Consider the following 72,089-nt stretch of genomic DNA (forward strand, 5'->3'; position numbering starts at 1 on the left):
AAGTCAGTGCCTCTCCCTTCCACGGGTTATGAAAGAACTGAAAAATAGATTTTTCAATATCTGCTTATTTGGCTAGGAACCTGGACATCTTGATTCTCAGGTGAGCGGCCGACCTCCGGGGCTGCTGCCCCATGCAGACTGCTAGGACATGCCTCCGAACTTGTTAAACCAAGTTCGCTATATTGACTGACAGCTTCAGCATCAGCGGGGAGCTGGGCGTGGTCCCTGTCCCAGACCCACAGCGGGATCTCAGACACTGGGTCCCAGGACCTGTGCTGCGCCAGTTCTTCAGGGGAGTCTCCAGCACACTCAGGGTTGAGAAGCGCTGTCCCAGGGGCACTGTGGATGGAGCCAGGCTGTACGAGGTGGAATTGCTGCTCCGTCATTTACTAACGGTACGGTTTTGGGAAATCGGCTTACCTCCTCTGGGCGTCTGTTTCTTCTGCTGCTTTGCTTCTCAAGACCAAACTTTTGAGGTATTGAAAGTGAATAGAAATGAATAAAAACTCAATAAACATCATGCTATTATTTTTGTCACTGTTTTTGTAATTGCTGTTTAAGTAATCTTACCATTGTCAGCGTGTTGCCACCTGATGTAATTACTTCTTTCTTGAAAATGTTATGAAAGGTAGTAATTTCTTTTTGGACAGTTGGTTATTTGGTGAAGAACTATTATGTGGGCCTCTGGCTAATTTTGCCTGTGAGCAGAAAATTGTTAATTAATCTTTCCTTAAATAAACTGCCTCAAATTAGAAATAGTATTTGGATCTATAGGTGATATTAATTTGGTTTACAATGAGCACAGTAATATACAGCATTTTTGAATTTAGGAGTTCTCAGTAGATTGATTCCGTTCTCTTGTTCTGGTGCTGAGGATTTCTGAACATCCGTCTGACAGCACACAGGTCCATCCACACAGTAGTGCAATGGATAGTCTGTAATTAAGAGTTTCAAATTTATACTTTGTATGTGTAAAACTTTATACTTTGAAGCATTTTATTGAGAAATATAAACTACAGCGGGTGGTGGCTTAACATTGTACTTTTACTGACCAACTTCCCTTCCTTGGGTCATTTCCTGCCCCCTACCAGCGCTTGCTTCATTTTGCAAATAAACTTGCACTTCAGCCCTTACCTAAAGGAGTGTGTGTGCCATTGTAAGGGATTAATTATGAATACAAAGTCTCACATGTCTACAAGTCACAGTCTGTATCTTTGCTTCATTCATATGAAACAAATACTCATGTAAAATGAAGAGAATTCATATTTCAATGTAGAATGTGTCCTGTTCACCCTGCCAATTCCTAGGAAGAAATATAAATACCTACATATTTTAAGCTAGCATAGTAGTTACAAAGAGCTGTATGCATGTGTTCTAATTTTAGCGGTATCTATTTCTTCCTCCAACTACAGCAGGATTTCTAGCAGTTTTTGAATGAAAAAGATTCAGCATCATAGTTGCTCAAATATGGAAATAGGGATTATCGTTTATTTTACGTGAACAATATCAGGGGTGGGAAGAAGGCAAACATTTGGAACCCAGAAGACTCCACTGGAGACTGTCCCTGTAGATATTTCTTCAAAAGCACACTCAGGTGGTGCTGTTTCTCTGTCATATTGTAAGTAGCTCTGGTCTAGACTTGACAAAAAGCTGAAAATCCACAATAATCCCCTTATCTTTTCCAGATTAAACTCTTTGCTCCTCTCAAAAATCTTGCCCCAGTGAAACTCATGACGTGTAGCTGTGCCAGCAATCAACCCATTTACTCTCCTACAATGACTTTTCATGTCACTTTCTGCCTTTCACAAATGTGGGTAGCCTGAACCGAATTCTGCTTGACCATCCTGACTCCTGGAGTCAACCTGAGGGCCTTTAACATCCACTTGAAAGACTGCACCTTCTGATGTCTCAGGCCCTTGAATTCGTGGTTCGGATCTTCTCATTCCATCCTTTTTAGCTCCCACTCACATGGTCTCATGTTGCACATTATGATTACACCACTATTTTATGTGGACAAGTCCTGCTGGGGGTGAGGACAATGGAGACGGAAAGACCCGACTCCGGAGACCAGGTTCAGTGACGCAGATCCATTTTATTAAGCTAGCTTTGATACATGGGTTCAGCCTATAGGGTGTTATGGTAGGGCAAATGGCCAAAAAAGGTCAGAGGGCTGCTCAGCCGGTGCTGAATCATTTCCACGCAGCGGGCAAGCTCCCTTCCTGGGTGTGCCCAGGAGGATTCCGGGAGCTGGAGTATTCTCACAGCATTGCATCAGCCACAGCCACTAGGTAAATGCTCTGTGCTCTACCTACAATTTTATATCTCTAAATGATGAGGTCAAATATTTCCCTGTATCACCAAGAGTTTTGTGTTTTCAGATTGTCAATGTCACCCTCTCGGACACTGTTCTTCAACATAATAAAACCCTCTAGCTCACTCTGCATTCTCTCTACTTTTTACTGTTATAATTACTTTTTTTTTTTTTTTGTATTTTTCTGAAGCTGGAAACGGGGAGAGACAGTCAGACAGACTCCCGCATGCGCCCGACTGGGATCCACCTGGCATGCCCACCAGGGGGTGACGCTCTGCCCACCAGGGGGCGATGCTCTGCCCCTCTGGGGCATCACTCTGTCGCGACCAGAGCCACTCTAGCGCCTGGGGCAGAGGTCAAGGAGCCATCCCCAGCGACCGGGCCATCTTTGATCCAATGGAGCCTCGCTGCGGGAGGGAAAGAGAGAGACAGAGAGGAAGGAGAGGGGAAGGGGTGGAGAAGCAGATGGGCGCTTCTCCTGTGTGCCCTGGCCGGGAATCAAACCCAGGACTTCTGCACGCCAGGCCGACGCTCTACCACTGAGCCAACCGGCCAGGGCCTATATTTACTTATTTTTAAATTGAATTTATTAGGCTGACATTGCTTAATAAGATTGCATAGGTTTCAGAGGTACAATTCTACGGAACATCATCTCTATATTGTGTTGTGTGTTCACCACTCTGAGTCGAGTCTCCTTCTGTCGCCACTGGTCCCCCCAACCCTCTCCTGCCGGCCCCATCCCCCTGTCCCCCTGGTAGTCACCACTGCTGTCTGCCTGTGAGGTTTTTCTCAGCTCTCTCTTGCTTGTGCTTTTTTCCCCTCTTAATCATGTTCTGTCACTTTAAAAGCTTTTTTTTTTTGCCAGTACTCTGACAAATTTGCCTTCCCATCTCTTCCATCCAGCAAGGGCTCATCATGCTTTTTTGTAAACTGGGAAGATCCCAGTTTCACATTGAAACCATGAGACATGCAGAGATTTTGAGGGATTAGAATCAAGGGCTCTTATACCAATTTATTGTAAGAGTTTTGGTTACATAAAATCAAAGCATGGATGCAAGTTTCTTTACAGGTCAGAGGAACAGGCACTGTACAGAGTACTGACTTGACTGTTGAGACAAATTGACTAGGTTCACATCACACCTCTGTCGCTTTTTTTCATAGGATTTTACTTAGTTTGATTATGTCTTAAAATTTCATTTTCTCCTCTGTAAAATGTGACATCATAATACTATCCTGTACATCATAGTTGTTTGGTCTGAATTAAATAATGAAATATGTAAGAGGTTGGAAAGAGAATGATTTCAATATATATGATTTCTCTAACTCCACCTGACCCTTCCCCCCAATAAACCTCGATAGGTTTTCTCTTACACAACTAGTGCAAGAAACTTTGTCCAAATTCCTTTTTCTGGTTTTTCTGCGGGTGTTTTTTTGTTTGTTTTGGTATTATTATTATTTATTTTTTAGAGAGGGAAGGGTAGAGAGAGGGACAGGAACAACAATGTGCCCTGTTCCTATATGTGCCCTGATCATGGAATCAAACCAGCAACTTCCGTGCTCCTGGACAATGCTCCAACCAACCAAGCCATCCGGCCAAGGTTTAATTTTATCATTTCTTTGTGTGTGTGTGTGTGTGTGTGTGTGTGTGAGAGAGAGAGAGAGAGAGAGAGAGAGAGAGAGAGAGAGAGAAAGAAAGGGACAGATAGGGACAGACAGACAGGAAGAGAGAGAGATGAGCAGCATCAATTCTTCGTTGCAGCACTTTAGTTGTTTATTGATTGCTTTCTCACATGTGTCCTGACCAGGGGGCAAAGCAGAGCAAGTGACCCCTTGTTCAAGCCAGCAGCCTTGGGCTCAAGCTGGCGACCTCAGAGTTTCAAACCTGAGTCCACTGTGTCCCAGTCGGACACTCTATCTACTGCACCACCACCTAGTCAGACTTTATTATTTTTTTTTAGAGAGATAGAAGGAGAAAAGTAGAAGGGGGAGGGGAAAGGGAAGCATTCATTTGCTGTTCCACTCAGTCTTGTGTACACTTTTCGGTGGCTTACCATGTGTGCCCTGACTGGGGATCAAACTTTCAACTTTGTCATTTCCAGAGGATGCTCTTAACCAGCTAAGCTAACCTAACCTGCAAGGGCCTGGTTTTCCTGTTTTTAATCAGAGTGGTTTACTGTAACTCCTATTATGGAATTGTCTTGACTGTTCCTCATACAGGAAGGCTTTTCTTGTTGCCCATCTCTCCTAACACTATATGGCTTTTAATTATCTGCTATTAATAAATGCAGGCCTTCATCAAAACTATTGCTCTACACAGACCTGCAAATGTTTTACCCGGCAAGTTTCTCCTCTCATTCTTTCTAACAAATGCACATTTGCCACAAGCGATGCCATTGAACTCAGTACCTAGAACATAATTAGAAGAAAACATAGAGGGATGGCTTTATCACATTGAATCTAGCAACTAGTTGTTGGATATGACACTAAGACACAGGCAATACAAGGAAAAAATATATAAGCCAGTCTACATCAAAAATTTCAAAATTGTCTATCAAAGGACACAATTTAAAAAGAAAGCTAAGGAATAAGAGAAAATATTTGCCAATTTTAATAATGACATGGTATTAATATCCTATATATTAACATCCTATACAGCAGGGGTCTCAAACTCAACTCAGCATGTGGGCCGCAGAGCAAGATCACAGCCGTTCGGCGGGCCGCACTAGGTCTACAAAAGGCAACTGTTACGCAACCCTTTTCTCACTGCAGTTGAAAACAAAAAAAATCAGTACAACAAGCACAATCGTACATGCAGTTTACTCAGTGTCACAAAACGACCAGAAACTGTAGTTCGCATCACAACTGCTGTTAATTAAGCTAATATCTAGCTAGGATGCTAGAGAAATGAAAAATACAAGTAGGCCCCTAGGCTTACTTAATTTTATCCAAAATATTTTTAACTTCGTGGATTAGTCTGTGGGCCGCACAAAATTGTTCGGCGGGCCGCGAGTTTGAGACCCCTGCTATATAGTATATTAATAACACTGTATATTTATAAAATTCAATAATATAAAAACACACCATCCAATTAAAAATGAGAAAAGAGATGAAAGACATTTCTCACAGAAGATACATAAATGGCTATTAAGCACATGAAAGAATCCTCAACATCACTAATCATTAGGGAAATGCAAATTAAAACCACAACAAGCTACACTTAGGATAACTATTATCAAAACAAAACTGCAAAAAATATTGGTGAGATGTGGAGAAATTGAATTCCTTGTGCACTGTTTGTGGAATGTAAAATGACGCATCCTATAGGGGAAAAAACAGTATAGTGGTATCTCAAAAACACAAAATAAAATTACCTTAGGATCTGGAAGTTATAGTTTGGGGTATATACCAAAAAAAGAATGGAAGCCAAGACTCAAAGAGAATGAATTAGAGAGCAAAATCTCCCAAGAAAGAATGTTCCAGAACCAGATCTTCACTGGGAAAATCTACCAAATATTTGCAAAAGATTTAGTGACACTCTTTCTCAAACTCATCCAAAAAGTTGAAGAAAATGGGTTACTTTCTAATTCATTCCATGAAACCAGTGTTATTTTAATACCAGAGTCATACAAAGACTTTAGAAGAAAAGAAAACTGGAGATCAATGTCAGAAATATTGATGTAAACATTTTTAAAAATATTAACTAATTGAATTCAGCAGCATATTAAAAGGATTATATATCATGACCAAGTGGGATTTATTCTTGGAATCAAGGATGGATTAATTTATAAAAATTAATCAGCTTAATATGCCACATTAGCTGAATAAGGAGGAAAATGTAAGCTGATCTCAATTGTTGAGCAACCTTTAGCTAGACTTACCAAGGATAAAAAAGAAAGAAGACTCAAAGAATTAATTTTAAGTGGAAAAAGAGACATTACAAATTATACCACACAAATAAAAAGGAACATAAGGGACTACTATGAATAATTAAAGGCCACCAAATTGGACAACCAAATACAAATTTTTAAAATTCTAGAAATACACAACCAACCTAGACCACATCATGAAGAAATAGAAAATGTTAACAAACTAATAATGAGTAAGGAGACTGACGTGGTCATCAAGCACCTCCCAGCAACGAAAAGTGCAGGACTAGATGGCTCTTCAGTTGTGATTTCTACCAAAACTTTAAAGGAGGAATTAATATCAATCTTTCTGAACTCTTTAAAAAGTCAGAAGGGGAGGGAACTAATTTTGTGAGACCAGCATTACCATGATAGCACAGACAGACGAGGACACTACAAAAAGGGAAAATACAGGCCAATATCCTTGATGGACACAGATGTAACAATCCTCAATCTTCAGATATAGCAAAACAAATTCAATAGTACATTAAAAGGTTCATACATTATGATCAGCTGTGATTCATTCAAAGGTGTAAGCCTGGTTGAACATCTGAAAATGAATACAGATGGTACTCAGAGAAACAGAGAGCAGAGAGGAGTTCACAGGAGCTTGGGGCTGGGGGAAATCGTGAGAGATTGGTAGAGGATACACACTTTCTTTTTATGATGAGGTAGATCTGAGGATCTAACAAATAGTATGTGGCTATAGTTGATAACAATTTATGACACAATTAAAATAAAATATAAAAATAAATAATAAGCTTGGCAGGTGACCTATGTTCAGGTATATAACGGGAGGAAGTTCATTTGTGGTAAAAGTTTTGGTGAATAGCTAACACTTTTTATTTTTTATTTTTTTCAGTTAGACTCTTAAAAATCAATTTTCACCAGTAGAGCATTAATATGCCCTGTAGTCAGTAGATATGAAAGTCACATTACTTCTGTTATATTATGTAGTAGTTAAAAAAAGAATCTTGAAAATGCTATTACTGTGTAAGTTGTGCAGGAAAAACTTAAACAGCTTTTCTGGGTCCTAGCAGTGAGCTCCGATTTTATCCAGTCTTCACAATGCCATGGGACAGGCTCACTCTACAGTATTGAAAGTTCCTTATGGGCAGCTCTGTATGGCTGCATATCACACATTTCCCAAAGCAAAAGAATGCTCATCGCAATATTACGCGTAGCTGAGAAAACCACATAGAGTGGCAACCTTTTATTTAACTGTCACTTACCTTCTTCTTATACCATTATTAAAGTATGTTTAATTTTTAGATCTTGATTTTTTTCTTCACAAGCAAGATCTGAAATCTAAAAATTTGAATATCCAAGTTAAAAAAATATAATAGAAGAGTGTACTAGTCCACATTTACTGTCATGAAGGGACACAAACTTATATATAAATGGGATAACTTAATTCATCATTGCCAAGAAACTTAGTGATCCCTGGTGGTTTTTGAGCACAAAGTTGCCTCATATAGATATACACCTACTTATAGTTTGCTACTTCTTTGCATTGTCCTCTGTGAGTTCACCTTGTTTCCATGACTTTCTCGTATTTTGTACAATGTCTTCACTCCAATTATTCAGTGGAAGAATAATAACCTAGCACATGGTCTTATTAACATTGTCAGGATAAAATTCCAGTTTATTTTTTCTAGAGCTCCAAAGCTAGCAATATCCCTATTTGTATAGAACAGAATTTCTTTTAAGTGAGAGGAGGGGAGGTAGAGAGACAGACACTTACATGCACCCCGACCTGGGATCCACCCGGAAACCTCTGTCTAGAGCCAATGCTTGAATTAACTGAATTAACCAAGTTAATTTTAGCACCTGAGGCTTACCGTCAGTCCAACAGAGCTTTCCTCAGCACCTGTCTACTCAAACCAATAGAGCCACTGGCTGTGAGAGGGGAAGAGAGAGAGAAACGGGTGAGAGGGGGAGAGAAACAGATAATTGTTTCTCTTGTGTACCTTGACCGGGAATTGAACCCTGGATGCCCATATGCTGGCCGAAGCTTTATCCACTGAGCCACTGGCCAGGGCCTAAAATAGAAATTTAAATAATGAGATTATTCTCATATTTTCTGGTTGGAAGAGGAAGAAAAACATTCAGTGTAAGGTATCAGAGATTGAATGCGCAAAATCGAAATTTAGTAATAATGTTTAGACATAGCTACTCTTTCAGATGTAGTAAAGAGTTGAAGGAAATGCTTCTAGTAAGTAAGACCAGGGTTACAATATCCCAGCCATATTAGTAGTTCTACTTGAAACATATTATTTTATCTCCTTGTCTCAGTTTCTGCATTTGTAAGTGTGACCCATTATTCACATCCAAAGTTTGTTCTGGAGTTTCAATGATACCCCATGCGATACAATTGTGAATGCTAAATCTTGTATAATTTTGCACAGTTAATAAACAACAGTTGCAATTAAAAGCAAATATATGTCCGGCATCTCTACTGAAAATGATGGATAATAGGCCCTGGCCAGTTGGCACAGTGGTAGAACATCCGCCCATTGTGTGGATGTCCTGGGTTCAATTCCTCCCCCTCTCGCTTCTCTCTCTCTCTCTCTCTCTCTCTCTCTCTCTCTCTCTCTTTTCTCCTCCTACAGCCATGGGTCAATTGGAACGAGTTGGCCTTGGGCACTGAGGGTGGCTCCAAGGCCTCTGCCTCAGGTGCTAAGAAAAGCTTGGTTGCTGAGGAATGAGCAACATTCCAGATGGGGAGAGCATCGCCCCCTGGTGGGCTTGCTGGTGGATCCCTGTTCAGGCACATGTGGGAGTCTGTCTCTGCCTCCACTCCTTTCACTGAAGAAAACAATTTTTTAAAAAAGAAAAGAAGATGGTGAATAATAAAAGTTAACAACAAACACAGCACACCAGGGTCTGTTACAAATTCTGTATGTTTTTATTTTTTTATCTTCCTGGCAACTTTTCAAGAGAGGTACTATTATTCTCTCCATTTGAACATTAGAAAATTGAGGTAGATATGTTATCAGGTAGGTGTCAGCTACCACTGTCCCTCTGTCAGTAGGTTTGGGATACATAATCTCCTAACACTGTCTTTTTCCCATTGTACGACCACCTAAGACTGCAACAATTTACCAGCAAAGTGTGGGGGTCTTTTTCTTTTTTATAAGCTTTTATGTAAATTACTTAGCTACCCTTTTGAATAATTTTAGGATATCAATCTAACAGTTTCTCTTTCTCGGCCTCAAAAGTTTAACTCTCATACATATGCTGCCATCTTGTGGTCATTTCCAAGAATTTTGCTTTCACGTGAATGAAATTTCTAAACCATGAGAAGGATTAAGTAACTCAGACTGGAACAAAGGAAATAAACAAACAAACAAACAAAAAAACATGGTTTTGAGCTTTTAATTACTTCATATCAAAAGAAATATTTCTATAAAAACTATCAGTAACTGAAGGAAAGAACTGACACAGCACACCTAATCAAAGTATAATATAAGATCTCCAGGCAAAGGGCAGACTGATGCACTCATTGGTAAGGAAATCTTGCCTGTTACGATCAGGTTACCAAATGCTTAGAACTGAAATGTAAATGGTTATCTCAAAGGTGGTAGCATCCAAGTATGCTGTGGCGCATTATATAACTCCCTTTGTGCACGGAAAGACGTATTCCCCCAGCAGCTGGAAGTCCTGCCCTCAGACAGCTCTGCTGTCTGATATCTCTAAAAATGGTCTTGTTCATGCCCATCAGCTCTTCCCTGGTACAGCTCACACCCAAGTTCTGGTGGATATGGGAGTCGTAAGAGCAAGGGCATATTTAGGTAATTTTTTTTTTCATTTTTATTGAGACACAATTGTCAGAGTTGAGCATACTTTTAAGTGTACTGTAGAATGACTTATACATATATTGAAAAATGATTGGCATAAGTGCAGTTTACATCAAATCCCTCATATAGTTATGAATTTTTTGGCCTTATAATGAAAACGTTTAAGATCCACATTCCTAGCAAGTGTCACTATACCATACGGCAGTGTTAATGACAGTGTTAATGACAGGCTGGCTGTTACATCCCCAGTACGTGTTTATCTTACAATTAAAGTTTGTACCTTCTGACCATTTTCATCCAATTCCTATCCCACAGATCTGATCTCTTTTTCTGTTAGTTTGGTTTTTATTTTTCTGTTGGTAAGAAGTTCACATAGAAGTAAAACCAAATAATATTTTTTATACTTTCTTTGCCTTATTTCACTTGGCCTAACGCCCTCCAGGTCCCTCCCTTGTCGCAAATGACAGGATAGCTTTCTGTTCTTTTTTTCTCTTTAAATAAGACTAAGGGAGACAGAGTCCCACACACGCCCTAACCAGGATCTATTCAGAAACCCCCATCTGGGGCCGATGCTCTGCACATCTGGTGCCATGCTCGTAACTGAGCTATTTTTAGTGCCTGAGTTGGAGGCTCCATGGAACCATCCTCTGTGTCTGGGGCCAACGTGCTCAAACCAATTGAGCCATGGCTGCAGAAGGGGAAGAGAGAGAGGAGAGAGAACGGAAAAGAGGAGAGTGGGACAAACAGATGGTTGTCTTCCCAGTCAAATCAAACCTGGGACTTCCACACGCTGGGCCAACAGATAACCTTCTTTTTTTTATGGCTAAATGGTAACTCATAGTAAAAATACTCCATATTTTCTTCACCATTCATCTGTAAATGGACACAGGTTTTTTTTTTCCATGTCTTGATTATTATAAATAATGCTGCCCTGAATACGAGGGTGCATGTATCTTTTCAATTAGTGTTTTTGTTTTCTTTGGATAAAAAACCAGAAGTGAAATTGCTTCCAAGCCATTCAGTTGGCCTTTCCTTCAAGTTTCCCTGTAATCTTGACCCAATCCTGGGCTCATTTACTCTCTGCTGTGATCCAAACAACATAATCAGGTTTTGTCCTCAATGATGCTCTTTACTGTCTTTGCTTCGCAGGAGTTCTAGACATTCTGAGTATATGTAGACTCATACACACCAACATACATCTGTTTTTAATGGTGCTTTTGCGCTCCTGAGTCTAGTTATGACCTTCCCCCAAAAGTGACCCTGAAACATAGCATAAGATTTCATTCGATAAATAGTATGTTGTGATTACAAACATTCCTGATCCATGGTGGTCATGGGGGTGATGTTGGAAGGCATTCAAAAAGTTGCACTGGAATTTATGTTACACTTTCTTGGACATATTTAGCATAGGAAGTTTATTTTTGAGTTCCACAGAGAATTCTCATCCTTGAAGTAAAACCTTGTTTCTACTTCCTCTTTTCTATATGTGTTATGACAAGTGAAAAAAATCAAGGAGATTTTATTTTATATAAACTTTCAGAAAGGAAGAGCACAGTTATCGGGGGAAAAAAATCCAGGTAACAGGCCCTCTGGGTGGCCATACACTTCAGCAATTTGATTAATGTTAAGATTCATGAACATCTACATTCTTATTATATGAATTCAGTGTTGAATTCATATTTCATTAAATTAAAAATTCAAGTTCTCTTTTACCACCTTTACAAATGTTTATCGATACTGCAATGAAACAGTAAGACACATAAACCACTTGCAATTAAGTGGTATTTACCTTGCAATAATGAGACTGGACTTTTGGCTTTGTAAATTATTTTAATGACTGATTTAAAATAGAAGTAAAGTTCATAGGTGAAGAATTATTAGTTCACGTAGGTTATACAGAGAAGACAAACTTCAGGCTGGTTGGAGACATGACAAAGGAGGGGAAGGAGTTAAAACAGAGAAAGAAGGACCCAGTTATACCATCAGTGGAGTTATATCAACCTGAGAACTATAAATCTAAAGATTTAAATAAGAGGCTGGTGTGGAACTGGACCTTTCATTCCAGCAGTAAGAAAGTGTAAAACAAAGTTACTTCAGGATTTATCAAGACAGGAGGGGTGGCAGGTGACTTTTGCTAATTAAGATCTCCAGTACAGTATAATTAAAACCAAATGAATTTCAGCAGAAGCAACTAAAGCAACATAAAGTCAATAGTATAACCCAGCAGATATTTTCCTAACAGCACATTAGAGTTGTAAATAACAATAGTTATGCTATCTCAGTGACACATGAACAAGTGGCTTTGCACCGTAGTTGAACTCCTGAGTGGCTGCATCCAAGAATTCTTTTTTGTGCCTTACAGTCAATGTATTCATCATAGTAGATGCAGGGGTTCGCTGAAGGGAGGAAGCATATGTATGCAATATTAACCTCAAAAAAATCACAGTCACTGAGGATAGAGATCATCTCCATAAAGACATGAATGTAAAATTTATTAGCAATAATGACTTAATTTTGATTATCATGAGCTAATAAAATTAGAATGGAAAACAGGTAATGAGTTAAATGGGTCAGTATGAAAGAAAAGTAGGTAAAAATCTGGTGTGATATTAAATAGCCTTCTTTAATCATTATTATTGGGTGTTTTTGTTGTTGTTAAAACATACCTAAATATATTAGAAATGAAACACCAGTATCAATTATAATGTCATTTTAAAATTATCAACATGATTAACTATATAACATTGTACTGAGTAAAATAAGTAAATCAGAAAAAACTAAGAACTATATGATTCCATACATAGATGGGACATAAAAATGAGACTCAGAGACATGGACAAGAGTTTGATGGTTACCAGGGGGAGGGGGAGGGAGAAAGGGGTGGGGGTAGGGGAGGGGCACAATGAAAACCAGATAGAAGGTGATGGAAGACAATTTGACTTGGATGAGGGATATGCAACGTAATCAAATGTCAAAATAACCTTGAGATGTTTTCTCTGGACATATGTACCCTGATTTATCAATGTCACCCCATCACCGGAGACCACAAGGTTTAGAACCTGGGTCCTCAGCCTTCCAGATTGATGCTCTATCCACTGTGCCACAGCCTGGTCAAGCAGTATTTTATTCTCTTTGTTGTAATTGAAACTGGGATTATTTCCTAATTGTTTTTTATTTGTGTACATAAACACAACTAATTTTTGCATATTGATTTTTTATTCTGCAATTTCACTGAATTCAATTATGAATTCTGGTAGTTTTCTCTATACAGTATTATGTCATCAGCAACTATGATGTTTTGTTTCTACGTGCCATAATAAGGCCCAGCTGATAGAGAATTAGGTAACAGCAAGCAATCTGAGAACACTGGTAACCTGAAAGCAGTATGTCTAAATTCAGAACTTCAGTAGGAGAGCACAGAATCATTTTGTAGAGCATAGAAAAATTTATACAAAAAATTTATACTTCCCTGGCCAGTTGGCTCTGTGGTAGAACATCGACCTGGCATATGGAACACCTGGGTTCGATTCCCTGTCGGGGCACACAGGAGAAGCGACCATTTGCCTCTCCACCTTTCCCCCTCTTCCTTCTCTCTATCTCTCTTCCCTTTTGCATTCATGATTCTAATGGTTCCAGCAAGTTGCCCACTGGGCACTGAGGATGGCTCCATGTCCTTGCTTCAAGCCCTGAGATGGCTCAGTGGCTGAGCAACGGAAAAGCAGCCCCAGATGAGCAGAGCATCACCCGATAAGGGGTTTGCTGGGTGGATACCAGTCAGGGCGCATGAGGGAGTCGGTCTCTCTGCCGACCTGACCTGCCTCTCAATTAATTACTTAAGTTTATGCTTATGCTAACAGTTTATGTAGGGTATCCTTACTAGGATCTTTACATTTTAAGGCAGAGACTTGAGTATAGACCTAGACATTCTAATTTCCATTCAAATAGATTTAATCAATGGTCATGGTGACTCTGGAGAGAAAGAAAAATCAAATAATGTTGATCTTTCTTGTAAAATGATTGAGATGAAAGTTATAGGGTAATGAAATGTTGTTAAATGCTTAATTTAAAGGACACATGGCTCCCAAATCAACAATCAACATCAAGCAAACTGAGGTGTAAAACTTACTACAAAGTTTATCTTCACAGTTATTTGGGCAGTCTTCACATGGTTTTCCCTGCTTATAAGGTTCATTCTTTTTGTCAGGTTCATTTCCCCTTAAAAAAAAAAAAAAAGGAAAGGAGTCTAATAAAATTAATGTTAGGAAAATACATATAAAATGTGCTTGCTATTTCAATCAACTTTAAAAGCAATTTTTGAAAACTACTTGTTATAACGACTATAATTGTTAAGGTGGATTTAATATTTTCAGGCTTACAATGATGATAACTTACTTACCCTTTTAAAAGTACAACTGACAACTTTGCTGTCCTAAGAATATTTTGGAATAGTTGGCACTTTTTTTTGGGCAGTCACGTCTCAAGTGACAGAATAGCTTTAGAGCCATTTATAATAAGAGACTTTTCTTTATACCCAAAAGGACTTGATAAAGTTACATAAAAGCACGTTTCTTTTTTTGACAGAGACAGAGAGAGAGGGACAGAAAAACTGGAAAGTAGAGAGATGAGAAGCACCAGTTCTTCATTGCAGCTCCTTAGTTGTTCAATGATTGCTTTCTCACATGTGCCTGGACCGTGGGGCTACAGCAGACAGAGTGACCCCTTGCTTAAGCCAGTGACCCTGGGCTCAAGCTGGTGAGCCTTAGTCAAACTAGATGAGCCCACACTCAAGCTGGCAACCTCAGGGTTTTAAACCTAGGTCCTCTGCATCCCAGCTTAATGCTTTATCCACTGCACTACTGCCTGGTCAGGCAAAAAAAGCGTGTTTCTTAACAATGTTAAAATTTTTTTAAGAGAGTGGAGATGTTCTAATTTCATCCTGCACTATGTCATAAAAAACTTGATATATATTAGTGTCCTTTATATAAATATATGCAGTATTATAAAAAAAATAAAAGTACACCACCACAGCTAAAACTCAAGAGTTGGAGAGAGTGAGTAGGTAAGAATTTCCAGTTCTGAGATAGTTTGAAATTCCAAATAAAACAGGCTTACCTTCAGATATCTAAGAAAACAATGTGGATCATAGCTTATTTGTACTTAATATCACTTAAAAATTAAAGTAAATGTTCTGCCTAAAAGAACATTCTATCTAATATTTTTTCACTGATATTTAAATTGTTAACATTTTACCTTATAAAATAAGTTTGTTACTTAATTCAGTGAGATATTTTGTCAAATACTCAGCCAAATCTTTTGCCAAGAAAGTTCTTCTGTCACAACTCTGTGCATTTTATTTTTTTTGTATTGTCAAAAGTTCACCACAGACCGCCAACCTTTTCAAAGATTTAGTACAACTGATGTGTCATAAATTCAAGCAGACCTCAATTTTCTCAGTACTACTTACATAGATAAAATTACAACAAATATTAACTAATAAAATAAAAACATAATTAAGAGCAAAAGTACCATATATATATATATATATATAAATGTGTTATATAAATTGAATCTATAGTGACTTTGGAGACTTCAACTGAAGTGTAAAATTGGTAGCATATACTCAGAACAATCATTTTCATTGGTTCATATTACACATCTTTTATTATGCTACACACAGGGGAGACAGCTGGTGCTAAAACATCAGGGGACAAAAGAGCACACTTGCTATTCACTGAAGCAAATTTCTTCTAAGAATTGGTACGCATATTATTGATAATAGGTAAACTAATTTCTGAAGAAAGAAAAGACATATATCAATAGTTAAACTAAAAAACTAAATACAAGAACTCTTGGCTTTTTCTGTGTATTCTTAACACTTCATTGCATTTTGGTCCTTGCATTGTAAAGGTACTCTGCATTGCTGAAGTAAATATCATTGTTTTTGGCTTAAGCTAGCTCTAATTTGTTTACCTTAACTAATATTACTTGAAGAATCAATAACACACAGCAAGACTATTGATAATAATTCTAAATGTGAACATTTTTTTTTAATGTTTATTTTGCCCTGGCCAGATAGTTCAGTTTGTTAGAGGATCATACCAAAGCGCAGAAGTTGCTGTTCGACCTTGGTCAGGGCACATACTGAAACAGATGTTCTTCTCTCTCCTGTTCTCTCCCTTCTTCTCTCTAAAAAAAACCTCTTTACTGTATTGATTTTAGAGAAGAGAAAGGGAGAAAAGGAGAGAGAGACCGAAACATCTATCTGCTCCTGTATGTCCCCTGACTGGGGATTGAACCGGCATCCTCTGAACATTGGGATGGTGTTCTACCCCACCGAGCTATCTAACAAAAATGAACATTCTTTTAGTGATATATAGGCTTATTTACAAAAATATGATGTAAGTGAAAAGGTGTGTTGGCCAGGCCTGTGGTGGTACAGCAGATAAAGCCTAGACCTGGAATCCTGAAGTCCCTGGTTTGAAACCCTGGGCTTGCCTGGTCAAGGAACATATTGGAATTGATGCTTCTTGCTCTTCCCCTGTTTTTTTTTTTCCTCTCTCTCTCTCCTCTCTAAAATGAATCAATTTAAAAAATCATTAAAAAAATGAAAGAAAAAGATGTGTTTGGGTGTAATATATTAGGTATTGGCTAAATGACATTTTATCTTTAAATTCCACTTAACTGAAATAACATATTTATTGGATTTTATTTATGTTTTAGAAACATGAATAAGGGAACAGGATATATTTCTAAAAATCTATGTGAACTCAAGCTGTATAATACCTACTCATGACAATAGTGACAAATATAGAGATACTCAGGTGACAATTTTCTTTTGCAACATGGTGACACAGAACAGCCAATGAGGTAAGAAGTAGCCCAAACAACCTGTAAATATAAAGAGGTGATTTTATTAGAAAACTGATATTTTTCTAAATGATTATGAAATAAACCCTCTTTTTGTTAAGATACTTTGAGCACAACTTCTTAAGAAATCATAAAAACAGAAAGATTCCCATGTTTCTGGTGATCACACATAGATATGTACAGTCACTGACTATCACTGACCCCGGTTCATACTCTTCTTTCCAAATCTATATGGAAAATCAGATAATATAATGAAGGCGGTTTGGTGATTATAGATATAAAAATCAAAACATGAAAGAAACTTTACTTAAGCATCAGAAAATAAGCATAGTGCAGAGTAGTATGTTGGCGAAATGCCTGAGTTTTAAATTCTTATTTTTACAATTTCTTGGTGGGATGGTATCTACCATGATATTGTAATTTTGTAGGACAGTGTCCTTATAAATAGATGATGCATGTTGACCTACTAAAAATTAAGTGTCATGACATCAGTAACTTACTTTCAAAGTGTTCAGAAAAATGTGTATATTTTTATAGAGATATAAATATATTGATAAAACATGAAGAATTTATGCATTTAAGTAGGAAGGATATTTATTATACCTATAATGAAATACTTTGGTGAGCTTAAAATGCTTTGAAAGACAAAGCTGGACAAAGAAGAGAGATGGCATTAGAAAGTTTCAGGCCATTATTTTCCCATAGATATAATAAAAACAACTACTAGTGTCTGCCTAAAATAATTTTATAGAAGCTGTGGAAAGTTGTCAAAGATTTATAGCAATTGAGTGAGCACCCAAAGCAAAATAAAGCCATAATAAAAATGGTAGAAATTTCTATGGAGTTCTTCCTCTTCTTTGACAGACTGCCTCCCTGCGTGCTCCAGCATAGTTGGGAGGAGATGGTTTAAACTTTATTTCCTTACATGGTCTGGAGCAAGTAGAGAGAACTTTATTTGCTATATTCTGACCTTTTATGTGCTGTCCTAGTCTCTATTTTCTGATTTAGAACTCAGATGGTAAACTGTAGCATAGTTTAGATCTTAAGGTAGGAAAAACCAGTGAAACAGTGGGCGTAGCTTATTACAGCTGAAAAGGGACTGCAGACCCACTGACACCTGGGACAAAGGATTATGCATAATGAAATACTATAGAACATCTGAAGTGCCAAGAAGAAGGTGAGAGAGAAATAGTGAGAAGTTAAGACACTTAAAAGCAGGTGTGCATTTGTGGAATTGAAAAATAAAATTCAGAGCCATAGTATCAGCCTAGATACATGCTCAGAAAAATGACATAAGAAAACTCTTAAGTTTTACCAGGTACTGATTCGTTGTCTCAAAATATGCCTTGCTAATTAATCAAGGTTTTTCCTACCAATCTGCAAAACTTGAAGAAATTCCTCTTTTTGTTCAAATGCCTTATTTTCAGCAACAAAAATCACAAGATATATAAAGAAACAAAAAAACATGGCCTATTAAAGAGAAAACAAAAAATTACAGAAATCATCCCTGAATATATAAAGGTATTAGACTTACTACACAAAGAATAAGACAATTGTCTTAAAGTTCTTTAAAGAGCTAAAGAAAAACACAGACAATAAACTAAAATAAATCAGGGAAACAACAGATAAACAAAATGAGAATGTCAAAAAAATGACTAAAAAAATTTTTTTAAAGACAAGCCAGAAATTCTGGAGTGGCAAATACAATAATCAAATTAAAAATATTTACTAGAGGCCCTGGCCAGTTGGCTCAGTAGTAGAGCGTCATCCCGGCGTGTGGATGTCCCGGGTTTGATTCTCAGCTGGGGAACACAGGAGAAGCACCCATCTGCTTCTCCACCCTTTCCCCTCTCCTTTCTTTCTATCTCTCTCTTTCCCTCCTGCAGCCAAGGCTGCATTAGAACAAAGTTGGCCTGGGCACTGAGGATGGCTCCATGACCTCTGCCTCAGGCTCTAGAATGGCTCCAGTTGCAATGGAGCAACACCCCAGATGGGCAGAGCATCGCCCTCTGGAGGGCATGCTGGGTGGATCCTGGTCAGGCACCTGAGGGAGTCTGTCTCTCTGCCTCCCTGCTTCTCACTTCAGAAAACTATTGTACAAAAAAAAATTACTAGAGGTGATTGACAATAGACTTAAACAGAAAGATGAAAGCAGCAACCAACTAGAAGGTCATTTGAAATTATTATATCTGACAAGCAAAAAGAAAAGAGAATGAGGAAAAGACAACAGAGCCTAAAGGAGTCTGTACAACATCATCAAATAAACCAATAGATGCATTTTGGGGGAGCAGCAAGAGAATATAAAATGAAAGAAGTAGAGAGGTTATTTGAAGAAATTATTGTTTTGGATTTCCCAAACTTGAGAAAAGATATAGATCTACAAATCCAAGAAGATCAATGATCTTCAAGTAGAATGCAACAAATACTAAAATATATTGTATTCAAACTGTCAAAAGATAAAGACTAAGAGAAAATCTTAAAATGCAGAAAGAATACAGTGACTCATTATGTACAGGAATCTCCAATAAAACCGCTAGAGGATTTCCAAGCAGAAAACTTGTATTACAGAAGATAGTGGGGTAATATATTTAAAGTTCTGAAAGAAAAAAAAAGTCAACCAAAAATTATACATCTTGCAAAACTGTCATTTTAAAATGAGGGAGAAATGAAGATATTCTTAGCAAAACAAAATCTGAAGGAATTCATTGCCATTAGACTGGTTGGTCCCACAAAAAATTCTGAGGTAAATTCTTCAAGTGAGATAAAAAAGGGCTAGACAGTAACATAGGAAAATAAAATTATCTTCAATAGATAAGATACATGGGCAAGTATAATTTTGTATTGTAGTGCTATTTAAAATTTTTACAGGTTTTAAAAAAGTAATAAATATGTTTTTTAATAAGTGTGTAACAGTTAAATAGTAGGATGTTGGAGCTGTAAATGAGTAGCATTGGTATGCAATTGGTTATCAGTTTAAAACAGATGATTATAATATTAAAATATTACATATAGTTCACATGGCAATCAAAAAGAAAATATCTATAGTATACACACACACACACAAAATGAGAAGGGAATCAATATGTGTCACTACAAAAAGTCCACTAAACAAACAACAAACAAAAGAGGATGTATTTGAGAAAATGAAGGACAAAAAAGCAGTAAGAAATATAGAAAATAAATATCCAAAATTACAAAAGTAAGAAATATGGAAAATACTCTAGCTAATAGCAGTGGAATATACTTTTACTCAAGTGCACATGAAAAAAAATCCAGGATAGGCTATCTGGTGGCTCAAAACAAGTTTTAGTACATTTAAAACTTAAGATATAACAAAATGTCTTTTCTTATCAAAAAGAAATAAAACTAAAAATCAAAAGCTGAAAACAAAGCTGGAAAATTTGCAAATGTATGGATATTAGAAACACATGCTTGAGGAGAGTGAAGTCATGGAAATGGCGCCGTGAGCAGCGCGTCCGACAGCTCTCCCCTAAATCACAACAAATTTATCAACTAGAAACAGAAAAATTTATCCTCGGAGCATTCCGGAGTTCCACACAAACTGAAAGCGAAAGGACTGTTATCACTTGAATCTGAGAGACGAGGGTGTGGAGGAAGCTACCACAGGGACGTTCTTTCAAACCGCAAGGAAGTGCGCCTGTGGTGAGTCAGCCCATATACTTGGGAACCGCGAGCTGCCGCCGCGAGCCTCCGCGAGCCCCCGCGAGCCGCTGCGAGCAACCGCGCGCGCGCCCGGTCCGGTTGAGCACCGCTGACGTTCCCAGCGGCCCGCACACTGCGAGTGGGGGTCGCCGGCCACCGGTGCCCGGAGCGCCCCATTCGCACGTGTGCCTTGGGCATTCCACGTGCCCAGGGCGCCCTGCTGGCCCGCACACCCAGGGGGCTCCATTATCCTGCGCCTGGTGCGGTCCAGCCGCCAGCGGCGGGGCGAGCGGGAGAGGCTTGGGAGATTCTCTCCGTGGGCGGGGCACCTCACCCAGCCATTCAAGCTAACAATCAAGCATTGGGGGAGGGGCGCGCGCAGGCAGCCTAAAATACCTTCGGAAACACAGCTGCGACCCAATCACTGAAATTAGCTTAACCCATGAAATCTGCGCACCCTCGGTTCTAATTGATAAGATCTCTCTCAGTTCAGCGATCCAAGACAAGAGGCGTGATATTTTTTAGTGCCTCTCGCTAAAGGGGCGGGGGCAACTTCTGATTGATAGAGCCTCCATATTCAGGGATAAACGCTAACAAGAAGGACTTGGCAGATAATAAGGTTTATACTACACTAGTCGTAAGCAGAGACTAGTACCTCTTCTTCCCTGCAAAAACAGGCTACAAAGTGTGGAAAGCCTGGGTTGAGAGGTCCAACTAAATGATAGGCGCTGATCAGTCACCTTGACAACAATTGACTCCCACCCCCACCTGATTACACTGGAGGCCCTGACTGTCAGAGCCTTTCCCAAAGCCTTGCACTGAGTGGGGATAGAGTGGGGATTTCCCAGCTCTTTGAGCCTCTTACTCCTCAGGCAGAAGCAGTTGCAGCCTTATAGCTGGATCACCAGGCTGCTAATTCAGAAAGGGGGGACTAGGAGAGAGAATCCAGGAAAGCAAACTCTCTCATCGTTGAACCTTGCAAACGCCAACAAGACTTTACTTCCAGCAAGACTAAAGCCAATTATATGACATTGCCATAGAATCCCATCAACTGCAAATCCCTACCTAAGATTGACACAGGGGCAGAGCCTAGGGTACAGAGTCACTGACCAGGAAGAGGGAGAGAAAAGAAAAAGGAAGAAGTTAACCTCTCAAAATCAAGAAAAACCCACAGACTTTACAACTTGATCCACTAATTTTTTTTTGTTGTTGTTGTTGTTTGTTTCTTCTAACTTTTTGCCTTTATTTCCTCCACCTCGGTCCTTCTATTCTCTGCCCATCTTATACTTCCCCTTTCTTGAACTACACTACTCATGAGTGTTGCATTTTATTTTTCTTCTTCATCCTCACCCTCCTTTAAGGTTATACTCCAAAACACTTAACTCTCACTCTCTCCTCTTTTGTTTTTTTGTTTTTTTGTCTTGCTTTATTTTGTTTTTTTCTCTTCCTATTTTATTTCTTCCTTCGTTTTTCTCTTTTTCTTATTTTTTCCTTTCTATTCGTTTTTTCTTTTCTCATTTTACTTTCCTCCCATATAATCCTCAATCATGAACAAATTAGTTAATTTGGGACTCAAGGCTTTTTTTTGGCTTTATTTCTCTTTTTTGCTTTTGTTTTTATTTTTTTTTCTTGTTTGTTTATTTTTGTGGCATTTTGGGTCTTCCCAACCCAAGGTCTCCATTGTATTTAGTCTTCGCTCCACTTAATACAACAGATTTTTAATTATTATTTTTATTTTTTCTTCTTTATTATTCTTTTTTGGTCCTTTTTTCTGGTTCCCTCTTATCCCTCTCATTATATCTCTTAGTTGACCATCACTTACAAGCAAATCATCTTGTCTAAGATTTTCTTCCCTTTTTTTTTTTTTTTTTGCATTTAGTAGGTCCCTACTCCCTTTTTTTTTGCCCCTTGAACTCTTCACCCCAAATCAGGCCCTCCATTATAGGCACGATATTTCCCTGAGGAGGGGAGAGGAGGGAAAGAGAAGAGAGAAAAAAAGGGGGAAATAATAAATTATTACTGTTTTTTTTTTGTGGGGTGTTTTACCCTTTTTTTTTTTTTTTACTTTTTACTCTTTATTAATTCTAATTAGTGCTATCAATAAGACCACCCTCAGATGCCGATAAGAAAGAGGAAATCGAATATTATGGATACAAAAGAAAGAGAGGTAACACAAATAGATGTGGAAAAATCTATGGAGAAAAGACTTACCATATTGGAAGCCTTGGAGCTAAATGACAAAGAATTTAAAATAGAAATCTTAAAAATACTCAGAGATATACAAGAAAACACAGAAAGGCAATATAGGGAGATCAGAAAACAACTCAATGAACACAAAGAATATATTACCAAGGAAATTGAAACTATAAAAACAAATCAAACAGAAATGAAAAACTCAATTCACGAGCTGAAAAACGAGGTAACAAGCTTAGCTAACAGAACAGCCCAGATTGAAGATAGGATTAGTGAAATAGAAGACAAACAACTTGAGGCACAACAGAGAGAAGAAGAAAGAGACTCAAAAATAATAAAAAACGAGAAAGCCCTACAGGAATTGTCTGACTCCATCAGAAAGAATAACATAAGAATAATAGGTATATCAGAGGGAGAAGAGAAAGAAAATGGAATGGAGAATATACTCAAACAAATAATAGACGAGAACTTCCCAAGCCTGTGGAAGGAACTAAAGCCTCAAATTCAAGAAGCAAACAGAACACAAAGTTTTCTTAACACCAACAAACCCACTCCAAGGCACATCATAATAAAGATGACACAAACCAATGACAAAGAAAAAATTCTCAAGGCAGCCAGGGAAAAGAAGAGTACAACATATAAAGGAAGGCCTATTAGATTATCATCAGATTTCTCAGCAGAAACTCTACAAGCTAGAAGAGAGTGGACCCCAATATTTAAAGCCCTGAAAGAGAGGAACTTTCAGCCAAGAATACTATACCCATCAAAGCTATCCTTCAAGTATGAAGGAGATATAAAAACATTCACAAATACAGAAAAGATGAGAGAATTTATCAACAGAAAGCCCCCACTCCAGGAAATACTAAAGGGGGTTTTCCAACCAGATTCAAAGAACAAAAGAAAACAACACCACAAGTAACAGCTCCACCAAGAACACAATAAAACCAAACTTAAACTGTGACAACAAAGGAAAAAAAAGGGGGGAGAGGATGGAGATTAACAGTAGCAAAGGATGATGAAGTGCAGAAATACTTATAAGATAGGGTACTACAATGAATATGGTAGGTACCCTTTTCATTACTTAATGGTAACCACCCTTAAAAAAACCACCACAAAAACACTTGACTTAAAAAAGGTAGCAACAGAGGAAAGAAGTATGGAACACAAACAAACAAAAACAAATGATAGAAAAACAAAAGAGAAGAATCAAACTAGATACAAAACTAACAGAAAGCAATTTATAAAATGGCAGTAGGGAACCCACAAGTGTCAATAATTACACTAAATGTAAATGGATTAAACTTACCAATAAAAAGACACAGAGTAGCAGAATGGATTAAAAAAGAAAATCCAACTATATGCTGCCTACAAGAAACACATCTAAGCAACAAGGATAAAAACAAATTCAAAGTGAAAGGCTGGAAAACAATACTCCAAGCAAACAACACCCAAAAAAAAGCAGGCGTAGCAATACTCATATCTAATAATGCTGACTACAAGACAGAAAAAGTACTCAGAGACAAAAATGGTCATTTCATAATGATTAAGGGGAAGTTGAATCAAGAAGACATAACAATCCTTAATATATATGCACCAAACCAAGGAGCACCAAAATATATAAGACAGCTACTTATTGACCTTAAAACAAAAACTAACAAAAATACAATCATACTTGGAGACCTCAATACACCGCTGACGGCTCTAGATCGGTCATCCAAACAGAGAATCAATAAAGATATAGTGGCCTTAAACGAAATACTAGAACACCTGGATATGATAGACATCTACAGGACACTTCATCCCAAAGCGACAGAGTATACATTTTTCTCTAGTGTACATGGAACATTCTCAAGAATTGACCATATGTTGGGCCACAAAGACAATATCAGCAAATTTAGAAAAATTGAAATTGTACCAAGCATATTTTCTGATCATAAAGCCTTGAAACTAGAATTCAACTGCAAAAAAGAGGGGGAAAAACCCACAAAAATGTGGAAACTAAACAACATACTTCTAAAAAATGAATGGGTCAAAGAAGAAATAAGCACAGAGATAAAAAGATATATACAGACAAATGAAAATGAAAATACGACATATGAGAATCTCTGGGATGCAGCAAAAGCAGTAATAAGAGGAAAGTTCATATCACTTCAGGCATATATGAACAAACAAGAGAGAGCCGAAGTAAACCACTTAACTTCACACCTTAAGGAACTAGAAAAAGAAGAACAAAGACAACCCAAAACCAGCCGAAGAAAGGAGATAATGAAAATCAGAGCAGAAATAAATGAAATAGAGAACAGAAAAACTATAGAAAAAATCAATAAAACAAGGAGCTGGTTCTTTGAAAAGATCAACAAAATTGACAAACCCTTGGCAAGACTCACCAAGGAAAAAAGACACAGGACTCAAATAAATAAAATCCAAAATGAAAGAGGAGAGATCACCACAGACATCATAGATATACAAAGAATTATTGTAGAATACTATAAAAAATTATATGCACCAAATACAACAATCTAGAAAAAAATGGATAAATTCCTAGAACAATACAACCTTCCTAGACTGAGTCATGAAGAAGCAGAAAGCCTAAACAGACCAATCAGCAGGGAGGAAATAGAAAAAACTATTAAAAATCTCCCCAAAAATAAAAGTCCAGGCCCAGACGGTTATACTAGTGAATTCTATCAAACATTCAAAGAAGACTTGGTTCCTATTCTACTGAAAGTCTTCCAAAAAATTGAAGAAGAAGCAATACTTCCAAACACATTTTATGAGGCCAACATAACCCTCATACCAAAACCAGGCAAGGATGGCACAAAGAAAGAAAACTACAGACCAATATCTCTAATGAATACAGATGCTAAAATACTAAACAAAATACTGGCAAACCGAATACAACAACATATTAAAAAAATAATACATCATGATCAAGTGGGATTCATCCCAGAATCTCAAGGATGGTTCAACATACGCAAAACGGTTAACGTAATACACCATATCAACAAAACAAAGAACAAAAACCACATGATCTTATCAATAGATGCAGAAAAGGCTTTTGATAAAATACAACACAATTTTATGTTTAAGACTCTCAACAAAATGGGTATAGAAGGAAAATATCTCAACATGATAAAGGCCATATATGATAAACCATCAGCCAACATCCTATTAAACGGCATAAAACTGAGGACTTTCTACCTTAAATCAGGAACAAGACAGGGTTGTCCACTCTCTCCACTCTTATTCAACGTGGTGCTAGAAGTTCTGGCCAGAGCAATCAGACAAGACAAAGAAATAAAAGGCATCCATATCAGAAAAGAAGAAGTAAAGCTATCACTTTTTGCTGATGATATGATCCTATACATCGAAAACCCGAAGGACTCCACAAAAAGATTATTAGAAACAATAAACCAATACAGTAAGGTCGCAGGATACAAAATTAACATACAAAAGTCCATAGCCTTTCTATATGCCAACAATGAAATATTAGAAAACAAACTCAAAAAAATAATCCCCTTCACGATTGCAACAAAAAAAATAAAATACCTAGGAATAAACATAACAAAGAACGTAAAGGACCTATATAATGAAAATTACAAAGCATTGTTAAGGGAAATCAAAAAAGATACAATGAGATGGAAAAATATTCCTTGTTCTTGGATAGGAAGAATAAATATAATCAAAATGGCCATATTACCCAAAGCAATATACAAATTTAATGCAATTCCCATCAAAATCCCTATGAGATTTTTTAAAGAAATGGAACAAAAAATCATCAGATTTATATGGAACTATAAAAAACCCCGAATAGCCAAAACAATCCTAAGGAAAAAGAATGAAGCTGGGGGCATTACAATACCTGACTTTAAACTATATTATAGGGCCACGATAATCAAAACAGCATGGTATTGGCAGAAAAATAGACACTCAGACCAATGGAACAGAATAGAAAGCCCAGAAATAAAACCACATATATATGGTCAAATAATCTTTGATAAAGGGGCCAACAACACACAATGGAGAAAAGAAAGCCTCTTCAACAAATGGTGTTGGGAAAACTGGAAAGCCACATGCAAAAGAATGAAACTCGACTACAGCCTGTTTCTGTGTACTAAAATTAATTCAAAATGGATCAAAGACCTAAATATAAGACCTGAAACAATAAAGTACATAGAAGAAGACATAGGTACTAAAATCATGGACCTGGGTTTTAAAGAACATTTTATGAACTTGACTCCAATGGCAAGAGAAGTGAAGGCAATGATAAATGAATGGGACTACATCAGAATTAAAAGTTTTTGCTCAGCAAGAGAAACTGATATCAAAATAAACAGACAGCCAACTATATGGGAACTGATATTTTCAAACGACAGCTCAGATAAGGGCCTAATATCCAAAATTTACAAAGAACTCATAAAACTCAACAACAAACAAACAAACAATCCAATAAAAAAATGGGAAGAGGACATGAACAGACACTTCTCCCAGGAAGAGATACAAATGGCCAACAGATATATGAAAAGATGCTCAGCTTCATTAGTTATTAGAGACATGCAAATCAAAACTACAATGAGATACCACCTCACTCCTGTTAGATTAGCTATTATCAACAAGACGGGTAATAGCAAATGTTGGAGAGGCTGTGGAGAAAAAGGAACCCTCATTCACTGTTGGTGGGACTGTAAAGTAGTACAACCATTATGGAGGAAAGTATGGTGGTTCCTCAAAAAACTGCAAATAGAACTACCTTATGACCCAGCAATCCCTCTACTGGGTATATACCCCAAAACCTCAGAAACATTGATACGTGAAGACACATGTAGCCCCATGTTCATTGCAGCACTGTTCACAGTGGCCAAGACATGGAAACAACCAAAAAGCCCTTCAATAGATGACTGGATAAAGAAGATGTGGCACATATACACTATGGAATACTACTCAGCCATAAGAAATGATGACATCAGATCATTTACAGCAAAATGGTGGGATCTTGATAACATTATAAGGAGTGAAATAAGTAAATCAGAAAAAAACAAGAACTACATGATTCCATACATTGGTGGAACATAAAAATGAGACTAAGAGACATGGACAAGAGTGTGGTGGTTACCAAGGGTGGGGGGGGAGGGAGGACATAGGAGGGAGGGAGGGAGAGAGTTAGGGGGAGGGAGAGGGGCATAGAGAACTAGATAGAGGGTGATGGAGGACAATCTGACTTTGGGCGAGGGGTTTGCAACATAATTTGATGACAAAATAACCTAGACATGTTTTCTTTGAATATATGTACCCTGATTTATTAATGTCATCCCATTACCATTAATAAAAATTTATTTAAAAAAAAAAAAAAAAGAAACACATGCTTTAAAAATTACATGGGAAATTAGAAAATATCTTAAGGCAAAAAATAAAATTCAACATACTAAAGCTTACGGTTAAAGAAGCAAAACACTAAGGAAAATTTATAGCTATAATGGTTACAATAAGAATAAGGTCTCAGATCAATAATCTATAACTTTAAGAAACTAAGAAAAAATAATAAGTTAAACCCATAGCTATCAGAAGGATGGAAATACATAGGTTAGAGCATAGATAAATACAATAAAGAATAGAAAAATAAAAAAATCAATAAAACTGAAACTAGGTTCTTTAAAAATAAAATTGATCAATTAGCTACATTAACTAAAGAAAAAGAATAATCAAGTAAATTACACAATAAATATCAGAGTTAAGATAAACAATAAAGAATAAGAAAGCTATAAAAAGTCAATGTAATTAAAAGGGTTTTTTTGGTGGAAAAAGCTCTGGTTCTGATGGTCACTGCTGAATTTTACCAAATATTTAATGACTAACTAATACCAATAATTTAAAAAGTCATCTAAAAGTTTCAAGATGAGGAGCGCCTGCTATGAAGCCAGCGTTATTCTAATACTGGAAGCAGACACAGACACTACAAAAAAGTACAGACCAATATCCCATATGAACAGGGATGCAAAAGTCAACAAGTTCAGAAGCATATAAGATGGATTATACACTGTGAGCAAGTGGGATTTATTTCTGCAAAATAAGGATGGTTCAACAGGTGAAAATCAATGTAGACCACCACATTAATATAATGATGGGGGGAAATTACATGATTGAATTAATAGAAGCTAATTAAAAACATTTTATAAAATTTAACACTCTTTCACATTAAAAAATGGTCAACAAACGGATAATAAAAAAAAGAAAAAAACTATCATAACATAGTAAAAGCCAAATACGTAAATTTTTCTGCTAACATTTTAATCAATGGTAAAAATAGAATTATTCTTTTAAAATTAGCAACAAAACAAGGTTGCTGGCTTTTGCAACATCTTTGAAACATAGTGTTGGAAATGTTAGAAAGAGCAACAAGTCAACCAATAGGGAAAGGAAAGAGTAAAATTACCTCTGTTCATAAATGACATTGTGTTATATGTATAAAACCCTGACAACACAACATAAAATTTTAAAAACTGATGAACAAATTCAGCGAATCTTCAAAGTACAAAATTAGCACACAAAGGTCAATTGTGTTTCTATAAACTTGCAATAAAGAATCTGAAAATAATTAAGGATACAATTCCACTTAAAATAGCATTAAAAAGAATAAAATACATACAGGGTGGGTAAAACTAGGTTAATAATAATAAATACAATCAATAATTAATAATAATTAAAGATTAAAGTCTGTTTTGTACACTCACACTGTAAACTTATCTTTGTCTACCTCTATAGGAACAAACCAATGTAGGTGAAAGATATATACATAAAAATATAGCTAGTAGAAATTTTAAAAGATTCAAATAAGGAGAATGACATACATTGTGCACAGGCTAGAGGACTTCATATTTTTAACATGTTAACATTACTCTAAGCATTCTACAGATTGAATGCAATCCCTATCAAAATTCCAGTGCATATTTTCACAAATAATTCCAAAATTTATATGAAGCCTCAAGAAACCCCAAATAGGCAAACAATCTTGAAAAAGCAGAATAAAGTTGGTAATACTGTTCCTGATTCCAAACCTTACCACAAAGCTATAGTAATAATACTGTGGTCCTGGCATAATGATAGACACATAAACCTATGAAATAGAAGAGAGAGCCCAGAAATAAACCCTTACATATATGGTTAAATAATTTTCAACACGGGTAACAAATCATTCAATGGGGAAAGAGAAGTCTTACTACAAATAATGCTGGGAAAACGAATATCCACATGCAAACAGATGAAGTAGATCCTACCTTACACCATATAAAGATGAGCTCAAATGGATCCAAGACCTAAATATAGGAGTGGAAACTCTAAACGTCTTAGAAGGAAACATAGGGGAAAAACTTTACAATATGGAAAGTGGCAATAATTTCTTGATATGGCACCAAAATACAGGCAAAAAAAAAAAAGATAAATTTAATGTCAAAATTTAAAACTTTTGTGCATAAATAGGGCATCATCATCAAAATAAAAAAGCAATCCCTGCAACAGAAAGTTGTATTTACAAATCATATACCTGATAAGGGGTAGATATCATCTTACAACTAAATAATAAACAAAAATCTCTGCTTAAATAATGAGCAAAGGATTTGAATAAATATTCCCTCAAAGGAGATATACAAATGGCTGATAAGCACATGCAAAGGTTCTCAGCATCACTAATCATTAGGGAAAGGCAAGTCAATCCAACAATGAAACACTACTCCACATTTACTATGTTTTATATAGCATACAAAATAAAACATAACACTAACAAAAAATAAAATATAAGAAGATTGTGCATGTCATGTATTAAATGTTTATGTCTCCTAAAAATTCATACTCTAGCAGTGTGGCTCTATTTAGAAGAGTCTCTAAAGAATTAATTTAGATTAAATGAGGTCATAAGGGTGGGGCATGATATAATAGGATTAATGTCTTTATAATAAAGGACACCATAACACCATCCCCCAACCCCTGGCTTAGATATGCACAGAAGAAAGACTATGTGGCAATGTAGTGAGAAGATGGCCATCTATAAGCTAGGAAGAGAGCTCTCACAGAAACTGACTATACTCCTGACATTCACAGACTTGCAACCTCCAGAATTGTGAGAAAATACATTTTTGTTGTTTTATCCACCCAGCCTGTGATACCTTGTAAATGGCAGCCCAAGCTGACCAATACAGTGTGAATGTGAACAAATAGAAAATTTCATTGCTGTGGGAATATAAAATGGCATAGCAACTGTGACAAACAGTATGACAATTTCTCAAATAATTAAATATAGAATTACCATATGATCCACCAATTCTACATTTGGGTATATAATCAAAATAATCGAAAACAATATAAACAAATATTTATACATCAATGTTTATAGCAACATTATTCTTAATAGATAAAAGGTAGAAACAATCTAATAATCTATTGATGGATAAATAGATAAACAACAGGTAATATATATATTATATATACATACACACACACACAATAAATTTTTTTCAGCCTTAAAGAAGAATAAAATTCTAACACAATGAACAGCATGAATGAACATGGATTGAGGATATTATGCTAAGTGAAAGAAGGCAGACATAAAAAGACAAGTATTATATGTTTCCACTATATGAGGTATCTAAAGCAGTCGTCAAAGTTATAGAGACAGAAAGTAGACTGGTGGTTGCCAGAGAATGAAGAAAAGGAGGATTGGGGAGTTCCTGTAATGGGGTACTGAGTTTCAGTTTGGGAAGATGAAAAGTTCTGGAATTATACAATGGTGATATTGCATAAATATTTGAACATAGTTAATGCTAGTGGACATCAATGGTACATAATTTAAAAATGGTTACAATGATAATTTTTATAATATATATGTATATTATTTTACCACAATAAAATTAAATGAGGCAAAAGGGGATTAAAAGTTATAACTATTTTTATTCTTTACAAATAGAATTTATAAATAACTGTTTTATTAGTGTTTTTATTTCTCAGAAAATCAAATGTGTGAAAAAACAAGCAACTTCTCTAAGCCACCTATAAAGGGAATCTCATTTTCTTGCCTTGCAAATTATAAAAGGAACACAGTTGGTCAGGTGTTGCAAATTATAAGAACTCGGGGGGAGGGTCAAGTATAAGTTTGCAAAAAGTGGGAAAATGATTTTCCTTGGTTTTCTCAGTCACCTATTTTTTACATATGATCATAGTCGCTTAAGCAATGTGTATATTTGCCAGTTCACAAATTACCTGAGTGTAATGATCAGCTGTTTTGTCCTCATCCATTGGTGCCCATTGGCCATACTTAAAGTATTTAGACTCATTGTACCAGATTTTAATTACATTTGACCATGAGGTAAGAGAAGATGTCAAATACAAATTTTCTCCACAAAAAGTATCTGAAAAGAGGAAAAAGGCTGGGTCATAATTTAAAAATTTGAAAACATTTTACAAGGATAATCTTTGTATTTTTATTTTATAAATATTTCACTCAGTTGTATCTCTGTATCTTTCTAAGTAAATTTCTGGTGCTCAAGTTTGGTGAGAAGCTGACGTAGGAGATAATGTGCAAAGCTTGGAAACAAAATCAATCAGCATGTCAGTGTCTGCCACATCTAAGCTTATGAAGAACAGTGACATCAGTCAGAGCTGGCCAATAGTTGTAACATGGCCCATGGGTTGAAAACAGCCACAGAGAAGTATTTATCATGCAAGAACCTTGAGATAAACATTTGCTCATTTAGCCATCCACTTATGATGTGAGCTCTTAGTCAATTATGGGACTAAGGAGTGAGCTGCATTTCTCTGGCTAAGGGTAGACTTACATTGCTAATTCATTGCCCAACAACATTGGGCAAAGATGTCTAATAATTGATAAATATGGAGGTCTTATTAGTATTTTAAAATATTTTCTGATAAGTATTTCATAAATAGTATTAATCTCTACTTGAGTATAAAGTTGTATTGGCTTTCCTGAAAACTTGTGCTGAACCACTTATTATATATGCCATGAGGTGGACTCATTTTTAAGCACCTGTAATTGTTCTTCTGGGAAGGTCAGTGTAATTGAATATAGCTTCCTTCTCAACTGTACTAGTGTTCCAAAGTTTAAGGTATGGGTGATATTGTGAGTGGCTGAAATAACTATGTAGAGTGGAAATCTAGCTATCCAGCAGTTTGTACAATAGTTATCATTGTATTACTCAAATATTCTGTAACCCTGAGAGCTTCGCTTCTTTTCTTCTTCTGATGAGAATCTGGAATTTGAAAAATTGAATATCCAAATTAAAAAATTAATCTTAATTGAAACAGTGTGGTGAACCACAATCCATTGTCACTTAAGGGGCCAATGTGAATATAGACTATGTGACTTCAATGACCCTTTCCATGTTACTTAACAATCTCCAAGGACTTGTGAGCACAAAGGTGAGTGATATAGACATATACGTACTTGTAATTCGCCTCTTAAGTGCATTGCTCTTTATCAAGTCACAATACTTTGTCAACATTCCTGCATTGTGTGCAGCTTCTTTGCTCCAACTCTACAGTGGGAGAGGAAGACAAACACATGGTCTAACATTTCCATAATAAGATTCCAATTCATTGAATCTCCTCACTAGCAATCTCCTCACTTTAAATAATTTTAGATAATTTAAATAATTACATTACTTTAAACAGTCTACTTGAAAGAAGACACAATTTACCATTCATTCTTTTAGCCTTTCAATTTACAAAATCAAAATTTGGTAATAAATTTCAGGGGTAGCTTCTCTCTCAGAAGTATTAAAGAGCTTGAGTAAATACTTCCAGTACAATATATCAGGGTTAGAAATCTTTCTCATCACTTATTGGAACTTATTATTTAATTCTTTAAAACCTCAGTTTCTTCATCTGTAAAAGGTAACCCATAATTTATTTATACCCAATAGTTTGTTTAAACATTTTAATATAATTCATGCCATACAATTATAATATTATATATAAATCTTAGGTTACATGCTCAATAAATAAATGATGGTTGTGATTAGAAGCAAGTGTAGTGTCACACATCCCTATAAAGAATTGTGAATAATAATAAATAAGAAAAATACAGCTAATATTACATGGCAGGGTCTGTTTCCAATTCGTCATGTATATTCTCACATTTTAACTCACAACAATACTATAGGAGTACTATAATTATCCTCATTTGCAAATGAGGAAATTGAGGCACAGAGATGCTGCATACTTTTTTAAGATAACACAACAAATAACTGCCAAGAGAAGAATTGGAATCCAGAGAATTCTGGTCCCAGAATGTGTGCTCTGAACTCTTAATGTGTGTCAGTTGTGCTGAGCTGAAGCATTTTGTTTGGTAGACGAACTGAAATGAAAGGGCAAAAGTCGGTATCACTAGTTATGGGATTCTGTGGCATTCTCTCTAATCCTCTTTCCTTCTCACATTGTGCTCATCCATTTAAAAGACTGTCCAAATAGCTGCACCCAGCACATTTTCAACAAATATTGTGGAGTTGGTGTTTTATTATAGGATTTCACAGAAATCATTCAGCTACTCTTTCGAATAATTTTTGGATGACATTCGAATACTGATATTCAAAATTTATCCTGACATCTAAGTTCAACTGTTATATGTATATGCTGTCATCCGTGTCAGTTTCATAGAATTACACCTCAGGTAAACTGTGAGATGACCTAAGTGACACACTAGCCTAGGGTCAAAATAAAAACGTGGTTTTGTAAGGTTTGATCGTTTCATTCTAAAAAAAGATGAATTTTAGTAGCAGATACATCTAACTGAAGAAGTAGAGATGAAACAATACATCCCATGAGGGCATAACATCTCCTGACAGTGGAATACCATCATCATGCTTACTATAGTAACCAAGATACCAAATAATTGGGACTGGAATTTATCTGGTTAACTTATGGCTGATTCAGTGGTAGGATTCAGCCAGATCGCACCAAATTGACAGAACCGATACCTAATTTTTTGTTGAGCTCAGTGCACCGGTTGTTAAAATGGCATTGTCATCAGGGTTCTCTCTAAGGTGCCTGGGCAGCCGCCCAATGTGGAAATCACAAATTTACATTCCTTACTCTTTTTTAACGTTCATCTGCACAACAGCGTACTCTAAGCGCCTGTAGTCATGTTCATTCCATCCGTAGGTGAAAAAAATTTGAAGGAACTATGCTTATAAATATTTACTTATTCATTTCATAAAATTTATTATATCTTTGATAAAATACTACATTTTTATTCTCTCACATTTCTCACTTCAGTAAACAAACATTTAACGTAAAGAGAAAAAGTGCCAAACAACCAGGGGCTACAAGCTGTCATTGGAAATATCTTAAATACCAGTTTTATTGATTTTTGTCAGGTGTTATTTAATATATTTTTCATTAATAATATTTTTAAACTTTCTTATATCGTAATATAGTTTTGTGCACCTCTTTTATTGTTCTTATTTTATTATTAAATGCATGAAGTAATGAACTCCCTTTCAGAATATTGGTTGTTCTTTTTTTTTAAATTTATTTATTAAATTTAATGCAGTGACATTGATAAATCAGGGTACATATGTTGAGAGAAAACATCTCTAGATTATTTTGACATTTGATTGTGCTGTATACCACTCCCCTAAAGTTAAATTGTCTTTTGTCACCATCTATCTGGTTTTCTTTGTGCCCCTCCCCTCCCCCAACCCCTCTCTCCTTCTTCGCCCCCTCCCCCTCCCCTCACCCCCCACCCCTGTTGCCATCACATTCTTGTTCATGTCTCTGAGTCTCATTTTTATGTCCCTTCTATATATGGATTCATATAGTTCTTAGTTTTTTTCTGATTTACTTATTTCACTCCGTATAATGTTATTAAGGTCCATCCATGTTATTGTAAATGATCCGATGTCATCATTTCTTATGGCTGAGTAGTATTCCATAGTATATATGTACCAAAGCTTTTTAATCCACTTGTCCTCTGACAGACACTTGGGCTGTTTCCAGATCTTCGCTATTGTGAACAATGCTGCCACAAACATGGGGGTGCCTTCCTCTCTGTCTCTCTCTTCCCCTCCCACAGCCAAGGCTCCATTGGAGCAAAGATGGCCCAGGTGCTGGGGATGGCTCCTTGGCCTCTGCCCCAGGCACTAGAGTGGCTCTGGTCTTGGCAGAGCGACGCCCCGGAGGGGCAGAGCATAGCCCCCTGGTGGGCAGAGCATCACCCCTGGTGGGCATGCTGGGTAGATCCCAGTCGGGCGCATGCGGGAGTCTGTCTGACTGTCTCTCCCTGTTTCCAGCTTCAGAAAAATACAAAAAAAATTGGGGGTGCATTTCTGCTTTTGGAGCCGTTCTATGGTGTCCTTGGGGTATATTCCTAAAAGTGAAATAGCTGGGTCAAAAGGCAGTTCGATTTTCAGTTTTTTAAGGAATCTCCATACTGTTTTCCACAGTGGCTGCACCAGTCTGCATTCCCACCAGCAGTGCAGGAGGGTTCCCTTTCTCCACATCCTCGCCAGCACTTATTCTGTGTTGTTTTGTTGATGAGTGCCATTCTGGTGGTGTGAGGTGATATCTCATTGTGGTTTTAATTTGCATTTCTCTAATCATTAGTGATGTTGAGCATTTTTTCATATGCCTATTGGCCATCTGTATGTCCTCTTTGGAGAAGTGTCTATTCATCTCTTTTGCCCATTTTTGGATTGGATTGTTTGTCTTCCTGGTGTTAAGATTTACAAGTTCTTTATAAATTTTGGTTATTAACCCCTTATCAGACGTATTGTCAAATATGTTCTCCCATTGTGTAGTTTGTCTTTTTATTCTGTTCTTGTTGTCTTTAGCTGTGCAAAAGCTTTTTCGTTTGATATAGTCCCATTTGTTTATCCTGTCTTTTATTTCACTTCCCTGTGGAGATAAATCAGCAAATATATTGCTCCGAGAGATGTCAGAGAGCTTACTGCCTATGTTTTCTTCTAAGATGCTTATGGTTTTATGGCCTACATTTAAGTCTTTTATCCATTTTGAGTTTATTTTTGTGAGTGGTGTAAGCTGGTGATCTAGTTTCATTTTTTTGCAGGTAGCTGTCCAATTTTCCCAACACCATTTGTTAAAGAGGCTGTCTTTACTCCATTGTATTTCCTTACCTCCTTTGTCAAATATCAGTTGTCCATAGAACTGTGGGTTTAGTTCTGGGTTCTCTGTTCTGTTCCATTGATCTGTATGCCTGTTCTTATGCCAGTACCAGGCTGTTTTGAGTACAATTGCCTTGTAGTATAACTTGATATCAGGAAGTGTGATACCTCCCACTTTATTCTTCTTTTTTAAGATTGCTGAGGCTATTCGTGTTCTTTTTTGGTTCCATATAATTTTTTGAAATATGTGGTGTATATCTTTGAAGTATGTCATTGGTATTTTAATAGGTATTGCATTGAATTTATAGATTGCTTTGGTAATATAGACATTTTAATGATGTTTATTCTTCCTAACCATGAGCACGGTATATGCTTCCACTTGTTTGTATCTTCCTTGATTTCTTTTATCAATGCTTTGTAATTTTCTGAGTACAAGTCTTTAGTCTCCTCGGTTAAGTTTACTCCTAGGTACTTTATTTTTTTGGTTGTAATTGTGAAGGGGATTGTTTCCTTAATTTCTCTTTCTGACTGTTCATTGTTGGTGTATAAAAATGCCTCTGATTTCTGAGTATTGATTTTATATCCTGCCACTTTGCTGAATTCATTTATCAGGTCCAGTAGCTTTTTGACTGAGACTTTAGGGTTTTCTATATACAATATCATATGATCTGCAAATAATGATAGTTTTACTTCTTCTTTTCCAACTTGAATGCCTTTTATTTCTTCTTCTTGTCTGATCGCTGTGGCTAGGACTTCCAGGACTATGTTAAATAAGAGTGGTGAAAGGGGGCACCCCTGCCTTGTTCCTGATCTTAAGGGTATTGCTTTTAATTTTTTCCCATTGAGTATGATGTTGGCTGTGGGTTTCTCATAGATGGCTTTTATCATGTTGAGGTATGTTCCCTGTATTCCCACTTTGCTGAGAGTTTTGATCATGAATGGGTGCTGGATTTTATCAAATGCTTTTTCTGCATCTATTGAAATTATCATATGGTTTTTCTCCTTCTTTTTGTTTATGTGATGAATCACATTGATTGATTTATGAATATTGTACCAGCCTTGCCTCCCCAGAATAAATCCCACTTGATCATGCTGTATGATTTTTCCATATATTGTTGGATCCGGTTTGCTAATATTTTGTTGAGGATTTTAGCATCTATATTTATCAGAGATATTGGCCTATAATTTTCTTTCTTCGTGTTGTCTTTGCCTGGTTTTGGAATCAGAATTATGCTCACCTCGTAAAAGGAGCTTGGAAGTCTGCCTTCCTCTTGAATTTTTTGAAATAGTTTGAGAAGGATAGGAGTTAGTTCTTCTTTGAATATTTGGTAGAATTCCATTGTGAAGCCATCCGGCCCCGGACTTTTCTTTGTTCGGAGTTTTTTTATAACTGTTTCGATCTCATTTGTTGTAATCGGTCTGTTTAGGTTTTCTGATTCTTCCAGATTGATTTTTGGAAGATTGTATGTTTCAAGAAATTTGTCCATTTCATCTAAGTTGTCTAGTTTTTTGGCATACAGTTCTTCATAATATTTTCTTACAATATTTTGTATTTCTGTTGTGTCAGTTGTTATTTCTCCTCTCTCATTTCTAATTTTATTTATTTGAGTCCTCTCTCTCTTTTTCTTGGTGAGTCTACTTAAAGGTTCATCAATCTTGTTTACCTTTTCAAAGAACCAGCTCCTAGTTTCATTGATCCTCCGTATTGTTTCTTTAGCCTCTATGTAATTTATTTCTGCTGTGACCTTTATTATTTCCTTCCTTCTACTACATTTGGGCTTTACTTACTGTTCTTTTTCTAATTCTTTTAGATGCAGTGTTAAGTTGTTTATTTGAGCTTTTTCTAGCTTCTGAAACTGTGCCTGTAGTGCTATGAACTTCCCTCTCAGTGCTGCTTTCGCTGTGTCCCATAAATTTTGAGTTGTTGTATGCTCATTGTCATTCATTTCTAGGAATTTTTTTATTTCTTCTTTGATCTCATTCTTAATCCATTCATTATTTAACAACAACCTATTTAGTTTCCACGTGTTTGAGAATTTTTTAGCTTTTCTGTTGTGGTTCATTTCTAGTTTCATGCCATTGTGATCGGAGAAAGTGCTTGATATGATTTCAGTCTTCTTAAATTTGTTGAGAGCACTTTTGTGCCCTAACATGTGGTCTATCCTAGAGAATGTACCATGAGCACTTGAAAAGAATGTATATTCTGATGCTTTAGGGTGAAAGGTTCTGAAGATATCTATTAAATCGAGTTGATCTAGTGTTTCCAATAAGTCTGCTGTTTCTTTGTTAATTTTCTTTCTTGAGGATCTATCTAGTGATGTTAGTGGGGTATTGAAATCCCCTACTCTTATAGTATTGCTGTTGATCTTGCCCTTTAAATCCATCAAAGTCTGCTTTATATATTTGGGTGCTCCTATATTAGGTGCATAGATATTTATAATAGTTATATCTTCCTGTTGGATTACTCCCTTTATCATTATGTAGTGGCCTTCTTCTTTCTTTCTTTCTTTATTTATTTATTTATTTATTGTATTTTTCTGAAGCTGGAAATGGGGAGAGACAGTCAGACAGACTCCCGCATGCGCCCGACCAGGATCCACCCGGCACGCCCACCAGGGGCGACGCTCTGCCCACCAGGGGGCGATGCTCTGCCCCTCTGGGGCATCGCTCTGCTATGACCAGAGCCACTCTAGCGCCTGGGGCAGAGGCCAAGGAGCCATCCCCAGTGCCTGGGCCATCTTTGCTCCAATGGAGCCTTGGCTGCGGGAGGGGAAGAGAGAGACAGAGAGGAAGGAGGGGGGGGTGGAGAAGCAAATGGGCGCTTCTCCTGTGTGCCCTGTCTGGGAATCTAACCCGGGTCCTCCACACGCCAGGCCGACGCTCTATCGCTGAGCCAACCAGCCAGCGCTTGTAGTGGCCTTCTTTATCTCTTACTATATCCTTTGTTTTAAAGTCCAATTTGTCTGATATAAGTATTGCTACCCCAGCTGTTTTTTCATTTCCATTTGCATGAAATGTTTTTTTCATCCTTTTACCTTCAATCTATGTGTATCTTTTGTTCTAAGGTGTGTCTCTTGTAGACAGCATATGTATGGGTCCTGTTTTCTTATCCATGCAGCTACCCTATGTCTTTTGATTGGATCATTTAATCAATTTACATTTAAGGTTATTATTGACATGTAGTTGTTTATTGCCATTTTCTTCTTTAAAGGTGTATTCCTTTTTTGCTATATTCTTTTCCCATTTTGATCTGTTTACAACAGGCCCCTTAACATTTCCTGCAGCATTGGTTTGGTTGTAATGAATTCCTTGAGTTGTTTTTTGTCTGGGAAGCTTTTTATTTCTCCTTCGATTTTAAACGATAGCCTTGCTGGATAAAGTAGTCTTGGTTGTAGGTTCTTGTTTTGCATTACTTTGAATATTTCTTGCCATTCCCTTCTGGCCTCAAATGTTTCTGTTGAGAAGTCAGATGTCATCCTTATGGGGGCTCCTTTGTAGGTGATAACTTTTTTTTCTCTTGCAGCTTTTAATATTTTCTCTTGATCGCTTAGCTTTGGTATTTTAATTATGATGTGTCTTGGTGTAGGTTTCTTTGGGTTTCTCTTTAATGGAGTCCTCTGTGCTTCTTTGACTTGTGAGAGTTTCTCTTGCATTAATTTAGGGAAGTTTTCAGCTATGATATGATTGAACAAAGTCTCTATCCCTTGTTCTTTTTCTTCTTCTTCAGGAACCCCTATGATGCAGATGTTATTTCTCTTCATGTTGTCACAGAGCTCTCTAAGAGTTTCCTCTGACTTTTTGAGTCTCTTTTCTCTTTTCTTCTCTGCTTTCATGCCTTCATTCCAGTTGTCCTCCAACTCGCTGATTCAATCCTCAGCTCTATCTATCCTGTTTTTAATTCCTTCCATTGTGGTCTTTTTTTCTGATATTGTATTTGTCATCTCCGACTGATTCTTTTTTATACTTGCTATTTCTTTATTTAGGTGTTCATAATGACCATCCATTGTTGTTCTTAGACCCCTAAGCATCCTTACAATCATTATTTTGAACTCTGCATCTGGAAGTTTGATTATTTCCATATCACTCAGTTCATCTCTCAAAGGTGTCTCTTGTGGTTTCATTTGGATTGCACTTCTTTGTCTCCTCATTGTCTGTTTTTGGGTGTTTTATTTGTAGAGTTGGTTGAGTCTAGGCTTGGTGTTGTCTGCCTCCAGTTTTCAGTTGTGTTATTTCTAGGTCTTCTTGGGTTGGTATCAGCTGTTATCTGTAATCCACTTTCGAATTTGGGCAGCTTTGAAGTCTTGCTTTGTTTGTTTTCTTAACAGGTGATAGTCTTGTTTACTGATCTCAGCAGGGAGCTTCCTTGAAACTGTATCCAGGAATGCAATGGGTGTAACCTGAGACTCTGAAGGCCTCTTTAGCCAACTAATCTCTTTGGGGGCAGGGTGTTTTCTCAGCTTCAGTAGGGGGAGGTGTATCTTAGATCTCCATGGAGACCTGAGTTACTGCCCTTCCTCCCCACTTCTTGTTTTCAGCTGTGTCTTGTTGCACTGATTGGAGCTGGATAGATGTTTAGAGATCTCTGATCCGGAAGCAATTCAGCTCTGTTTTGTGAATGGTTCAGTCCCTCCCCCAGCTATGGCCTCCTCCAGCATGGATGAGTCAGCCTTTTTAGTTCGTCTCCTGCATTCCTAGCCCCTCACAGTCTGTCCCTCTCTCTTTCCTTTCCACTTGGGAGATAAGCTGGTCTTTTCAACACACCTCGCTCCCTGGTTGCCAGGCAAGTGGCTGTGAGCAGTAGTTTCTGCTCTTTTCCCTTGTGTGAGATCCCCTCTGGGCTCTCAGCCTCCCCCCCCCTCCTTTCCTGTAAGCAGGGGAGATTCAGGCACTCTCTACCAGGTTTGTTGTGGCTTCTTCTTTGCTCCTTGGTTTTTGAGAGTTGTTCTTGTAGTTCAGAGTTGGTTTTTCATGCTGATTTTTCCTAAATTGATTTGTATTCCAGTTTGGTGGTGAGAGCTGGGCATCTGTGCGTCTGCCTACTCCACTGCCATCTTTTCAGTCCCTTGGTTGTTCTTTTTTTATATTTAAAACAATCATTAGGGCAGAAAACTGCTTGTGGTAGGATTTCCACATTGGGCGGCTGCCCAGGTGCCCACCTTAGAGAGAACCCTGTTGACAAGTGCCATTGTCACAACCGGTTTGCTGAACTCAACAAAAAATCAGGTATCGATTCTGTCAATTTGGTGCAATCTGGCTGAATCCTACCACTGGTTGTTAAATTATTTGAATCCCATGACTGAGCTGAGTGCTTGTCATACATACTATGTTGTACTACACAGACCCCTTTCTGAACTGAAGCACTTACTTCCTCTTAAACTGGGAGTCCTGCCCACAGACAACCCTACCACTGCCTGTCCTTCCCCCGAAATATCCTTATCCACGAGCATAATCTCTTCCTTGGGGCTGCCCATATCCAACAGCTAGTACAAGTGGGAACTGTAAATGCCAGGCCACCTCCGTCCAACTCAGGACAACTCAAAGGGTTGTTCTAGTTGTATAGCTCACCATGGGATTAACTGAGGCCTCTGTTGGGACTGTATCACAATCCAACCATACACTCAATGCTGCTTCTCTCTACTTCACAGGCAGGTGTAAGTCTGGAGAGTATTCCCCAATAAACATCCTGCATGCTAAATTTTATCAGAGTCTACTTATCTTATTCTGTAAATTACCTGCAAATTCATTACATAGAGTCTGTTGTTTAGATCTCTTCAGGACATTATCTCTGATTAAAGTTGTTGAGATACTGTTTTTATGATACATCCCTGATTAAAGTCAAAAGTGAGTATTTATGGTTATTGCACCAAAGTTATAAATTCTGGCTTAAAGTGGTTCTATTTAATCAGTTTCTAACTCAATATACAGAAACTTTATTAATTAATTAATTAATTTCTGGGAAAATCCCTGCTTGACAGATGTGATGAGCTCTTCAGTCTTACAGTAATTCTATCAGTTTCTATCTATGTGCTGTTATGGATCAGCTCAATTCTCATATCCCTTTAAAATATTGCTCAGTATTATTGGGGCACTTAACTTTTCCTTTGTTGGTCTCTCATATATTTACAACTTAGCACTTGAATGTATTTATTCCTAGATTCTAATGTTTCCACTGCATAAACCTACTACTATCTACAATAATCTCTGAAATCGGAGGTTATATTTTCTATTTACCTTAAAACTTCTTTGGTATCTCCTACCTACACTTATTTGCCCATCTGGAAACCAAGAATGTTTGTCCTATGGTAAGTAAATATAGTTAAGAGCAGGTGCCTGGAGCTGGCCCATTTGCATTTGAATCTGTACTGACTTAGTATTGAGGACGGGAGACACTACTTAATTTCTCAGAGGTTCAGGTCAATCATCTCTAAAATGGAAATGATGGTATCTAATTACAGAATTGTCAAATTAAATCAATTAATACAATAAGGTTTTAGAAGAGTGCCTGTCAATAGTAACCACAAAATCATGTTAGTTAACAACACTCACAGTGCAACAATGAATATGATAGCTACTGATTTGTATTGTTTTGTTCGAATGATACTTTGGGTTTTAAGATAATCAAGAATAAATTTTGAAATCTTTTTTTTATTCACTTGTTTTCTCCCCTATGTTATTTGCATGAGGAAACTATCCCTTCAAATCACCCTCTAGTCTAGAGCCTGCACTACTTTTAATCCTTTCTACTTTAGGCCAGTCCGGGGTTCAAGGAACCAGGGTAAGGTTTCCCCAAAACCTGAGTGATACTATGAGATAATAAATGTGATGCTAATCACCTGAGACTTCCCTAAATTTGTTTTGTTTTATAGCACCTCATCTGTCCACATACCAGGTTGATAGTGAAAATACGATTTCTCTCTCCTTTCATGAGAGACAAGAGTCTCCAGAACATTCAGGGTTGAGAAGTGCTGTCCCAGGGGACACTGTGGATGGAGCCAGGCTGTACGAGGTGGAATTGCTGCTCCGTCATTTACTAACTGTATGATTTCAGTAAATGTACTTACCTCCTCTAGGCATCTGTTCCTTCTGCTGTGCTGTAAGTTTGTGTGTGAAGACAAAACAGTGTATTGAAAGTAAATAATAATAAAAACTCAGTAAAAGCCATTATTATAACTTCATCATTGTTACTGGTGTTTAATTAATCTTACCATTTTCAGCATGTTTCTGGCTGTAGGAAGTACTTCTCTCCGGAGGCTGTTATGCAAATCAACAATTTCTGCTTGTACAGTTGTTGAACCAGTTTGGACTTCATTATATAAAACCACAGGTAGTTTTGCCTGTTCCCCAAAAATTATTAATTAGTCTTACTTCTTTTCAGTGACATTTGTCATGTACAATATATTACTTATAGACCTATACCTAATTTAATTTTATAGTTTAAATAATTAATTGATTAAATAATCATTGATTAAATAATGATTAACAGCATTTTAAAATTTCTGTCCTCAATATGTGAGTTTCCATTTCTCCAGTAGTACTAGTTTTGAGGATTTCTGAATGTCAGTCTGACATTGTATAAGTCTATATGGAATAGCGCAATATTCTGTGATAAGGTTTTCAGAAATTTATAATTCGTCCTTTGGGCCATGTTGAAGCAGTCATTTCTGGGCGATATGAACCACAATAGAAGAGGTCTTGAAAGCACACTGACAGGCTTCGCCTCCCTGGCTCATCCTGTACCACACATCCTAGTGTTCACTTTGCTTCCAAGATAAACCACTCACCACTTGAATTCTTGTTTAAAGGTATGTGTCTGGGAGAACTCAATGTAAGAGACACATTATAGACTACAAAGACTCAAGGGTCTTTGACTCAGATTTTACATCTTTGTCTTATTCATATGACAAAACATTAATATTTGCATCAGTAAGTTAAAATGAGACTTGAATCGGGTACAATCTAGAATTTGTGTCTTTTTAAATTTTTGTTTACTTTTTATCCTGCTACACACTAAGAAGAAAAAGAAATGTCCTTAATATTTTAGGTTACCATTAATTGCAATAAAGAGCAGTTTTTTCCCCCATTTTTGTGATATAACACATGTACTTTATATCCTTTAAATAAATGGCATGCCCTGGCCGGTTGGCTCAGCGGAAGAGCCTCTGCCTGGCGTGTGGAAGTCCTGGGGTTGATTCCCAACCAGGGCACACATGAGAAGCACCCATCTGCTTCTGCATCTTTCCTCCTCTCCTTTTTCTCTACCTCTCTCTTCCCTTCCCATAGCCAAGGCTCCATTGGAGTAAAGTTGGCCTGGGCACTGAGGATGGCTCTATGGCCTCCACCTCAGGCACTAGAATGGCTCTAGTTGCAACAGAGCAACAGCCCAGAGGGGCAGAGCATCGCCTCTTAGTGGACTTGCTGGGTGGATCCCGGTTAGGCTCATGTAGGAGTCTTTGTCTTTGCCTCCCCGCTTCTCACTTCAGAAAAATACAAAATAAAATAAAAAATAAAAATAAATAAGTGGCAAAACATATGTAGCATGATTTCAGTGATATATATTCCTCAACTTTTACAGGACTGTTAATATAGTTTCTGAATAAATAACATCCAATTTCACACCTTGTTTAAATAACAAAGTAGTTATTGTCATTTATTTATAGCAACTGTTTTAGGACATGAAGAAATGACACAAATGTGGAATTCAGAAAACTCCTCTAAAGACTACTCCTTAGGGACGTAATTCCCTGAAAAACACACTATTCTGGTGTCATTTCCCCTTCATAATGCAGGTAGCTCTGGTGTAGGCTAGAGGAGAGGTTGGTGACTCACAATAATCCGCTTACATTTCCATATTATAACTCTCCTTGCTCCTCTGAAAAACCCTCATAGCATTTAGCTCTACCACCTCATCCTTGTACATTTATTCTCCGATAACAATTTTCCCATTACTTCCTCTTATTCATAAACATTGGGTCTCCTAAAACAAATGCATCCTGTCTGCCCTAACCTGTCTCAGTCATCTTCAGGGACACCAGCATCCACATAGATAACTCCAACTGTTAAAGAGATATTTCAGGTCTTTGATCTCTTCCTCTCTTAAACCTTTCCTCCAGGCCTCTTCAATTCCCCACCTCAGTGGTCACAGCCTATATCTCATTCCAAACGGCCATACCTCTCGAATTACCAGGTTAATCATTCTCCTGTCTGACCACAATACCTTGTTCTTCCAAATTGCTAAACTCAGTCATTCTATTTTTAAATGTAATCTAGCCCTCAAGCTCATTCTTCATTTCCCCTATTTGCTCTTTCTTCTCTTTTCTGTCTTTTTAATCCATGTTCTCTCATTTCAACAACTGTCTTGATAAAGATGTTGAATCCTTTGCCTGCCCACCCCCATATAGCAACACCCCAACTTTGGGTGGGATGAAGAATTTCCCTGACTGCATTAAGTCAGCTGAGTATTGGCAGAAAAATAGAAGAAAATAACAAATATTGATATCACCCATATTTAGAATGTCTGACTTCAAACTGTCCTTTAATTCTGCTCATCAACTCTTTTCATTTACCTGTTTAGATTACATTGTCTGTCTCCACAATGCTATTGCAGAGCCTGTGTACTCTGCCCCAATAAGATCTACCTCACTCAACAGACCATAATATGCCCTACTTCCCTCAGGACAAAGATACTATCCGAGGGCAGCTGCTTCAACTTCTCTTGCCCACTCCATCTATCAACCTGTATCTATTCTCATTCTTTTTTGTGGTCTATAGAGCAAGTTATATTTTCTTTTTTTAATGAGAGAGAGAGACAGTGAGACAGAGCGACAAAGAGACAGGAAGACAGGGCCAGACAGACAGGAAGGGAGAGAGGTGAGACGCATCAATTCTTCGTTGCATCACATTAGTTGTTCATTGATTGCTTTCTCATATGTGCCTTGACAGGGGGCCAGGGGTTATAGCTCAGCCCTTCCTCAAGCCAGTGACCTTGGGCTTCAAACCAGAGACCTTTGGGCTTACACCAGCAACCATGGGGCAATGTCTATGATCCCACACTCATGCCAGTCAGCCCACTCTGAACCTGGTGAGCCCACTTTGAACCTGGTGGGCCTGCTCGCTAGCCAGATGAGCCTGTGCTCAAGCCAGCGACTTCAGGGTTTCAAACATCAGTCCTCTGCATCCCAGGCCAAAGCTCTATCCACTGCACCACCATCTGGCCTGGCACAAGTTATACTTTCCTGTGTGTGTGTGTGTTTAACCATTTTATGGAGATATAATTGAGGTGTAAAATGTATACATCTCAGTGAGTTTGCGCATTAGTACACACTCAGGAAACCATCACCATCATCAAGACTATAAACATATCCATCACTTCCTAAAGGTTTTTTTCACCCCCTTTATTATATTTATTGTTATTATTTTGTGTATATGGTAGAAACACTTACCATAAGATTTGTCTTCTTGGCAAATTTAAAACTGGATATCCACATGTGAAAGAATTAACCCAGACCCTTATTTTACATCATAAATAAATATCAACTCTAAATGGATTAAAAACTTAAATGTCAGACCTGAAATGATAAAAATCCTGGACAAAAACAGAGGTAAAAGCTCCTGTTGATCTTGGTAAGCACAGATAATAAAAACAAAAATAGACAAATTGGATTACATCAAACTAAAAAAACTTCTGCACAGCAAAGGTAACAATGAAGTAAAAAGACAATTTACAGAATGAGGGAAAATATTTCAAACTATTTATATCATAAGGGGTTAGTATCCAAAACATATAAGGAACTCATACAACCCAAAGGTAAAAAAAAAACAAAAAACCATTAAAAATTACACAGACCACATAGACATTTCTCCAAGAAGACATACAAATGGCCAACAGATATATGAAAGTGCTTCACTTCACTATTCATCAGGGAAATGTTAACTAAAACCATGGTGAGATATCACACATCTGTTAGAAGGGCTATTATTAAAAACAAAAGACTTCAAGTGTTAGAAATAATGTGGAGAAAAGATAGCTCTGATATATAGTTAGTGAGAATGCAAACTAGTACAAACATTATGAAAAATTGTATGAAGTTTCTCAAAGAATTAAAAACAGGAGGTCATGCCTGCCTGACCAGGCAGTGGCAAAGTGCATAGAGCGTTGAACTGTGATGTGGAGGACTTAGGTTCGAGACCTCGAGGTCGCTAGCTTGAGTGCAGGCTCATCTGGTTTGAGCAAAGCTCACCAGCTTGGACCCAAGTCGCTGGCTCGAGCAAGGGGTTACTTGGTCTGCTGAAGGCCCACGGTCAAGGCACACATGAGAAAGCAATCAATGAACAACTAAGGTGTCGCACCGAAAAACTGATGATTGATGCTTCTCATCTCTCTCCGTTCCTGTCTGTCTGTCCTTGTCTATCCCTCTCTCTGACTCTCTCTGTAAAAAACAAACAAACAAACAAAAAACAGGTCATTCTTTCAATAACACGTTTCTCCCCTAGTGTTATTTAGGCTGAGTCATTCTCTTCCACCTTTCCAAATCTCATATTATTCATTATCTTTCCATTTTATCTTCAACCGTTTTGTTTGTTTGTTTGTTTGTTTTGGCCCTTCCCACTGGTGATTATTCATGATGATGTTGCCTGTTTGTTAGCATGCTCCTGCAGTTTGCTCTACCAAGGATGTCAGTTTTCCCCTTAGATATGAGGCCTAATGTTCTAATCCCCAGAGAAGTCACTAATTACATCTGACAAGATCAAATCAGCTTCATTAGCTGATTGCCACCTCCCTATACTTTTCACTCAAAACCTTATTCTGTAACATTGTCTAGATTCTGATGAAAACTTTATATCTCAGTAAAAAATAATTTCTACTCAATTAGATGTCCAGTATCCCAGTAAACTAACATTGCAGAGAAGTTTAAAATCACATTCAATCTTGGTGGTCAGTCTATTTGCTTCTTTTTTTTTTTTTTAACACTTTTTGTCGTTTCGGTTTGTTTTTTTTGGGACAAATTGTAACAGCTTATTACTTATTTTAACTAGGATTCCTGTGTTTGGGGCTCTATTTGTCTTACATTCATGTTTTCATTTAAAATTCTTAAGTCTTATTTTTATGAACAAACTATAAAATTGCATGCAAATGCTTCAATAATTATGTGTCTATAAAATGTACACATGTTGTTTTATTGATCCTTTCCTATGTGATCAGTTTTAGATCGGGCTCCTGTTTGTTTGAATGGGAGGAGTTTTACTTATCTCCTTTATGACCTGGGCTTTTAACTGTGATACTGATTCCTTCTTTCACATGTCAACCTGGGACAGGTTGTGCCCAGAACTTGGGCTAAGTGTTTAAACCAGCTTAATATTTACTGAGTCTTAAAGGCAAATGTAACTTTCTCACTGTCTGCCTTCCTAACCCCCACCCCTGAAATACTGGCAATGCTTAGATTAGCTTTTTTGTTTTCTTTTTCTTTTTTTTACAGGGACAGAGAAAGAGAGTCAGAGAGAGGGATAGACAGGGACAGACAGACAGGAATGGAAAGAGATGAGAAGCATCAATTATCAGTTTTTCGTTGTGACACCTTAGTTGTTCATTGATTGCCCTCTCATACGTGCATTGACCGTAAGCCTTCAGCAGACCAAGTAACCCCCTGCTCGAGCCAGCAACCCTGGGTCCAAGCTGGTGAGCTTTTTGCTCAAGCCAGATGAGCTCACACTCAAGCTGGTGACCTCGGGGTCTTGAACCCAGGTCCAGGGCATCCCAGTCCAACGCTTTATCCACTGTGCCACCGCCTGGTGAGGCAGATTAGCTTTTTCTTGTTGTGATGTGTGAAGACCCTTCTCCACGTTGGGGGATTAAAACAGGCAGAGAATCAGAGGGAAGGAAGGAGAAGTCTTCTTTAAGATGCTGCTTTTACTGGAGGGTTCTTGGGTGTTGGACAATAGGCCCACCTGGTTTCTCTTTGGGGAAAATGTGTTATTGATATGATCTAAACCAACACCCCAATAATCTAATGCATGTAGATTTTCTTTTGTCTGTAATATTAAGTGCCTTCTATGCCTGACTTATCTAGCATATAAAAATATAAAAAACATTTTCTATACCAAAGCTATTCACTTCATAATAAGAATATTTTGTGACATTAAAAAATTGTAAATGGTCTTTATATCATTGAGGTATTTAGAGGTGCATATTAGTGGGTGAACACAATATATTTGGGAGTCATTTCTTATTATTTCATTGAATGTTTTGTTTCTGTTTCTGATTTTTGAAGTTATTGTTTCTAGTAAGTAGTGAAATTCTAGTAAGTAGTTTTATATATTCACTTCACTGTTAACAGCTCTTCATATTTCCTTGCCGTTGTCCCCATTCATTTTATACTTAATTTGGCTGTGTTATAATCTTACTATAGTTAAAAATCACATAGCTCGATTTGGACCTTGATAGAATACTTAACTTTTCTGGGTGAACAAAACAAAACAAATCAAAAAAACATTTTTTCCCCATTTAGTCTTTGAAAATACACAGATAAATTAATTCTTGCCCTACATTCTCAGTTTTTTTGAATTGATTAGAAGGACTATAATAAAATAGGCATGGGCTCATTGAACCAAACTACTTAGATTACTTATAGGCTCTGCTACTTCCTAGTTATCTATCCTTGACTACATGATTTAACCTTTCTCTGTAGTATGGGATTATGAATAATACTTGCCACCCTACCAGTGGTGATATAATGGAGAGAGCCTCGACCAGGGATGCTGAGGTCCCAGGTTTAAAACATCAAGGTCACTGGCCTGAGCACTGGCTCACCCGGCTTGAGCATGGGATCATCAACATGATCCTATGGGCCCTGGCTTGAAGCACAAGGTTGCTGGCTTGAGCCTGGGGTCCCTGGCTTGAGCAAAGGTCAAATTATGTATGAGAAGCAATCAATAAATAGCTAAAGTGACGCAACTGCGAGTTGATGCTTCTCATCTCTGTCCTTTCCTCTCTCTCTCTCTCAATAATAATAATAATAATAATTGATTAATAAAGCTATAGTGAGAACTAGGTGAATAATAGGCATACTTGTCTTCCCAACAGTGTCTGTAACAAAGTGAGTCTACTAGAGGATTAGCTCTTATTTCTTCTAGGAAGTAATTATGAAATATACAAACCTCACAAACTCTTACAAGCAAACCAGGCAGAAAGCAAGCAGCCACAGCTAAAAACAAGAATTTCATTGTAATCCCTGGAAAGAAAAGTAACATAATTTTAGGGTATTGTCATCTCCTGAGATAAAGTTTTGTAATAAGACTTTTTTTAAATCACTTTTATATATAATTGCATTTTCTGCAAGAAAACAACAACAACAAAATCCAGTGGGATCAGAACAAAAAGTTTAATATGTTAGTCATTGAGATTAAGAAGGGAGGACAGGGCCCTGGCTGGTTGGCTCAGTGGTAGAGCGTCGGCCTGGCGTGCAAGAGTCCCGGGTTCGATTCCCAGCCAGGGCACACAGGAGAAGCGCCCATCTGCTTCTCCACCCCTCCCCCTCTCCTTCCTCTCTGTCTCTCTCTTCCTCTCCCACTGAGGATGGCTCCGTGTCCTCTGCCTCAGGCGCTAGAATGGCTCTGGTTGCAACAGAACGGCACCCCAGATGGGCAGAGCATTGCCCCCTGGTGGGCATGCCAGGTGGATCCCGGTCAGGCGCATGCGGGAATCTGTCTGACTGCCTCCCTGTTTCTAACTTCAGAAAATACAAAAAAATAAAAATAAATAAATAAAAAAAGAAGGGAGGACAGAACTGTAATTAGAAGAATAATATAAACTTGATGTCTTAATCCCTGGAACTGTTGAGTACTTGATGTCTTAATCCCTGGAACTGTTGAGTATGTTACATTATGTGACAAGAGAGAGTTGAGACAGCAGATGGAATTCAAATTGCTAATCAGCTGACTTTAAAATCTGGAGAGTACCCTGGATTATCCATCTGAGTTCAGTGTAATCACAAGGGTACTTAAACGTGAAAGAGGGAGACAATGTGAGTGATGAAGCCATTGCTGACTTTGAAGACAGAGGAAGGAACCGGCACCAAGGAATACGGGCTACCTCTGGAAGTAGGAAAAGGGAGGAACATGCATTCTCCCCTGGGTTCCTGGGTTCTCCCTACTGAATCTTGTTTTAAGCCCAGCGAGATCCATTTGGACCTCTGACCTCCAGAACTGTACCTAATAAATTTGTGTTATTTTAAAACACTACATTTATGGTAATTGGTTATGGTAGCAACAGGAAACTAATACAAAAATAGAAAAAGATTAGATTTTGAATTTTCCATTGCCTATAAAGAAGAGGTATGATATTGGTACTAGTAAGTTATGTGCGTAATTTAGAGATATTCTGTACCATCTGATTATTCTGCTAAGAATGGTTGTCACTGGGAGTCAGGAAAATCAGAGTTAGTACACCTTTATTTCTTTCAATAGAGGTTGCTTTAGGATAGTAAGAAGTATAATTTATTAAATTTTGTTGCACTTTTTTTGTCACAACTTGCCAAGGTTATTTTTGCACCCATCCTGCTAAGTGATAAGCAAAAAAGGCTAACAGTTTGGGTCTCATTTTAAAGAAAACTTCCAAAGAACAGATTAAATGATTTATGCAGAACAATATGCATGATGTGGTCTTTCGTTGCCTTCAAGCTTCCCTGCCCACGGCCAAACATGTTTGATATCAGGGGAATTCTGTAAATTACTTATTTCAGGGAACATGCAAATGGAAACACTCTCTCCTTTAGAGACGGTCTTGAGTCATCTTGGTCTTTCCCTTCCTCTCTTTTTTTCTCCAAAACCCCAAGATTTATAGTAATATAGTGACATAGATGATAAAATGGGCATCTTACTTTTTACATAACCTTCAAAAATCTAAAAAAAAAATTTTCCCTGAGTTTGAAGAAAAAATAAAATAAAAAACTACTGGTTGATATACGTACATAAACACATACATATATAAATCACTAAAAACAGTAATATTTGTTATCTCATTATTTATGTAACTATACAAAACTATAATTACACATACATATGTGTTTATGTATATATACAATATAGATATATATACTATATATAGTCTATATAGACTATACTTAGTATATAGTATACTATACTAAGTATAGATATACTAAATATGTATGTGTATATATATTATATATCTATACTTATATGATATAAAAGTGTATATTATACATATATAATACATATACTAAGGTGTTATTATTTAAGTTAGGCCCCATCATGAGACTGTCTGTAACTTTTGTTGTTGCATATTTGAGGAAAAATTTTTGAGGGTGGTGTGTATGTTCATTATCTTAATTACTATAATGTTTTCATGGGCAGACACTAACATGTACCTTGATTATACCTCAAAAAGCTGTTCAAAGAGGTGTAAGATATACCAAAAATTTTTCTTGTTTCACAACACTTAACCCACTGGCATCAATAATTAAGATTTTGCTTTTTAAATTCTTTTTTATGTATATATTCAATACTTAGACTTACCCATAAACACATAATTTCTATGAAATATTGCTAGTTATTTTCCCCAGATTGTCTATCATGATTATATATTTATTATGAGCATTACTTTGATAATATGAATGACTTATAATTTACTTAATACACTTTGGCTAAACTTTGATTTTACGCTGTTAGCTGTTAATAATTTTCTCTATAAGTAATGTTTTTATGAATACATTGTTTATATAAGGTTCAAATATCCACTTGGAACAACTGAGTCAAAACATGAAGAGAACGATTAATACTTGGGCATCAGTAAGAAGTGCGTTAAGCCTTTTAAATGAGGGCTGAACCCAGGTAATTATGACGGTATCACCATTGGCTCAGAACTATTATGAATGTACAGCCTTTTGTATCTGGGATAGCCCTAGGGACGGAGTCAAAAGGTGGAACTGGAGGGAACAGTTAGAGGAATGGAACATTGTAGGGAATGGACAGAGATTTTGGCAAACAGTAAATCTTGCCGTAGTATCAAAGGTGCAGACATAGAGATTAGAATTGGAGAGCATGGCATAGGTTGAGTAGAGGTTGTGGTAAGGGGAGGGGATGGAAAAACAAATGGGCCCAATTTAGAAACTCTGGGAACCCAGATAGAGGCTTATTCACTAGAAAATTAAGACAGGATTTGTCCCAAAGCCTAGACCAGAACCAAGCCTGCAGAACAGTCTAAATGATTCTCCCATATCTGGAGACTGCAAATCTAGGAATGAAGTAGAGTATTTTAACCTAGGAACTGTAGCTGCTTGTCCTGAGGCAAAGGTTGCTTTTCTGGACCGAGGTATTACAGCAGCAGCAGAGGGACCACCTCACTGAATCGAGCATCGATACCTACTTTCACTTACTGCATGTATAATAGGCAATTTTGAGCCAAAACTCAAAATATTTTCAGATAATAACACTAGAGACTTGATATACTATTCAAATTTATTTTTCTTACATGTCTATTTTAGATTGTAGTTTTATTAACATATGTTCTGAAAATGGATATTTGCAAGTTAATTTTGGTAGAAGGAAGAATCAAAAATAAGAAGAAAAAAAAACAAAAAGAAAAAAACCAAGAAGAATTGAGTCCTGCCTTCTGGCATGCCCTTAGGTGTACATTCTGTCTGCTAGAGCTAGACCATGACTGTTTCAGAAAGCATGAAGAACAATCCCTTCCTCATCTTAGCCAAAGAATTCGTATGAATGGGCACTACGAGGAATATATCATCTATCTTTTTATCTTCTTTGCCTCAGTGAATTTGTCAATTAAAAAAAAAGTACTAAGGTATAACATATTTAGTAAAGGAGATAAATCAGACTGATAAATTTGTAAATACGTATGTACCTGTGTAACCACCTTTAAAAGCAATATGTGTAATAGTTGCAGCAGCCAAGAAGATCCCTGGTTCTCCTTCCAGTCAATCACTTTCAAGAATAAAAATCATTCTGGTTTCTATAACTAGGGGATAGTTTTTATCAGTTTTTAAATTTCATATAAACATAAAAACATATTTTTATTATCTAAACTCTTTCACTTGATACTAGGCCTATGATATTCAACCATGCTGCATGTGTGAAGTTTAGTTTTGTTAATAGCTATATAGTATTTATTCTACTGTATGCAGACAATATCATTTACTTACCCATTCTATTAAGGAACATTTTCTTTCCAGTTTAGAGCTGTTGTGAATAAAATTTTATGAACATTTTATGCATGTATCATTCTGTTATTATTTTCCAATTTGTAAAATATATACTCAAGAGCAGAATTATTGGGTCATGTGGTATACATATGTTTTCCTTCAGTAGATACTGTCAAATATTCTTCCAAAAGTTATAAAAATTTAAATTCTTTCTTCCACCAGTTTCATATCCTCACTGACATGTGATATTGTCAGTCTATTTATTTAAAGAAACATTTTATCCATTATGCTTATGTAATAGTATATATCACAGCTTTTAATTAGTATTTGTCGAAAGATTAATTATATTGAATACATTTGTATATATTTATCATCCACTTTGTTACCATCTTTTGTGACATCTCTGTCACATCTTTTGCCCATCGTTGTAATTAGGTTGACTATATCTTGTTGGTTTGTAGGAATTCTCAATATATTCCCGATATAAATTATTTGTCAAATGTATATATTGCAAATATCTTCTTTTAGTCCATGGCTTACTTTTTGAATTTCCTTAATTGTATCCTTTGTTAAACAGAAGTTCTTAATTTGAATATGTCCAGTTTATCTTTCCTTATGGTTAGTGCTAGTGTTCTGTATGTGTGTATGTGTGTGTACCTGTGTTCATCCCATTTAAGAAATTCTAGTCATCCCTATGTCATGAACCATAAAGTTATTTTCTTCTAGAAGCTTGATTCGTGGCACAAGTGTAGACAAATGAACCGATATAATATAATGGAATACAGAAACAGATCCCCGTATACAGCTACCTGATTTATGACAATGCATGAAATGACTGGAAACTCCCCAAAATAAAATAAAAACAGCCTATCTTTAGCTATATATATATATGATATATATATGTGATATATATATATCATATATATATAGCTATATATATATATATATCTTTATATATATATATATATGAAAGATAAGGCCACTGCCCATTTGAATGCAACTCTGGTTGTTTTGGCTGAAGTGTCACATAGTCTATGAAATAAAAGATAATTGTTTTGGCACTGCAAGATCTATATATTTATTAATCCCTTTATTAAAAACACAAAAATAACTAACAGTAGATTATAATTAATGGTGTTAAGGTAAGACTGTACATATCTCTTATTTAACATTATAATGATGCTATTAGGCAGTCATGTATCATTAATCTCACTCTTCAAATAAGTAAATTGGCACTCAAAGACATTATATAACTTACCCAAGTTGACACGGTTTGTAAAATTCAGTGTCCTGATGAGAACCAGATACATGGCACAGTGTGCTCTTGCTTTTAAACAATACCTCACAGGAAAGATTTGCTCTATGTGGAAATCACTTCAAAGAAAGTACTTAGAAAAGATCCACGAATGTATAGCAGACAAAGGGCATGAAAGCATAATAATCAAAACAAATCTAGAGCTTGTGAAGTTTAGAGATCATGATCGTGGACGCATTTCTTCTAGTTTATAATCCAGGCAATGTCTTCAATGGACCTCCCTGCTCTTAAATGTCCACATTTGGAACAAGCTGCAAAGATTAGCTGCATGATTCAGTGAAGCCACGATCAGATAGCGAAAGCTCTGGAAGGGAAAGTGAGCCCTGGCCCAGAGGTGAGAGGCAACTTGTCAGCTTTATTACATGCTGGCGTGTGTTTATTCAACAAATACTTATCACAGTATTAATATAAACTGCGCTCTCTTACAGAGACTGAGGATCTATAGAATAACCAAACACACCCACAATTTCATGAAGTTTGCCATCTGATACCTGGCATGTGGTGCATACAGCACATGTATGGCAACTGCATTTTAAATACCAGACGAAGATTCTGGGAATAAAATGATAAAGAGCCTATTTTTAACATGGAAACATTCTAATACAAATTTGTCCTGAAGTGTTGTAAAAGCAACTAATTGCCTTGAAAAGTTTTAACATAATAAAATAATTTTATACGAAGTAGTAGAGTACTAAATGTTCCCTCTGTCATTTGTGCTAGATGATGATAAATAAGTAGGACTTCTAAAGCAAAGAAGGACGTTGCCACCCAGACACAAATCAGATATGAGAGCAGAAAAATCACTCCCAAACCAGGAATAATCAGGGTTTTGGGTTTTTTTACTTATTTTATTCTGAAAATTGGACAAAAGTCTGTATATATAATGCATTACCATTTATATTGACGTCTCTCTGCATGTCTTCCTTGTATCTTTTTTTTTGGTTTCCATTATAGATAATGCCTTTGTTCTTTGAAAGCGAGAAGACATTATTACTTAATAAAAACTCTTCCTCAGATCTTTTTTGAGAAAGGTCCACTGAATAACTGCAATGCACCCAAACAAAATAAGGCTAAGAGGGTGTACTCATGATGTTATTTTGTGTTGTGTGTTAAGGTTGAGAAAGGACATGAAATAAAAAATAACAGAAAGATCAGAGCCTCTTGAGACAGAACTTTCTCTTCTTGCCAAAGGTTCTTAATGAATGTCTAGAAAACAGTCTGTGGGATACGAGTACTAAATGTCATTGTAAGATTGCTCACCAACAGCTGTAAGAATTTTGTTGTTGATGGAGGGAGAGGATATTCAGCTGGAAGCATGCCAAAGCTCATCTAGAAATCATTTAGCATTTTGCCGAAAGGGAATATCACACGATCTCGGAAGGAAAACTCATAAATGACTGAGCACCTTCTTTTTCTACCACACTGTAAAAAGAAAGCTGGAAAAGATTTCTGTTCCTTCATCAGACCAGTGCAGTTTCTATATTGGAAATGTATGATTTGTCATTTGTGTGCCACACTGCCGTTTATCAAGAAGAGTGTTGATTCAACACCGAGTCAAGTGTTTGCGGAAACTTAATTGCTTTGGTTTTATCTGTTGGTCCTGTCAACTCCTGGCATTGCTCTACCCAACACAATGCTGTCTGTATTTATATCATTGATGTTTTCATATAGAGTTTCTATCCAGCCTCAAATATGGTTTTTTTTAAAAATTGGGAAGTGTTGGAAAGCAAAGAATAACTTGATTTGCATGTGAGCCCCAAGCATGGGTGCCAGTTGGCTGCTTCTGTTCACATCTCTCTTATTTTCATACGTTGTTCATTTTATGTTTAAGCTTCTTAGCATAGTAAGAAATAATCTGCAATGGCTTTTATTTTTCTAAAACCAAAAACCAAGACACATTGGTCTAACATATGATATAACAACATGATGGAATATTTTTGTTTGGAACCATCCCAGAAAACCCTTGGGTAATAGCTGAAGAATAATGTGTTCATAAGCATATCATGTTTGTTAAAATATATGAATTTAATACAAAATGAACACAGGATAGTAAGAAGCCAAGAAAATTCTCTGGCAAGTGGAATACAGAAACTGAGACAGATAGCTGAATTCGAAGTGGCCCCAGCCAGCACCCTGACTCCTCTTCCTCCTTCTCCCTTGCACAACCACTCCCCTAAGCCTTAAAGCTCTGAGAACAGTGAGGTTCTTATCAGCACCAAATAATCTTAGGAACAAAGCCTTATGTCTGTTGACCACAGAGACAGAGTTTTGGTAAAACAGGACATAACCTCTAAGCCTCCGTTGTGTTTCATCTCTAGGCCCAGAAGACAACAAAACCAGAGGCAGCGGTGCCCTGACTGACAGCAGGACCAGACGTAATGACTGATGACTCCCCACCCTAGTACCAACCAATCAGTAGGGACCACGTCCTCGAACCTATACACTCATTTTGATGAATCAGCATATTATAGGATATACTCAAAAGCTGATGAATATTCTATTGAGATTTTCCCTTGAGACCTTCTCTAAAATTCCTTCTTTTAGAAAACAGATATAACTCTTAAGACAAAGAACCCAGTGCATGCTTCCTCTTTAGGCCATTCCCATGCCTTCTTTCCTCAGGCTTGTATCTTTGTAGTCTTTCTACTAAGCTGTAAAGGTCCTCATGAGACTTGCAACCAGGGGAGCAGTGGGTAGTGGCAACTTGTCCCAAGGGCCCTTCTTTTGTCACTGTAACTTGTTTGCTGAGTCCATGCAGTCTAGCTAATTCACTTCTTCTGACTCTGTGACTTTCTTTCTAAATGGCCAAAGCAGCCTGCTTGAATCTTCTCTTTGTGCATACTTTGTTTTGTATATTAAGTAAACTTCTTCTCACACTAGAGTTCTTGGCTCTGAACTATTTTTTTGCTGAACTCAAGAATTGAGAGCTAAAAACATTGGTTAAAAAAAGTTTAAAAAAAGATTATTTAATTACAGTTTGGCTACTAAAAATTTTAGAAAATACAAACATATCAACACAGTAAAGGAAGAAATTTGCATGTATGTGTTAAACATAATTAAGAAATAATACATTTATAAGAACAGTGCATACATTATGGCTATAACTTCTTGAAGGCAAAATTCAACCTAGTAACTGTCACGAAAGCAACCCGTTTGAGACTGATTGCTTCTTTATACCTCTTAGTAAGATTGTATTTATGCTGCAAAGTTCTCTGTGTTGCAAAGCCTCTACAACTCTACATTTGCCTGGACACTTGAACCCACCCACCTAAAAATTCTCTAGACTCTGAAATTCAAAAATCTGTTACAAACAGAATAAAGTTAAAGTAAGTTTTTGAATTTAAATTCCAAGAAACCTGAACATCACAGCCTTTTGAACATTTTTCTCCTCTCGTCCTATGACTTATGGCTTTCCCCTTCTTCCCCTCTATGTTATTTCATTTGTTTAATATTTAAATTGACATAAGATAGATTCCCAGGAGAAAGAAAATGTCACATATATGGAAACTCTATAAAATATGAGACTTGTAGGAAGTCATGCAGCTGGGGCATTTATATCTACCTTAGAGAAGGAGTAAGGGATAGGGGTCTGAAGCTTCAAAGAAGAGGAAGATAATTCACAGGAGGATGAACAGAGTAGATCTTTGGTAAAGACATGTTTGCCCTGCCTTGTAGACAAGTCTTTCTGATGTAAAGTCATATGTGGTGTTAGTTTTCTTCCTGGTACAGCTCCCCCATCTAAAATTTTCTTAGGCAGTTAAGGGAGAGGTCCAAAGCTTTTCTTGAATCTAATGGGTGTTAATTGCCTCTCTTCAAAACAATCCACATGCCAAAGGGGCACATTTTGGGGGGGGGACATATTCTGCTTCCTCTTACTTCCATAATCTGGAAAGAAAATGTAAGGCCAGTAGTTGCGATCATCACAGCCAGGCACATGCAGGTTCTCACTGAATTTGGACAGATAGTAGAGAAACTACGGAGCTGAAAACTGGTGGGCCATTCCTATATGCTAGCCTCGCACCCAGCAGGTGAGTAAACACACAAAGGGCACCAAAGCCCACTCACACATTCTCCGGTTCCACAACCAGGAGAATCTTCTCCAGGTTTTCCTAGAATCAAAGGCCCTCACCAGTCTCAGCAGAGCTTGCAAGAGCCCTTACCTCTGTTCCCCATCTGCACATCTTCTCTCTTCATCTCTCTGCACAAACTGGCTTCTTCTTCAGCACCCGGCCATCTTGGCCCTTTCTTTCTCTTCTTCTCCTTTCTTCACAAACTTTTCTTGGCGTGAAAAGCCCTCCTCCAGCATGCATTAGCATAACAAAGTCCCTTCCCAAGCAGGAAGGTAATTAGCAGTTTCACCTGGCAGCGCAATTCACATGGACAGTGGCCATTTTTAACAATAAAAGTGAGCAAACTCCAAGAAAGCAGATTTTACATACTCACTTGCCCAACAGAAAGTCAATACACATTCTTGTATTTAATTTGGTTTTAGTCCTTACTTTGTGTAATAAATTACACCAAAGCTTACTGACTTAAAAACTGTAAATATGACCTTGCACAATTTCTGGGGATCAGGAGGTTTGGATGATATGACTGAGCAGTTTTGGCTTAATATCTCTAATTGATGCAACTGAATCCAATGCTCTGTAGGCTTCAGGCATTTATCTCTCTGATAGCTTAACTGCTTCCATATTGACTAATTCTTATGACTTGCAAATTGATTCTGATTGTTGGTTGGGGCCCTATTGGTAGCTCTCTTGATTGGCTTTTCCTTTGGGATGCTTGAATGGTCTTACAATGAAGGAGTTTTTTATATACAACAAGTAATCCAAGAGCACTAGAAAATATAATATCTTTTATGACAAAGGTTGGGAAGTCACACACTGTATTCTCTTGGTCACAGAGATTAGCCATGCTTCAGTTAAGAAAGAGGTTGCACAAGGGTATGAATAACTAGAGGCAAGGACTATTGAAGTCACTGTGAAAGTCACTATCATGAGCCCCTAACTCCAGTTCCATTTTAACTCTATGTCTAGTTTTTCCCAAATCCAACTTAAATAAATACTTGCAATTTTTCTCCAGTTTTCAGGAAAACATCTGTAGGAACCTAAAAATACAAAAATAGTCTACCCCTACTTTCCTAGAACGAACAGTGCTTCAACATCATGCATAAAAACAGATAAATGAAATGTACCTATACTCCCTTTGTAGCGCCAGGGGCCACCACCATGTGGCCGTGCTCGTGTAGGTTTTCATTGAATTCGAGCAGACAGTAAAGAAACAGTGGAGCCAAAAAAAAAATAGTGGGCTTTCCTGTATTAAAGCCCCGCACTGGTGGAGGAGCAAACCCACAGGGAAGTCTGCTAACCCCTCACTCGGAGCTCCCAAAGCCCTGACACATTCTCCAGTTCCACAACCCAGAGAATCTTCTCCAGGTCCTCTTGGAATCAAAGGCTCCACCAGTCTCAGCGGAGCTTACAAAAGCCCCCAGCTCTGGTTCCCCATCAGCACTCCTTTTCTCTCTTGGCCAAACTTGCTTCTTCTTCAGCACTCTGTATTCTCTCTGCTCTCTCTGCCAAACTGCCTGAGCCCACAAAAACCCTCTCCTCCAGCAAACATTAGAAAAACAATGGCCCTTCCCAAGCAGGAAAGTAATTTGCAATTTCATAGACCACATATACCTGGTGCTGCCCAGCACCATTTTGTAACAATAAAAGTGAGCAAACTCAAAAAATACAAATTTTACAAACTCATTTGCCCAACACCCCCCCCAACAATGTCTCTAGGCAATGTCAAGTGGCATAATAATATGAATCTTTCTAAATTATCCCCCTAGAGTTTTAGATATAGTTAACTTGAATTTGTTCCAGTCAGGGTCCAACAGGATACAAATGGCACCCCAAGAAGAACAGTTAAAAGACAGTTGATAAAGAGAATTTCCAAAGGTGTAGTTAGGGTATGACAAGTAAAAAAAAATAAAATTCTGGCCCTGGCCGGTTGGCTCAGCGGTAGAGCGTCGGCCTAGCGTGCGGAGGACCCAGGTTCGATTCCCGGCCAGGGCACATAGGAGAAGCGCCCATTTGCTTCTCCACCCCTCCGCCGCGCCTTCCTCTCTGTCTCTCTCTTCCCCTCCCGCAGCCAAGGCTCCATTGGAGCAAAGATGGCCCGGGCGCTGGGGATGGCTCTGTGGCCTCTGCCCCAGGCGCTAGAGTGGCTCTGGTCGCAACATGGCGACACCCAGGAGGGTCGCAACATGGCGACACCCAGGATGGGCAGAGCATCGCCCCCTGGTGGGCAGAGCGTCGCCCCCTGGTGGGCGTGCCAGGTGGATCCCGGTCGGGCGCATGCGGGAGTCTGTCTGACTGTCTCTCCCTGTTTCCAGCTTCAGAAAAATGCAAAAAAAAAAAAAAAAAAAAAAAAAAAAAAAATTCTAAAATGTCCTAAATTAAATGAGAGCCAGCCAGAGAGTAAAAGAGACAAATGCAATTAACCAATTAATAGCTATGGGCCAACTAACAAGATGACTCACATTTTGTAATGTATTTTATAGGAGCTCTGAATCAACTTTCAGGAGACTATCTGAAAAGAAGCAGCTAAACACAAGACAATACCACATCCTGCTTATTGATAACCTTATCAGACTGTGCCTACAACCAATTGGAAATAGTAAACATTTCCTCCTAAAGACTGTGCACCTACCTTAGATCCATCTCTTCTTTATGTTTTCTCACTCCCCTTGTTGATAGACAATGTACATAAATAAACACAAACAAACAAAACAACTGTAGGGCCAGGGGCCACCATTGTCCTGCCATGCACATGCAAGTTCACATTGGATTCGAGCAGATGGTAAAGAATCAGTGGAGCCAAAAAACTGGTGGGCCATTCCTTTATTCTAGCCTCGCACCAGTCGGTGAGTAAATGCACACAAGGTTCCAAAACCCACTCACACATTCTCTGGTTCCACAACCGCTAGAATCTTCTCAGGTTTTTCCTAGAATCAAAGGCACTCACCAACCTCAGTCACTCTGGTTCCCCGTCTGCACACCTTCTCCCTTCTCCTCTCTGCACAAACTGGCTTCTCCTTCAGCACCCTGCCATCTTGGCTTTCTTCTTCTTCTTCTCTGCTCTCTAAACTTTTTGGCATGAAAATCTCTCCTCCAGCAATGCTAGCATAACAATGGTCCTTCCCAAGCAGGAAGGTAATTACCAATTTCACAGATTACATACCTGGTCCTGCTGTCCAGTGATATTTTTAACAATAAAAGTGAGCTAACTCAAAAAACACAAATTTTATAAATTCATTTGCCTAACAACAACTTACATCCTTCTTCCCCAAGACATGATGTATCAAAGAGCCAGGACTGTGGACATGGTGTCTTCCCCATCCAGCACTGCTGCTGATGGTTCTGACTGCATACCCTGGACCTTGGTCCTAGCATGCGGCTCAATAAACTCATTCTTTCAGAAAAGCTTTCAGCCATGAAAGCTTTTGTTTCACTGTTATTAAGGAGCCATTATGGACAATGTAGTAAGCAGTAATAGTAAATAAATTCATCATACCCAGCCTTAATGAATGAGGGGAAGGGGAAGCTACTAGAAGCTGGAATGTGAGAAAAATTGCATGGGAAGAGCTACCTTAAGTGAGTTGTAGCCGTGGGTATTGAAACACAGGCAGCCTGTGGAATTGCTTCAGAGGGAGATGAGGGAATAAATACCCCTGACTATGGCCAAGCTCAACCTGAAGCCAAAACACCTATTGATACATATAATTATGCAAATATCTGTTTCAGTTTCTCAATTTCAGTTTCTTGTGAAACCCAGATAGTTCCTGTCCTTGAGTTATAAATGGAATTATTTTCTGCTTCAAACCAGTTTCCAAATTTTGCAATTCTTCTGAGTGTTTTCTGTATCTGAAATCAATTGGGTTTATTTTATAAAATGATTTATAGCATTACGCATCGGTATTTGCCTTAAGAAACTATGTAATTTTTTTTTCTCTAGCATTATTCAGAATTGCCATGTTCATTTTTCAGTAACTACAGAAAGGAGTGTTCTACCAGAAAACTTCAAATGATAAATGATAACCTGAGTAGAGGACTGAAATTTATACATATTTTGAATATAAATGTTAGAAGAAAACTTCCAGGTTCTTGCACTTCACATTAAATCTGAGCCCCGTCTTCACTCACCTTTTGCCTTTTGGTCTTCACAGAAGTATTTAAGACAAAACCAGCAGAGCTGTGTTCTCAGGTTATGAGCTCAGTACCCTCTGACAGGCAATATGTCCAGGGATAATTTGGATCCAGAAATTCTAAGCAGTTGGAAGGCAGAGATGCCAAATAGGCATGAGTGAACTATAAGCTATTGAATTTATAAGTCTCACAAGGAACTCTCTCCAGAGTGGGATACTTATCAACAATATAGATGAAGAATCATGGCCTTGGATACATTTGGAAGCCATTTTTAATTCAGACCACAAGCATGGTATCGCTTTAAAAACACATTCATCATTGTGACCAGGACAAAAAACCTCAATCAAAAATCAAAGTTGGTAGTAAAACCACTCATTTCTAGTAATCTGGGTTATATGAATCATTAGAATTATGCTTATATCTGCCAAGGTATGCTACATATTATGCAAATATATATTGTAAAAGCAACACATTTCAACTGGAAACCTGGAATGATGGGTCAGTGTCTCACAAACTGAGAAATTTCCTTTTACCTCTTCTGGATTTTGCTGTTAGCCCACTCTCCTGCCTGCTAAGGGAAAGTTTTTCTCAGTTAATATCAGAGGAGAAAACACTTCCTTACCTTATTTGTAAATCTTCCTTTATCTGCAGAGAAAAGTGACAAAATTCCTGGGTAGTAGGAGTTATTATTATTCCTACTTTTCAGAGGAGTAGGCTGTGGCTCTGAGAAGCAATGGCAATAAAAATCTCAGAGTTAGGAAGTGGCAGAACTGGAATCCAGGCCCTTAGGCTTCAGATCTAAGTTTTTAAAGGCTACCCTCTAGCATTTCATATGATTTAAAAACAGATAAATAAAATGACACAAAAATAAAAATACCATTTCTCTCTTACATATTTCTAGCGAGGGTGATATTTCTAGTTAATTTGTACATTGGTCACCAAGGACATACAATGGACTCAATAACAATCAGGAGATGAGGAGGGCTTAGGCACAGGAGAATGAAGAATGGGTCTGTGGTGAAAATCAGATGATTCATTGTAAATACTCTGGGGTACTGGTAACTCATCTCAAAATTACTCATTGTGTTCTAGGCAACTACATTGATGAGAGGTACACAAAAACAAGCCACAAAAGTGATATATATATTTGAGACAGAGAGAGAGATGAAGAGAGAATGACAAAGGGAAAGACAGAGAGAAAGAGAGAAGGAAGCATGCATTTGTTTTTCCCGTTACTTACGCATTCATCGGTCACTTCCCATATGTGCTCTGACTGGGATTGAACCCACAACCTTGATGTTTCTGGAAGACCCTCTAACTGACTGAGCTAACCGGCCAGGGCTGGGTTTGGTGTGTTTTATGATCAAGAAAACGTAACAGGCAACTCAGACTTGGTGTCACGTATTTGGATCAGGTTAAGGATGGAGGTTCTCAGCTGCAGGAAAGCCTTGTCTGTTCCGGCTCTTTGTTGGCTGTGCTTTCCGTCTTGATGGTTTTATAACTGTGCTTACAACTGCTTCAAACAAAGCACGGCATGTCACCGTCACTTTTCCAGGGCAGGCGTTTTGAATTGTGTGTGTTTGGAAAGGCAGGGTTGGTGCATCTATTTTGAGCTAAGTATATTAAAATTAGCCTGTCAAAATGCTAAATGAAAATGTCAGCTAGTATTAGCATTATTCTGTCCATAACTCTTACTATGATTGGTATAGGACTTTTTTTTTTTTTTTTTTTTTTACAGAGACAGAGAGAGAGTCAGAGAGAGGGATAGATAGGGACAGACAGACAGGAACAGAGAGAGATGAGAAGCATCAATCATCAGTTTTTCGCTGCGACACCTTAGTTGTTCACTGATTGCTTTCTCAAATGTGCCTTGAACATGGAACTATAACAGACCGAGTAACCCCTTGCCTGAGCCAGCGACCTTGAGTCCAAGCTGGTGAGCTTTGCTCAAACCAGATGAGCTTGCACTCAAGCTGGCGACCTTGGGGTTTTGAACCTGGGTCCTCCACATCCCAGTCTGACGCTCTATCCACTGCGCCACCACCTGGTCAGGCGGGACTTATTTTTGTTGTTGATTTTTTCAGTGTTCATTTTTGTAAGCCTGTTTTATTTAAAGTGTCTCTTTTAAAATAATGTGTATATATGTTGTATGTTATAAATTTACTTGAGATTTTTCAGTGCTATTTGTGACTGAAAAATTGTGAATCATAAGGAGACCAATATTCTCTCTTAAATACGGTATCCAATTTATGCAAAATCAAACAAGGTTTGCATAACTGGAAAGCTTATAAAAAGCAGAAATATTAATCATTATTAGTATTCTTTAAAATTTATGTATTGATTTTAGGGGGAGAGAGAAAAAATGAGTTGGTGAGGAGTAGAAAGCATTAATTCATAGTAGTTGCTTCTTGTATTTGCCTTGACCAGGCAAGCCCGGGGTTTCAAGCCAATGACCTCAGCATTCCAAGTCGACACTCTATCCACTGTGCCACCACAGTGTAGGCAATCCATTATTATCTTTTAATGTAGTAAGTGGAATGCATCAAAAGAAAAGAACATGAGTCATAAATATATACTTTAGGTATTTACCAAATTAATTGGTTAAATGGTGGCCTCAAAAAGATATACCCACATTCTAATTCCTGGAAACTGCACATGTGACCTTATTTGGAAAAAAAGGTCTTTGTAAATGTAATTAAGTTAAGGATTATTTAAGACAAAACCAGCAGAGTTCTGTTCTGCTGAATTGATTCTCCTGAATTATCCAGGTGGGCCGTATATCCAATGACAATTCCTAATGAGAGGCAAAAGAGGAGGGGACACAGAAGCAGAGAAAAGACCATGTTAAGTCAGAGACAGAGACTGGGGCCTTGCAGTGGCAAGTCAGGAAACAGATCCAGATGGAAGAGGGAAGGAGAGATTATCTCCTAGAGCAGTCAGAGGGGGCGTGGCCCTGCTGACATCTGATTTCAGACTCTGGCAAGTAGAACTTTGAGGGAAAAATTTTCTGTTCTCGTAAACCACCTTATGGTAATTTGTTATGGAAGCCCTAGAAATAAATATGTCGCATAACCATCCAGGTCAAGAAGTAGGACATTCCCACTTCAGAAACTCCTCTCATGTTTTCTAAACTTTGCTCTTCTCCCTGAAGATAACTGTTTCTCTGACAGCATAGATTATTTGTGGATGGTTTTGAATGCTGTATAAATAAAGTCATTCAATATTTATTTTTATGCCTGGTTTTTTTTTTGTTTTTGCACAATATTATTTTTATATTTGTTTACATTGCTATGTATATTCTTGTACTATTTATTTTTAGTTTTGAATATTAACCCACTTTTTACACAGTTTTTCTATTTAACCGTTAATTATTTTTAGTAGTTTTGGCAATTGTAAATAATGTTCCATTTTTGGTAATAGTATTACAAACTCTTGGGTGTTTCTTAGGATACAGGTGCATATTTTGTTGTTGGGTATACAGATTATATTGCTGAGTCACACCCAACTTCAATTTAATTTCAGCTTCTAGAACTAATGCCTACTCTATTGTATATATATACTCAATTTTCTACCACCACCACCCACCAGCAAACAACCTACTTGGGCACAAAGGAGGAAGCTTCAGTCTTGAATATTATAGTAAGAAGTTTCTCCTTTGTTCTAAAAAAGAAATACCTTTTTTTTATGACTGCCAAAGTTATACTTTCAAGAAATAAATATTTATAGTACCTCCTGCTTAACTGGTGAATTTAGGACCTGGTTGTCATTTCCAAAGGTGACACCATGGATCACACTCATCTCATACCCCTGAAGTCTAGACTTGAAGTACAGTTCTTCATGGCTTCCTTCCCTCTAATCCAAATTTTGATTCAGTCTATTGCAATAAGGGGAGAGAAAAGGGAGGAACATCTGCAAAAAAGGAGAAAACAGGTGCCTTATAGAGAAACTTTAAACAAAGAAGTCATACACAATGTATAATAGTCATGAGGAAGAAAGAAGAAGCATCTATCTCTAAATAAGTGAGCAGGATGGTCCTTTCTGGTTGGAATTTTCTTAGAACACACAAGGGTAGGAGATTTCTTGACTGTGGCTGCTTTCCAGGAACACAGTGCTGAGATTAAATTCAACATTGCCAGTTACATGTATTCAGTTATTCTCTTAAAATGTGTGGCCCTCGCAGGTTGGATCAGTGGATAAAGCATCAGCCTGGCATGTGGACGTCCTGGGTTCAATCCTCAGTCAGGGCACACATGAGAAGCAACCATCTGCTTCTCTTCCCCTTCTTCTCCCCCTTCTCTCTTTCTTTTCCTCCCACAGACAGTGGCTCAACTGGTTCAACCATCAGCCTCAGGTGCTGAGGATAGCTCAGCTGATCCCAGCATCAGCCCCAGACAGGGGTTGCCAGGTGGATCCCGGTTGAGGGCGCATACGGGAGTCTGTCTCACTATCTTCCTTCCTTTCACTTAAAAAAATAAGTAAATAAAAAAGAAAAGAAAAAGAATGTTGTACATGGCTGTCAAACTCATTTATCGAACTTCGATATCTGTCTCTGCACAATATGTTAGGTTATTTTGATTAAAAGTTATACTTGGCCTGACATGCAGTGGCACAGTGGATAAAGCGTTGACCTGAAATGCTGAGGTCGCTGGTTCAAAACCCTGGGCTTGCCTGGTTAAGGAACATATGGAAGTTGATGCTTCTTGCTCCTCTCCCACTTCTCTCTCTCTCCCTCTCCTCTCTAAAATGAATAAATAAAAAAAAATTATTAAAAAGAAAGTTATACTTAATATTGCTAGTAAAGTCTACACAGGAATCAACTATTAAACTATTACAGTATATTTTCTCTAAAATATGAAAACGTATATAGCAAATAATATACAGAGAAAGGGAAAAGTGCTCTATCATAGCTGAGTCTGTACAGAAGCCATGATATATACTCATGGCTTTACAAATTTGCTCAGTTCCGATGGGCTTGCTTTGTTTTTCATTAATTAATGCCTTCCTCTACAATGGGCAATATTATCTTTTTACCCTCTATGTAATGTGCTTACATAACAAAGATTCCTTGTCATACTAGAATTATATTTAATTATTTCAAAGTAGATAGCATCCTTATCTCTCTGTTTCTGTGGGAGGCACCAGCCTAATTGTAGTGGCTTCCTGGCTCCAAGTTATCAAAGTACCTCCTGTCATAAAGATATGAAAAGTTTATTATTATTATTATTTTGGATAAAACCAATTAGCAAATATAGCTGGCCTATGACCTCCGGTACTCTCTCTCCAGTCCTTAAAGATCCCACAGCCTCTGCTTCAACATTATTGAGTTCAGACTTAGTTCTGACCTCCTTCCCATCTTGCAGTAGCCTCTTTCCGTCCCTTGAATAATCTTTTAGAAGAAAAGTCTGCCCTTACTAAATCTGGATTTTTAAAATTAATTTGACATTATCTTATACAGTATTATAAAAAAAATGTCAAGATGTAAAGGAGTTCTTCCTTTCTAAGGAAATAAAATAATCCTTCAATTTAAAGAGTAAAGTATAGTTACAAAATTGACTACTGATATGCTAGGAGCAGGAAGAAAGATGAGAGCTCTGAATTCTGATTCAGCACATAGAGATTAGCATGTGGTAATCTTTCTTTCACTCTTTTCTTAGCATTTATTCCGTGTTTCATTTTGCATCACTCAATGTACAGCTCTTGTTTAATTTCTCCAGTGTATACACTCTGCAGGGAGGAGTCAGCTGCTTATAGAGGCCAAGGAGGCCCTGAAGAAGGGTTGGGGTTTAACTTCTCTAAATGAAGACTTCTAACTAATCATTCTGTCCTGTATTTTAACCCTTTATATTTATTTATATTTCCCAAACTGGGGTCTAGATTCATGTTCTAAAAATTTTATATTTCCCACTGATGCTAGGTAGCACAATGCTTTTCTCAAATTTGTTTGTTGACTATCCGATAAGCTTATGGTCACCATATTTGTTTATACATATAAAATGCATAAAGATTTAGGAATTTGTTCTCTTCTTTATATAGTAACATGTTTTAAAGCTTTAAAAATTATGTTACTGGGATGTAAAGTAGAGCATAGGGAATAGTCAATAATATTTCATTACTATGTACGATGCCTGGTGAGTACTGGAAATATCAAGAGGAACACTTTGTAAAGTACATGATTGTCTAACCAATATGCTGTATACCTGAAACTAAAACAAAATAATATTGAATGTCAACTGTAATTAAAAACTAAAATGAAAAAAAATTAAGTATTACTGATCAGATAGCTTCTTTAAAGCCAGGAAAGTTAAAGGATAATAGATTCTGTCCTGGTTATAACTAAAATGTTGAAATTCAAAATATATAAATAAAATACAATTAATTTTCTTTTTATTATTATCACCTGAACACCAAATATCATTGTCACTGCCTTTGTGAAGCTCTGCCTCTCTCCTGTGGCAAGCAAGACCGAGTTGCCCTCATATTTAAAAAAATATTAATAATATGAAGTTTTTAAGTGTGAGACAAAAGAGATTGTTAAAGAGAGTCCTATAGATGCTCCACAAAGGGTGTTCCTCTATCTGAAAGGAGGAATGGCCCAGGAATTCTTCTGTTTGGGAGCAGAGATGGGAACGTGCGAGGGGTTTAGCAGTGCCAAGGAGGAGTGCAGATGGGACGCGAGAGAGCCAAGCAGATGGTGCCGACGCCAGGGCGGCAGCTGCGGGAGCGATTGCTGAGCAGGTGGCGCCATGGCATAGGCCACGGCAGCCGTCAGCAGTGAGAAGGACAGGTTCACGTTAGAAGATTCTGGAACAGCTGTCCTGAACTTGGTACAAAATGAAGTCATTAACTTCGATGATTGTTTGTTAGTGTGCACTGGTGCTGAGTGAAAGACAACCGATGGTTATTGATCAGAAGTACATCTCTATAAAAATACAGTGATTGATCTCGTATTTTTAGTAATCTGATTGAATCAAGTAAGTATTACTTGATTCATGTATATTTACAGGGATAAGAGGGAGACGTAATGATTACATGGGGCATGATTCTTAATGTTTTTCAAGTACTACTGAATCATGTAATTTATTAATCCTTACAGCTATTCTTTCTGAAAGTATGGAAACTATCAGATGTATAACAAACACGTGAATATTGGCTAAAAAAATGTAACCACCTGGGTGCTTTCCTAAAATGGTTAACTCATAAATTCTAGGAGTAAAACTCTAAATCTATAACTGACAGACTTCTTGAGGCATTTTCATGTACACTAAATTTAGAGTCTACCTTTTAAGGGAATTTGGGGGGGAAATTAGAAAAATTAGTATCTATGTGAATAAGTATAGTGGCAAATGAAAGGAATTATATGTTTGTCGTCTGCATATGGGAATTCAGATGGGATACTTTTTTTTTTTTTTTCTTTCATTTTTCTGAAGCTGGAAAGAGGGAGAGACAGTCAGACAGACTCCCGCACGCGCCCGACCGGGATCCACCCGGCATGCCCACCATGGGCGACGCTCTGCCCACCAGGGGCGAAGCTCTGCCCACCAGGGGGC

General features: G+C 37.4%; 1 protein-coding gene across 1 annotated transcript; it reads right to left on the minus strand.

The window, feature by feature from the left end:
* Positions 1–12,284: 12,284 nt before the first annotated feature.
* Positions 12,285–55,455, minus strand: CRISP1 (cysteine rich secretory protein 1). The gene is made up of 8 exons (XM_066252564.1): positions 55,419–55,455; positions 51,014–51,087; positions 44,068–44,196; positions 33,187–33,277; positions 31,986–32,134; positions 16,804–16,904; positions 14,143–14,231; positions 12,285–12,412 (listed from the first exon to the last, which is right to left on the minus strand). The coding sequence occupies exons 1-8, from the start codon at positions 55,453–55,455 to the stop codon at positions 12,285–12,287; spliced, it is 798 nt and encodes a 265-aa protein (XP_066108661.1).
* Positions 55,456–72,089: the final 16,634 nt, after the last annotated feature.

Source organism: Saccopteryx bilineata, chromosome 1 (assembly GCF_036850765.1).
Source record: "Saccopteryx bilineata isolate mSacBil1 chromosome 1, mSacBil1_pri_phased_curated, whole genome shotgun sequence".
Classification (NCBI taxonomy): domain Eukaryota; kingdom Metazoa; phylum Chordata; class Mammalia; order Chiroptera; family Emballonuridae; genus Saccopteryx; species Saccopteryx bilineata.

Bases quoted from the DNA above. Each gene is read 5' to 3' on its own strand.
- CRISP1 (XM_066252564.1), bottom strand. From the start codon at position 55,455: ATGGGCAAAAGATGTGACAGAGATGTCACAAAAGATG. The intron at 33,278-44,067 runs GTAAGATTAATT...CTCCCACTGTAG, and splicing joins CCAGAAACATGCTGAAAATG to AGTTGGAGCAAAGAAGCTGC. The intron at 14,232-16,803 runs GTAGGTATTATA...TTTTTTTTTAAG, and splicing joins ATTTGTCACTATTGTCATGA to GGGAAATGAACCTGACAAAA.